Source organism: Triplophysa dalaica, chromosome 7, assembly GCF_015846415.1.
Source record: "Triplophysa dalaica isolate WHDGS20190420 chromosome 7, ASM1584641v1, whole genome shotgun sequence".
NCBI classification, from domain to species: domain Eukaryota; kingdom Metazoa; phylum Chordata; class Actinopteri; order Cypriniformes; family Nemacheilidae; genus Triplophysa; species Triplophysa dalaica.
In genome coordinates this window covers 8516603-8588215 of record NC_079548.1, presented here as the reverse complement: position 1 = coordinate 8588215, position 71613 = coordinate 8516603, and the positions used below count along the sequence as shown (strand labels likewise).

General features: G+C 35.6%; 6 protein-coding genes and 1 long non-coding RNA gene across 10 annotated transcripts; 2 read left to right on the top strand and 5 right to left on the bottom strand.

Moving 5' to 3' along the window:
• Window positions 1–14535: 14535 nt before the first annotated feature.
• Window positions 14536–15693, top strand: LOC130426937 (uncharacterized). The gene is made up of 4 exons (XR_008907245.1): window positions 14536–14639; window positions 14819–14891; window positions 15018–15128; window positions 15477–15693. It is a non-coding gene; the product is annotated as an uncharacterized LOC130426937 (long non-coding RNA).
• Window positions 15694–18762: 3069 nt separating this feature from the next.
• Window positions 18763–23933, bottom strand: LOC130426283 (uncharacterized). Of its 2 annotated transcripts, none has more exons than XM_056752971.1 (11): window positions 23555–23933; window positions 23343–23448; window positions 22246–22474; window positions 21871–22138; window positions 21617–21794; window positions 21424–21500; window positions 21106–21286; window positions 20029–20277; window positions 19731–19902; window positions 19511–19641; window positions 18763–19433 (listed from the first exon to the last, which is right to left on the bottom strand). In XM_056752971.1, the coding sequence occupies exons 1-11, from the start codon at window positions 23840–23842 to the stop codon at window positions 19324–19326; spliced, it is 1989 nt and encodes a 662-aa protein (XP_056608949.1). In that variant the 5' UTR covers window positions 23843–23933; the 3' UTR covers window positions 18763–19323. The 2 variants fall into 2 exon arrangements, with proteins under 2 accessions (XP_056608949.1, XP_056608948.1); XM_056752970.1 differs by having other exon boundaries at window positions 18764–19433; window positions 23343–23451; window positions 23555–23931.
• A 9786-nt stretch (window positions 23934–33719) lies between these two features.
• LOC130426962 (uncharacterized) lies at window positions 33720–44847 on the bottom strand. Of its 2 annotated transcripts, XR_008907248.1 has the most exons (7): window positions 44591–44847; window positions 44073–44442; window positions 38810–39786; window positions 38381–38566; window positions 37785–38225; window positions 37058–37150; window positions 35047–35071 (listed from the first exon to the last, which is right to left on the bottom strand). XR_008907248.1 is itself a non-coding variant. In XM_056753988.1 (6 exons), exons 1-6 carry the CDS (start codon window positions 44747–44749, stop codon window positions 34748–34750), a joined length of 2109 nt encoding a protein of 702 aa, XP_056609966.1. In that variant the 5' UTR covers window positions 44750–44847; the 3' UTR covers window positions 33720–34747. The 2 variants fall into 2 exon arrangements, 1 of the variants encoding a protein (XP_056609966.1); XM_056753988.1 differs by lacking the exon at window positions 37785–38225 and having other exon boundaries at window positions 33720–35071.
• Window positions 44848–47490: 2643 nt separating this feature from the next.
• LOC130426560 (uncharacterized) lies at window positions 47491–51363 on the bottom strand. Its single transcript, XM_056753406.1, has 4 exons — window positions 51221–51363; window positions 50697–50864; window positions 50202–50556; window positions 47491–49784 (listed from the first exon to the last, which is right to left on the bottom strand). Exons 2-4 carry the CDS (start codon window positions 50853–50855, stop codon window positions 49627–49629), a joined length of 672 nt encoding a protein of 223 aa, XP_056609384.1. The 5' UTR covers window positions 50856–50864; window positions 51221–51363; the 3' UTR covers window positions 47491–49626.
• A 126-nt stretch (window positions 51364–51489) lies between these two features.
• Window positions 51490–54002, top strand: LOC130426491 (zinc finger protein 239-like). Its single transcript, XM_056753300.1, has 3 exons — window positions 51490–51755; window positions 51904–52236; window positions 52612–54002. Exons 2-3 carry the CDS (start codon window positions 52119–52121, stop codon window positions 53535–53537), a joined length of 1044 nt encoding a protein of 347 aa, XP_056609278.1. The 5' UTR covers window positions 51490–51755; window positions 51904–52118; the 3' UTR covers window positions 53538–54002.
• Window positions 54003–57502: 3500 nt separating this feature from the next.
• tcap (titin-cap (telethonin)) lies at window positions 57503–58737 on the bottom strand. The gene is made up of 2 exons (XM_056753470.1): window positions 58429–58737; window positions 57503–58345 (listed from the first exon to the last, which is right to left on the bottom strand). The coding sequence occupies exons 1-2, from the start codon at window positions 58578–58580 to the stop codon at window positions 57955–57957; spliced, it is 543 nt and encodes a 180-aa protein (XP_056609448.1). The 5' UTR covers window positions 58581–58737; the 3' UTR covers window positions 57503–57954.
• A 2247-nt stretch (window positions 58738–60984) lies between these two features.
• syngr1a (synaptogyrin 1a) lies at window positions 60985–71055 on the bottom strand. Of its 2 annotated transcripts, none has more exons than XM_056751819.1 (4): window positions 70700–71053; window positions 65472–65709; window positions 64572–64717; window positions 60985–62631 (listed from the first exon to the last, which is right to left on the bottom strand). In XM_056751819.1, exons 1-4 carry the CDS (start codon window positions 70793–70795, stop codon window positions 62440–62442), a joined length of 672 nt encoding a protein of 223 aa, XP_056607797.1. In that variant the 5' UTR covers window positions 70796–71053; the 3' UTR covers window positions 60985–62439. The 2 variants fall into 2 exon arrangements, with proteins under 2 accessions (XP_056607797.1, XP_056607798.1); XM_056751820.1 differs by lacking the exon at window positions 60985–62631 and adding an exon at window positions 63031–64286 and having other exon boundaries at window positions 70700–71055.
• Between the last annotated feature and the right edge of the window lie 558 nt (window positions 71056–71613).

The following is a 71613-nucleotide window of genomic DNA, read 5'->3' as shown; positions in this document are numbered from 1 at the left end:
TTTAGTTTTAGTTTGGATATGTGGGATATGCTCAAAACTTTACAGTCTTTTCACTTTTGGTAACTTTGAGAGATTAATTCAGTTATTAACAGTATTTTCACATTTCTGGAAGAAACATTCTCTCCATTGAAAAAATGATCAATTTATAAAATGTGTTAGGTGTGAATCTGACAATTCACAAAGAATTAAATCTACCAGTGTCCAGGTCATCTGGAGACCAGTAGGCGTTACCACGTCACTACAACATTCTATGTGGGATTAATTCACACCGTTATTTGAGGACGTGACCACACAGATCCAAAAAAAATTTATCTTTGCCAAGATGTCCTCAGAACGCGGTTACAAAGTAATGTCACGCTGACCACAGGAAGACTAACTGGAGAAGTCTATTCTTAACAATTATTCGATGTGTGAAGCACAAAGTGAATGATAAATCACATGACAATTAATTTCACAACCAAACAATCACACTTTATAATCCTGACATAATCGTGTCAAACAACCACACTTTATAATCGTGACAGTCCTATAGCCATGGTAATTAGTAATTAATTTAGCTTAAATCATGTATATAGTCTGGAGGCCAAAACATTGATCTTGTATCTGTTTTATGAAAACATTTCATGTTGAATACATTTTCTTTAAGAGCACCACATCATCACTTAAACTCAACACTGAACACACAAACCTCAATAGTGACAATCAACAAACATCAAACATTACAACCTCATCTAAATACAAGACAACTAACAATGACAAAAACAACAAAAGAAGTCATCAAACGGTAAAATAAGTAAGTTGCGTGTTTTACCGTGTAGGAGCTGCTTATCTTAAAACAAAAAAGAATAAGTGAGAGAGTAATAGATGATGTCACGGGTCTACATTTAAGTGTTAATTCTGTGTTTGCGGTCACAGTCCCTTCATGTCTAATACAACTGACCAATATTGAGTAGCTAACATCTTGGAAAAGTTTCCTTAAAGTTTTGAATAATACAGCACACATTACAGATGTGATCCAAAATGAAAAATGTATTTCATGTTTAATAATGTTAGTGCATTGTTTAAAGAGCAAGAAGCCCTTTCTGAAAACAACAGCTGACTGGTTTTACTTGTTTTGACTATTACAGAAGGCTGGTTTTAGATGGTTTTTGACCACTTTTAAACTGCTTAAGGTGGTCTTATCTTATCAGGCTGCTAGATCAGATGATTCCACAAACTAAAGCAACACAAATCAACATGAAACAAGTAACATACAGTTAATAAAATAATATTAAAACCCAATGTACAAAGAAAATTCCTGTGTTTTTCTATATAACTCTAATAAAAATAATTAATTAACCTAAAATAATACAAAAACATTTTTGAATTTACTCAAAGAAGCATGGCTATGTCCTAATGTACATGTGTTTAATATGAACAAATAAACTGATCTAAACTCTCTATATTTTAAATGAAAATGAATTACTGTCTGCTAAAATGCACTTTGTACATTAACACTTATCCGAATGATCTTTATTCCACTAAACTTTAAAATAGCATATTTAAAAATTTCATTTAAATTACACCAGCTGAGAGAATGTAAAGTAAACCAATAAAAATTACACTCGTCTTAAGTAAACAATGCCAGTGGCAAATAATGGACAAATACTTACTTTGTTTCAGGTTTCTTTGGTCAAATGTTAATAGAAGAACACCAAGATCCTGGAAGTCATGATATATAAGGGTCAGACACAACTGTGAGTAAACGCTCATCTCAGCTTTACATCACTGTAAAGGTACTGTATGTTTCATCTCTTTTCATTTACTTTGATTTGTATTAATAAGACTGCTGGAGGAGATTGATTCAATGAATTATATTATATAACAATGCAGAAATGTTCTTATTCTTCACTATTTTCTTTTTGAATTTGTTTTCTGTTTATGCCAAAGTTTAACCAAAACATTGTCTTGACAGGTTTCAGCTCAATTCAACAGAATGATGAAGGTTTTTCTACTGGCACTGGTTCTTGCACTGGTGTTGACTGATGGTGAGTCTGAAGCTGCTGATGTTTCTTGTGGCGGCGGATAATTTTAACTGTACATACGAGAACTCAAGTGTATAAACACAACCAACGTTATGTTTCTTATGATTATAATGACTTATTGTGCTGCAGGATCTGCTTTGAAATGTTACAAGTGTTTGGGTTGGAAATGTGAAGTGACCGAAGAGACGTGTGCTCCTGAAAAAGATGCCTGTGTCTCCTTTAGATCCGACAACACTCCTTGTGAGTTTATCCATCACTGGGTATCATGTGTATCTACAATGAATTATACTTTAAAAGAAGCACACACATATTGCTGTCTTTCATTACATGTCACTTTGGAGAGTTAGTAAACATACTCACAACTTACTTTTATTTTGGTTTGACAAAGAAAACGTTTATCATCTATATAATGGATGTTCTAAGCATATATGATATATCACAAGAACAACAGATCTAACCAAAGACATGAATCACTGTTTTATTGCTTCTAGCACATACAGTAGGATCATTTTTAAATCATGTAGGTGTAAACACGAGTCAAGAAAGTTAAAGGCACTTTCTGATTTATATTCTTTCCTGTTTCTATAGATCCTCCCATGTTGGGGTGCATCACCATGTCACGGTGTGAGAAAATGCCTTGGTCCAACCCAGATATTATGGGATGCTGTACAACAGACCTGTGCAATGCACCTGTCAAACCAGATAACAAGTAGTGGGAGAGGCAGCAACGACAATAAAGCACTTTGGGTGTAAAGTGGAAAAGTGCTATATTAATACTACATTCATTTATCTATGGGCTCTTTTATTTCATTAAGGCACATCTTTACATGAATAGATAAATGTGATCTTTCTTTTCCTCTTTAAATACTTCATACTGTTTAGCCTAAAGCTTACAATAAATGCAGCGCAAAATAATCAAAGTTGTCTCTGTTGTAATTCTGCTCATTTCAATCGTGTTGTCCTCATAATGGAATTAATCCAACTGTCCATTCTCTATGCCCCATATCTGAACCTCACAGGAAGAGCTGGAGTCTATTAAATTACATGTTGCAGTATTAAGTTTATGAAAGTACACTCCATCATCATCAAAAGATTGAGTACAAGTACAAACCAAATACATGTAGACTTTTCCTCGAATATCAAATAAATACAATATTACTTTAAGTGTATTTTTAAGAAGTGCTTGTGTTACTCTTTGTTGACAGTTATTTACCACTTTTTGAGAATAAACAAATTAAATGAACATGTTTTTTTTTAAAATATGAAAAACTCAATTTAAGGTATTAAACAAATAAACGTGCCAAACTGTTGTTTTGTTGAAAGAATATGATAAACATGACCAATAAGGTGAAAATGAACAATTTTACAAAAGAATCCATAAAGCCACACAGGTGTAATATAAACTAAGGTTTATAATGAATGTCTGTGACAGTGCAGTCCGATGCAGACTGTGTACGTCATTTTCATTCACTTCTTCCACATATTGTGGACTTTTTAGCATTTGCTGTATAGTGAATAGTGAATCAGTGAATGAGGGAGCGAATGCAGATGCAGCTATTGTCAATGGACTTGAAATAGAAAAGGTCTGCAAATATTGAAATATCTTACTGTGATATGAGTTGATGAAATCTGCATGGAAATAAATTATATGCAAAAAAAGCAGTTTAAGGTAGTTTAAAATAAAGGTAGTTTTGCATGTCACACCAACCGGACACATGAAAGTCTTAAACTACTTGTTGGTAAATCTGTCAAATATCAGTGAATCCAGAATTCAGCAGCATGTTCTTATCTATACTCCTCTGTGTCAGCAGCAAATACATGCGTCCTCTGTAGTCTGGTTGGCTTCATGTGAAGTTGTGTATTGCTTTCAAAATTCTTATCTAACTTGCTGAAAGTGTCAGAATATATTGTACAATTATAGTCCACTATATAATTTCATGATGCCCTCATGTGATTTTAGTTTTAGTTTGGATATGTGGGATATGCTCAAAACTTTACAGTCTTTTCACTTTTGGTAACTTTGAGAGATTGATTCAGTTATTAACAGTATTTTCACATTTCTGCACTCAAAAAATTTTTTTTGCCGTCTGTTCAATTTACTTAACTTGCTTAAGTTAAAGCAACACAACTTTGGGAAAATATGGTTACAACATGATTGTTTTATGTTTAGTCATATAACTGAATCCATTCATGTTGGGACAACATAAAGGAGTTGTGTTGTGTTAACATAAAATAGTTATAATTGGGCAGAGGACTTATATTTCCCAGCATGCTTTGCATACACTGCATTTTGAGAGCTATTTTCTTAAATAAGTGTTTTATATCGTGCATTTTTCAGTAAAAATAAACACTTGTTAATGTTCAATGTTCATTTATCTTAAAAAGTTTTAAAGAGTTAGTTATATTTTTGAGTTTGGTGTTTACCCTTGTTCAGAAAAGTGTTGCCTTTGGTTAGGTTGGCAGTCTTTAGAGATTACAGAGTTTGTACAAATTATTCTTGTTGGAAAAAAAAATAATGTACATGCCTTTGATATTGAAAAGTAAAGGTAGTCTTTAGAGATTACACAAGTTATTCTTGTTGGAAAATGTTGTAAAAGTTATTGAAATTATTGAATAAATTCATTGAATAAACAGGAACTGAATGAAACTGTAGAATTTATTTTGGTTGAACGTAAAAATATAAATTTTAGGATAACTGAAGTTAATTAACTCAATAGTTTAAAACAAAACAAAGCCTGTTAAATTGATTCAACTAAACAACATTGCTTTTACCTTAAGCAATTTACTTACATTTACTGAAATAAAAAATGTTATTTAATTTCAATGTAATCCAGTTACGTGCAACCAGTTGACATAAAGAAGTTAAGTTAGTCCAACATATTATTTTTTTGAGTGCGGAAGAAACATTCTCTCCATTGAAAAAATGATCTCCTTTTAAAATGTGTTAGATGTGAATCTGACAATTCACAAAGAATTAATTCTACCAGTGTCCAGGTCATCTTGAGACCAGTAGGCGTTACCACGTCACTACAACATTCTATGTGGGATTAATTCACACCGTTATTTGAGGACGTGACCACAACATTTCTGGATCTTTTTGAACAAGATCCAGAAAAATTGATCTTTGCCAAGATGTCCTCAGAACGTGGTTACAAAGTAATGTCACGCTGACCACAGGAAGACTAACTGGAGAAGTCTTTTGGACGTACTGTGTTTGCAGGGAAGTCACAACTATTCTTAACAATTATTCGATGTGTGAAGCACAAAGTGAATGATAAATCACATGACAATTAATTGCATAACCAAACAATCACACTTTATAATCCTGACATAATCCTGTCAAACAATCACACTTTATAATCGTGACAGTCCTATAGCCATGGTGTGAAACCATATTGAAACATTCAAACAAAGTCATGTGTGTATATGAACATATTGAAACAATGCGTTTACAGTGGGTGGGGTTTACTTATATAGACAGAATCTTTTAGGTAAATTCAACTTGAGGGCATTTTGAATTAAATAAAAAAAAAACTCATTCACTATATGCAAACTCTTGAGTTTAACATATTATTTATATTTTTGATTGGCATGAACATAAAATATGTAAGTTATTAGGTCAAAACCATCTGTGGTTGTAAAAAACACATAAATATCAACAAAAAACAATGTAGAATTAATAAAACAATCCACACATTTATTTAAAATAATTAATTAAATAATTAATTTAGCTTAAATCATGTATATAGTCTAGAGGCCAAAACATTGATCTTGTATCTGTTTTATGAAAACATTTCATGTTGAATACATTTTCTTTAAGAGCACCACATCATCACTTAAACTCAACACTGAACACACAAACCTCAATAGTGACAATCAACAAACATCAAACATTACAACCTCATCTAAATACAAGACAACTAACAATGACAAAAACAACAAAAGAAGTCATCAAACGGTAAAATAAGTAAGTTATATGTTTAACCGTGTAGCAGCTGCTTATCTTAAAACAAAAAAATAATAAGTGAGAGAGTAATAGATGATGTCACGGGTCTACATTTAAGTGTTAATTCTGTGTTTGCTGTCACAGTCCCTTCATGTCTAATACAACTGACCAATATTGAGTAGCTAACATCTTGGAAAAGTTTCCTAAAAGTTTTGAATAATACAGAACACATTACAGATGTGATCCAAAATGAAAAATGTATTTCATGTTTAATAATGTTAGTGCATTATTTAAAGAGCAAGAAGCCCTTTCTGAAAACAACAGCTGACTGGTTTTACTTGTTTTGACTATTACAGAAGGCTGGTTTAAGATGGTTTTGACCACTTTTAAACTGCTTAAGGTGGTCTTAACTTATCAGGCTGCTAGATCAGATGATTCCACAAACTAAAGCAACACAAATCAACATGAAACAAGTAACATACAGTTAATAAAAAAATATTAAAACACAATGTACAAAGAAAATTCCTGTGTTTTTCTATATAACTCTAATAAAAATAATGAATTAACCTAAAATAATACAAAAACGTTTTTGAATTTACTCAAAGAAGCATGGCTATGTCCTAATGTACATGTGTTTAATATGAACAAATAAACTAATCTAAACTCTCTATATTTTAAATGAAAATGAATTACTTGCTGCTAAAATGCACTTTGTACATTAACACTTATCCGAATGATCTTTATTCCACTAAACTTTAAAATAGCATATTTAAAAATGACAATTAAATAACACCAGCTGTGAGAAAGTAAAGTAAACCAATAAAAATTACACTCGTCTTAAGTAAACAATGCAAGTGGCAAATAATGGACAAATACTTACTTTGTTTCAGGTTTCTTTGGTCAAATGTTAATAGAAGAACACCAAGATCCTGGAAGTCATGATATATAAGGGTCAGACACAACTGTGAGTAAACGCTCATCTCAGCTTTGCATCACTGTAAAGGTACTGTATGTTTCATCTCTTTTCATTTACTTTGATTTGTATTAAAAAGACTGCTGGAGGAGATTGATTCAATGAATTATATTATATAACAATGCAGAAATGTTCTTATTCTTCACTATTTTCTTTTTGAGTTTGTTTTCTGTTTATGCCAAAGTTTAACCAAAACATTGTCTTGACAGGTTTCAGCTCAATTCAACAGAATGATGAAGGTTTTTCTACTGGCACAGGTTCTTGCACTGGTGTTGACTGATGGTGAGTCTGAAGCTGCTGATGTTTCTTGAGGCGGCGGATTATTTTAACTGTACATACGAGAACTCAAGTGTATTAACACAACCAACGTTATGTTTCTTATGTTTATAATGACTTATTGTGCTGCAGGATCTGCTTTGAAATGTTACAAGTGTTTGGGTTGGAAATGTGAAGTGACCGAAGAGACGTGTGCTCCTGAAAAAGATGCCTGTGTCTCCTATAGATCCGACAACACTCCTTGTGAGTTAACCATCACTGGGTATCATGTGTATCTACAATGAATTATACTTTAAAAGAAGCACACACATATAGCTGTCATTCATTACATGTACTTTTGAAGAGTTAGTAAACATACTCACAACATACTTTTATTTTGGTTTGACAAAAATAACGTTTATCATCTATATAATGGATGTTCTAAGCATATATGATATATCACAAGAACAACAGATGTAACCAAAGACATGAATCACTGTTTTATTGCTTCTTGCACATACAGTAGGATCATTTTTAAATCATGTAGGTGTAAACACAAGTCAAGAAAGATAAAGGCACTTTCTGATTTATATTCTTTCCTGTTTCTATAGATCCTCCCATGTTGGGGTGCATCACCATGTCACGGTGTGAGAAACTGCCTTGGTCCAACCCAGATATTATGGGATGCTGTACAACAGACCTGTGCAATGCACCTGTCAAACCAGATAACAAGTAGTGGGAGAGGCAGCAACGACAATAAACCACTTTGGGTGTAAAGTGGAAAAGTGCTATATTAATACTACATTCATTTATCTATGGGCTCTTTTATTTCATTAAGGCACATCTTTACATGAATAGATAAATGTGATCTTTCTTTTCCTCTTTAAATACTTCATACTGTTTAGCCTAAATTTTACAATAAATGCAGCTCAAAATAATCAAAGTTGTCTCTGTTGTTATTCTGCACATTTCAATCGTGTTGTCCTCATAATGGAATTAATCCAACTGTCCATTCTCTATGCCCCATATCTGAACCTCACAGGAAGAGCTGGAGTCTATTAAATTACTTGTTGCAGTATTAAGTTTATGAAAGTCTTAAACTACTTGTTGGTAAATCTGTCAAATATCAGTGAATCCAGAATTCAGCAGCATGTTCTTATCTATACTCCTCTGTGTCAGCAGCACATACATGCGTCCTCTGTAGTCTGCTTGGCTTCGTGTGAAGTTGTGTTTTGCTTTCAAAATTCTTATCTTACTTTCTGAAAATGTCTGAATATATTGTACAATTATAGTCCACTATATAATTTCATGATGCCCTCATGTGATTTCAGTTTTAATTTGGATATGTGGGATATGCTCAAAACTTTACAGTCTTTTCACTTTTGGTAACTTTGAGAGATTAATTCAGTTATTAACAGTATTTTCACATTTCTGGAAGAAACATTCTCTCCATTGAAAAAATTACCTCCTTTTAAAATGTGTTGGTTGTGAATCTGACAATTCACAAAGAATTAATTCTACCAGTGTCCAGGTCATCTGGAGACCAGTAGGCGTTACCACATCACTACAACATTCTATGTGGGATTAATTCACACCGTTATTTGAGGACGTGACCACAACATTTCTGGATCTTTTTGAACAAGATCCAGAAAAATGGATCTTTGCCAAGATGTCCTCAGAACGTGGTTACAAAGTAATGTCACGCTGACCAAAGGAAGACTAACTGGAGAAGTCTTTTGGACGTACTGTTTTTGGAGGGAAGTCACAACTATTCTTAACAATTATTCGATGTGTGAAGCACAAAGTGAATTATAAATCACATGACAATTAATTGCACAACCAAACAATCAGACTTTATTATCCTGACATAATCGTGTCAAACAACCACACATTATAATCATGACATAATAGTGTCAAACAATCACACATTATAATCGCGACATAATCGTGTCAAACAATCACACATTATAATCATGACATAATCGTGTCAAACAACCACACATTATAATCGTGACAGTCCTATAGCCATGGTGTGAAACCATATTGAAACATTCAAACAAAGTCATGTGTGTATATGAACATATTGAAACAATGCGTTTACAGTGGGTGGGGTTTACTTATATAGGCAGAATCTTTTAGGTAAATTCAACTTGAGAGCATTTTGAATCAAAATAAAAAAACTCATTCACTATATGCAAACTCTTGAGTTTAACATATTATTTATATTTTTGATTGGCTTGAACATAAATATGTAAGCTATTAGGTCAAAACCATCTGTGTTATTAAAAAAGACATTTATATCAACAAAAAACAATGTAGAATTAATAAAACAATCCACACATTTATTTAAAATAATTAATTCATTTATTTATTTAGCTTAAATCATGTATATAGTCTAGAGGCCAAAACATTGATCTTGTATCTGTTTTATGAAAACATTTCATGTTGAATACATTTTCTTTAAGATCACCACATCATCACTTAAACTCAACACTGAACACACAAACCTCAATAGTGACAATCAACAAACATCAAACATTACAACCTCATCTAAATACAATACAACTAACAATGACAAAAACAACAAAAGGAAGTCATCAAACGGTAAAATAAGTAAGTTGTATGTTTTACCGTGTAGGAGCTGCTTATCTTAAAACAAAAAAGAATAAGTGAGAGAGTAATAGATGATGTCACGGGTCTACATTTAAGTGTTAATTCTGTGTTTGCGGTCACAGTCCCTTCATGTCTAATACAACTGACCAATATTGAGTAGCTTACATCTTGGATAAGTTTCATTAAAGTTTTGAATAATACAGCACACAATACAGATGTGATCCAAAATGAAAAATGTATGTCATGTTTAATAATGTTAGTGCATTATTTAAAGAGCAAGAAGCCCTTTCTGAAAACAACAGCTGACTGGTTTTACTTGTTTTGACTATTACAGAAGGCTGGTTTAAGATGGTTTTGACCACTTTTAAACTGCTTAAGGTGGTCTTAACTTATCAGGCTGCTAGATCAGATGATTCCACAAACTAAAGCAACACAAATCAACATGAAACAAGTAACATACAGTTAATAAAATCATCTAAAAACCCATTGTAGTAAGAAAATTCCCGTGTTTTTCAATTTAACTATCATAAAAATGATGAATTAATCTAAAATAATTATGCAGTTTAATACAAAAACATTTTTTTATTTACTCAAAGAAGCATGACTATGTCCTAATGTACATATGTTAAATATAAACAAATAAACTGATCTAAACTCTCTGTATTTTAAATGAAAATGAATTACTGTCTGCTAAAATGCACTTTGTACATTAACACTTATCCGAATGATCTTTATTCCACTAAACTTTAAAATACCATATTAAAAAATGACAATTAAATAACACCAGCTGTGAGAAAGTAAAGTAAACCAATAAAAATGACACTCGTCTTAAGTAAACAATGCCAGTGGCAAATAATGGACAAATACTTACTTTGTTTCAGGTTTCTTTGGTCAAATGTTAATAGAAGAACACCAAGATCCTGGAAGTCATGATATATAAGGGTCAGACACAACTGTGAGTAAACGCTCATCTCAGCTTTACATCACTGTAAAGGTACTGTATGTTTCATCCCTTTTCATTTACTTTGATTTGTATTAAAAAGACTGCTGGAGGAGATTGATTCAATGAATTATATTATATAACAATGCAGAAATGTTCTTATTCTTCACTATTTTCTTTTTGAGTTTGTTTTCTGTTTATGCCAAAGTTTAACCAAAACATTGTCTTGACAGGTTTCAGCTCAATTCAACAGAATGATGAAGGTTTTTCTACTGGCACTGGTTCTTGCACTGGTGTTGACTGATGGTGAGTCTGAAGCTGCTGATGTTTCTTGAGGCGGCGGATTATTTTAACTGTACATACGAGAACTCAAGTGTATTAACACAACCAACGTTATGTTTCTTATGTTTATAATGACTTATTGTGCTGCAGGATCTGCTTTGAAATGTTACAAGTGTTTGGGTTGGAAATGTGAAGTGACCGAAGAGACGTGTGCTCCTGAAAAAGATGCCTGTGTCTCCTATAGATCCGACAACACTCCTTGTGAGTTTATCCATCACTGGGTATCATGTGTATCTACAATGAATTATACTTTAAAAGAACCACACACATATAGCTGTCATTCATTACATGTAACTTTGGGGAGTTAGTAAACATACTCACAACTTACTTTTATTTTGGTTTGACAAAGAAAACTTTGATCATCTATATAATGGATGTTCTAAGCATATATGATATATCACAAGAACAACAGATCTAACCAAAGACATGAATCACTGTTTTATTGCTTCTTGCACATACAGTAGGATCATTTTTAAATCATGTAGGTGTAAACACAAGTCAAGAAAGTTAAAGGCACTTTCTGATTTATATTCTTTCCTGTTTCTATAGATCCTCCCATGTTGGGGTGCATCACCATGTCACGGTGTGAGAAACTGCCTTGGTCCAGCCCTGATGTTATGGGATGCTGTACAACAGACCTGTGCAATGCACCTGTCAAACCAGATAACAAGTAGTGGGAGAGGCAGCAACGACAATAAAGCACTTTGGGTGTAAAGTGGAAAAGTGCTATATTAATACTACATTCATTTATCTATGGGCTCTTTTATTTCATTAAGGCACATCTTTAAATGAATAGATAAATGTGATCTTTCTTTTCCTCTTTAAATACTTCATACTGTTTAGCCTAAAGCTTACAATAAATGCATCGCAAAATAAACAAAGATGTCTCTGTCGTAATTCTGCACATTTCAATCGTGTTGTCCTCATAATGGAATAAATCCAATTGTCCATTCTCTATGCCCCATATCTGAACCTCACAGGAAGAGCTGGAGTCTATTAAATTACTTGTTGCAGTTTTAAGTTTATGAAAGTCTTAAACTACTTGTTGGTAAATCTGTCAAATATCAGTGAATCCAGAATTCAGCAGCATGTTCTTATCTATACTCCTCTGTGTCAGCAGCACATACATGCGTCCTCTGTAGTCTGCTTGGCTTCGTGTGAAGTTGTGTTTTGCTTTCAAAATTCTTATCTTACTTTCTGAAAATGTCTGAATATATTGTACAATTATAGTCCACTATATAATTTCATGATGCCCTCATGTGATTTCAGTTTTAGTTTGGATATGTGGGATATGCTCAAAACTTTACAGTCTTTTCACTTTTGGTAACTTTGAGAGATTAATTCAGTTATTAACAGTATTTTCACATATCTGGAAGAAACATTCTCTCCATTGAAAAAATGACCTCCTTTTAAAATGTGTTGGGTGTGAATCTGACAATTCACAAAGAATTAATTCTACCAGTGTCCAGGTCATCTGGAGACCAGTAGGCGTTACCACGTCACTACAACATTCTATGTGGGATTAATTCACACCGTTATTTGAGGACGTGACCACAACATTTCTGGATCTTTTTGAACAAGATCCAGAAAAATGGATCTTTGCCAAGATGTCCTCAGAACGTGGTTACAAAGTAATGTCACGCTGACCAAAGGAAGACTAACTGGAGAAGTCTTTTGGACGTACTGTTTTTGGAGGGAAGTCACAACTATTCTTAACAATTATTCGATGTGTGAAGCACAAAGTGAATTATAAATCACATGACAATTAATTGCACAACCAAACAATCAGACTTTATTATCCTGACATAATCCTGTCAAACAATCACACTTTATAATCATGACATAATAGTGTCAAACAATCACACATTATAATCGCGACATAATCGTGTCAAACAATCACACATTATAATCGTGACATAATCGTGTCAAACAACCACACATTATAATCGTGACAGTCCTATAGCCATGGTGTGAAACCATATTGAAACATTCAAACAAAGTCATGTGTGTATATGAACATATTGAAACAATGCGTTTACAGTGGGTGGGGTTTACTTATATAGGCAGAATCTTTTAGGTAAATTCAACTTGAGAGCATTTTGAATCAAAATAAAAAAACTCATTCACTATATGCAAACTCTTGAGTTTAACATATTATTTATATTTTTGATTGGCTTGAACATAAATATGTAAGCTATTAGGTCAAAACCATCTGTGTTATTAAAAAAGACATTTATATCAACAAAAAACAATGTAGAATTAATAAAACAATCCACACATTTATTTAAAATAATTAATTCATTTATTTATTTAGCTTAAATCATGTATATAGTCTAGAGGCCAAAACATTGATCTTGTATCTGTTTTATGAAAACATTTCATGTTGAATACATTTTCTTTAAGATCACCACATCATCACTTAAACTCAACACTGAACACACAAACCTCAATAGTGACAATCAACAAACATCAAACATTACAACCTCATCTAAATACAATACAACTAACAATGACAAAAACAACAAAAGGAAGTCATCAAACGGTGAAATAAGTAAGTTGTATGTTTTACCGTGTAGCAGCTGCTTATCTTAAAACAAAAAAATAATAAGTGAGAGGATAATAGATGATGTCACGGGTCTACATTTAAGTGTTAATTCTGTGTTTGCGGTCACAGTCCCTTCATGTCTAATACAACTGACCAATATTGAGTAGCTTACATCTTGGATAAGTTTCATTAAAGTTTTGAATAATACAGCACACATTACAGATGTGATCCAAAATGAAAAATGTATGTCATGTTTAATAATGTTAGTGCATTATTTAAAGAGCAAGAAGCCCTTTCTGAAAACAACAGCTGACTGGTTTTACTTGTTTTGACTATTACAGAAGGCTGGTTTAAGATGGTTTTGACCACTTTTAAACTGCTTAAGGTGGTCTTAACTTATCAGGCTGCTAGATCAGATGATTCCACAAACTAAAGCAACACAAATCAACATGAAACAAGTAACATACAGTTAATAAAATCATCTAAAAACCCATTGTAGTAAGAAAATTCCCGTGTTTTTCAATTTAACTATCATAAAAATGATGAATTAATCTAAAATAATTATGCAGTTTAATACAAAAACATTTTTTTATTTACTCAAAGAAGCATGGCTATGTCCTAATGAACATATGTTAAATATAAACAAATAAACTGATCTAAACTCTCTGTATTTTAAATGAAAATGAATTACTGTCTGCTAAAATGCACTTTGTACATTAACACTTATCCGAATGATCTTTATTCCACTAAACTTTAAAATACCATATTAAAAAATGACAATTAAATAACACCAGCTGTGAGAAAGTAAAGTAAACCAATAAAAATGACACTCGTCTTAAGTAAACAATGCCAGTGGCAAATAATGGACAAATACTTACTTTGTTTCAGGTTTCTTTGGTCAAATGTTAATAGAAGAACACCAAGATCCTGGAAGTCATGATATATAAGGGTCAGACACAACTGTGAGTAAACGCTCATCTCAGCTTTGCATCACTGTAAAGGTACTGTATGTTTCATCCCTTTTCATTTACTTTGATTTGTATTAAAAAGACTGCTGGAGGAGATTGATTCAATGAATTATATTATATAACAATTCAGAAATGTTCTTATTCTTCACTATTTTCTTTTTGAGTTTGTTTTCTGTTTATGCCAAAGTTTAATCAAAACATTGTCTTGACAGGTTTCAGCTCAATTCAACAGAATGATGAAGGTTTTTCTACTGGCACTGGTTCTTGCACTGGTGTTGACTGATGGTGAGTCTGAAGCTGCTGATGTTTCTTGAGGCGGCGGATTATTTTAGTTTTACATACGAGAACTCAAGTGTATTAACACAACCAACGTTATGTTTCTTATGTTTATAATGACTTATTGTGCTGCAGGATCTGCTTTGAAATGTTACAAGTGTTTGGGTTGGAAATGTGAAGTGACCGAAGAGACGTGTGCTCCTGAAAAAGATGCCTGTGTCTCCTATAGATCCGACAACACTCCTTGTGAGTTTATCCATCACTGGGTATCATGTGTATCTACAATGAATTATACTTTAAAAGAAGCACACACATATAGCTGTCATTCATTACATGTAACTTTGAAGAGTTAGTAAACATACTCACAACTTACTTTTATTTTGGTTTGACAAAGAAAACTTTTATCATCTATATAATGGATGTTCTAAGCATATATGATATATCACAAGAACAACAGATGTAACCAAAGACATGAATCACTGTTTTATTGCTTCTTGCACATACAGTAGGATCATTTTTATATCATGTAGGTGTAAACACAAGTCAAGAAAGTTAAAGGCACTTTCTGATTTATATTCTTTCCTTTTTCTATAGATCCTCCCATGTTGGGGTGCATCACCATGTCACGGTGTGAGAAAATGCCTTGGTCCAGCCCTGATGTTATGGGATGCTGTACAACAGACCTGTGCAATGCACCTGTCAAACCAGATAACAAGTAGTGGGAGAGGCAGCAACGACAATAAAGCACTTTGGGTGTAAAGTGGAAAAGTGCTATATTAATACTACATTCATTTATCTATGGGCTCTTTTATTTCATTAAGGCACATCTTTACATGAATAGATAAATGTGATCTTTCTTTTCCTCTTTAAATACTTCATACTGTTTAGCCTAAAGCTTACAATAAATTTAGCTCAAAATAAACAAAGTTGTCTCTGTTGTAATTCTGCACATTTCAATCGTGTTGTCCTCATAATGGAATTAATCCAACTGTCCATTCTCTATGCCCCATATCTGAACCTCACAGGAAGAGCTGGAGTCTATTAAATTACTTGCTGCAGTATTAAGTTTATGAAAGTCTTAAGCTACTTGTTGGTAAATCTGTCAAATATCAGTGAATCCAGAATTCAGCAGCATGTTCTTATCTATACTCCTCTGTGTCAGCAGCACATACATGCGTCCTCTGTAGTCTGGTTGGCTTCGTGTGAAGTTGTGTTTTGCTTTCAAAATTCTTATCTTTCTTTCTGAAAATGTCTGAATATATTGTACAATTATAGTCCACTATATAATTTCATGATGCCCTCATGTGATTTCAGTTTTAGTTTGGATATGTGGGATATGCTCAAAACTTTAAAGTCTTTTCACTTTTGGTAACTTTGAGAGATTAATTCAGTTATTAACAGTATTTTCACATTTCTGGAAGAAAAATTCTCTCCATTGAAAAAATGATCTCCTTTTAAAATGTGTTGGGTGTGAATCTGACAATTCACAAAGAATTAAATCTACCAGTGTCCAGGTCATCTGGAGACCAGTAGGCGTTACCACGTCACTACAACATTCTATGTGGGATTAATTCACACCGTTATTTGAGGACGTGACCACAACATTTCTGGATCTTTTTGAACAAGATCCAGAAAAATGGATCTTTGCCAAGATGTCCTCAGAACGTGGTTACAAAGTAATGTCACGCTGACCAAAGGAAGACTAACTGGAGAAGTCTTTTAGACGTACTGTGTTTGCAGGGAAGTCACAACTATTCGTAACAATTATTCGATGTGTGAAGCACAAAGTGAATGATAAATCACATGACAATTAATTGCACAACCAAACAATCAGACTTTATAATCATGACATAATCGTGTCAAACAATCACACTTTATAATCGTGACAGTCCTATAGCCATGGTGTGAAACCATATTGAAACATTCAAACAAAGTCATGTGTGTATATGAACATATTGAAACAATGCGTTTACAGTGGGTGGGGTTTACTTATATAGACAGAATCTTTTAGGTAAATTCAACTTGAGGGCATTTTTTTGAATCAAAATAAAAAACCTCATTCACTATATGCAAACTCTTGAATATAACAAATTATGTATGCATTTGTGTGCCATGAACAAAACATATGTAAGTTGTTAAGTCAAACCCTCTTTGGTTGTAAAAAGCACATACATATCAACTCAAAACAACAAGTAACGCTGTAAAGGTACTGAAGAATCATGTCCACTTTCCAACATCTTAATTGTTAAATCTATACCACAAAGAATTAAGGCAGTCCTGAACGCAAACGGGGGTCCAACCCAGTGCTAGCAGCTGTAACCAATAAAGTGGGGGTGAGTATACATTGCAGTAGATTGATCAAAATTATTAATACTGAATTTTCTATCTTCAGAATCACTGTACCATATATTAAAGTCCCTTTGGGACGTCCGACCGCATCAGGCTCGAACCCAAATGTGATATAGTAAGCAAAGTCATTTATCATCCCAACTATGACTCAACAAGCCAAAATGACATAACTCTCCATATGCTCTCTTCTTCTGTGACATTCCACAATTACATTCGACCAGTCTGTCTGGCGGCTGATTGTAACAACGCTTATGGAGGTTTCATTACAAGAAACATTTTGTGTGCCGGTGTTACCATGGTGGGTAATGACTCATGCTCGAAAGGATCTACTGTAGGACATCTACTTTCCGTGGCTTGCTACCGTGTCAGAGATTTAAATATATGGTTTTCTATGCAGGCAGATTCTGGAAGTCCAATGGTCAATAATAACAGCATTCTGTGGGTTCAGTCTGGTGTTGTGAGCTTTGGTCATAAGTGCGCTCTTGCCGGCTATCCTGGTGTGTGTACCAGAGTGTCTCAATACCAGTCTTGGATCAACTCTCACATAAGCAGTGATCAGCCTGGATTTGTCCAAGTTAACTTTAAGGAATCCAATTGTTCGTCTCTTTTGTCTTCTCATTCTCACACATTCTTCATCATCTCTATCATCTTCTCCCTTTATTTCTATGTTTAAAAACTTGTCAATGTTGTATAATTATGTAAAGTTTTAAATGACACACAATAATTAATCAACAGTTATATTCAAATCACAAACACAATCTTTCGACATAGTTGTGTATGTTATCATTCATTTTAATTTATGACTGTGATGTTTATTGTTTTATTTGATTATAATAATTTAAATTATAAACATGATCTGGACCAATTTATATAATTACTTACGCCATAGGAGGACTGAACTTCTGTAGTAATATCTGTGATATTTACTTCCTGCAGAATGTCCAATAGACCTTCATCACCGTGGAATTGAACACTGGAAGTGCTTGTTAAAGCAGTGTGTCCATACTTCTTGTTACCTTTATTTCAAAGAGCTGCAAACGCCTGTTTGACTAAACACCTCTGGGAAATTCCAGCTTTATCTATGAGATTTTGCATTATAGATGTGACATATAAACTCTGTGAATGTATTTGTTACCAATATACTGAACCATATATTTTACTAAACCCTTGTTGATAGATTCTTAACATTAGAAAAATATCAATCTATGCACGAGTTTTCCATTTTAAAAAGAGAAATAAACATGCCTTATGGTTTTGACAAAAAAGGTCTGTTCTGTGGATTACTGTTAGATTCTTACAAACTTATCCTAATTTAAAGCTTTAATCAAATAAAGATGATCTGAGAAAACAGTGGCTGGTAAACATGTGACTAATTCTCCACACGGTGTCAGTCAGTGCGCTAAATTAGGGATCACAATGCTGCATTAATTTATTCGTATATTTTTTTAAAACACTTGTAAGTAATATTTCATTAACAGTCATTTTACTGAATCACAAATTAAATGTATTACATTTTCAATTCCTGTTCAGTGTATTTCACATAGACATACATTGGTTATAACATTGACTGGGTGTTTTGCAGCTCCTCAATAAAATTTACATTAAAAGTGTTAAATTGGCAAACTGGCTCAAAGTCTGGGTAATGGGTCATGCTGTTAACTGTGTGTAGTACTTAACCAGGTAACAACCTAAAAAGACAAGAACAGTAATTGCATTTATTATATACACAATAGTATTTTTCAATGGAAAATCTGTGTTTTGAGGAAAAAAACTTCTGTAATGTTTTGTATGCTTTTATTACATATTAACATCATAAATATTACATTTTTTTTCATCAATTTACTATAATAAGACATAGCAATATCTCTGACTTTGTCAATGTCTTTCACATTAGACGTTACGGGCACTGGGCATACAGGAGTTTTGTGAGCTGGTGCTGGGACTATCTGGCCAGGAGGAACAGGGTTGTTATCCCGTCTTGGGTTGTCCTGTGTATACGGCAAGAGTTTCCTGATGCTGCAGGCAGTTATGTCGATTTAGACCTCCCCTTGACTGAACATGCCTAACGGTGGCTTCTTCCTTGGAGGGTCTGTCATATTGAGGTGAGTGTTTCAGGGACCTTGATTTTGTGAATATCTTCCATGTGAAGAGGGTCTGTGATCACCTTTTCAAAAAGGAATGTCATCAGATTCTTGACGTAACCTGAAAAAGTAAAATTGCAAAAGTGTCATTATAATTAACAATATTTATGGTTCAGTCAATGCATTTGTTAAACTTACGATATGTTGCCTGTGACTTTATTGCCCGTGTAGAGTATTCTCCCTTTTTGGCTTTAGGAAACAACGGCTTATACGTTGGTTTTCCAGGACGATTGGAGTTCTCGTTGAAATGCATACCTGCCAAGTACAGTCTAGAGTAAAAAAGTTAAAAATTACATCAGCAAAGGCAATAAAGACATCTTCATAGAGGTTCAAGTTACTGAAATACTTTCATACACACCTGCATAACATTCCATGATAAGGATATACCACGGTTTTTGGAGCAAAGCGTAAAATTACACTGTGAAACGCTTGCAAAGATGAAGTTTGAAAGTGAGGGCTGAGTTTCTTTACGTCTTTCAGAATTCTCCTGTTTGCAAGAAGCTTTTGGACCGTGTTCAGTGCTTTAGTTCCTGTCAACAAATAAGAAAAAATTACAAATGTACTTTTCCTCAAATTATATCAAATTGACCTGTGGATTTCAAACCTTTAAACATTGCATTTCTGTAATTTAAAATAAGTAAATATAATGTGGACACCTTGTTGGAACCATTTCCTGCGGTCCTTCGATGCACGGATTTCATGTGCACACTGTGGGTAGGCTGGGTCGTCGTGTACGTGAATGTCTTGAATGTGGTTTACCATCGATGTCCATTTCGCTACTCTCTCCTCTGCTGTTTTGGAAGAAGCTGCAGTCCAGTAAACATGATTCTTTATGCTACGCTGCCACTTTTTCACCACTTGACAGTCCTTATCTCTGCCAATATGTTCCAACTTCTTTGACAGGCCTGAAAGAAGTAAATTAAGTTTCAATTTTATTACATTTATAAAGCACATTTTAAACAACCTTGATTGTGGGTAATGTAGATTAACAGAAATGAACATTATACCTTCACAAGACATGAAACGAACAAGAAAACAGTTTGGAAAGGTTTATAAAAGTCTTCTGAACCAAAACATTGTGGGCGCTGTTTTGATATATAAAGGCAATTTGTTCCACAACTTTGGGCAAGCTATTACCAGGGCTCTGTCCCCCCTACATCATAGTCTAGATCTGGGTACCTGTAAAAGATGACTGGTCTGTGATCTGAGCGATCTGCCTGGATAATGCGCAGTAAACAGCTTTGACAGATATTGAGGAGCTAGATTATTTAGGGTTTTGAAGACAACCAACAAGATTTTGAATTTAATACGATATTGAACCGGCGTGTCATCGTCATAGCAATGACAGGATACCCCAAATCTCATTGGGTAACATGTACAGTGTGAATAGTAACGGTGCCAGAGTTGATCCCTGAGGAATATCACATGTTGCATGCACAACAGAAGAAGAGGAAGGATCGAAACCTACTAGGTACAGTGCCTCTGACACCGATGCATCACTCCAAGCGAGATAGCAAGATATCAAGGTCAAAAAAGTTGAATGCAGAGCTGAGATCTTAACCACATTAATGCCATTAGACTTTCCAAAGTTGCGTCTCAGTGCTGTGTAGCATTTCAAAACCAGACTGAAATATATCTGAAATACCATTCCTATTCAGATAGTTTCGCAGCTGCATAAATACTATTTTTTACTTCAACTCAAAGTCTAAATTTACATCTAGTGAAAAAGTTACCTTTCTCCAGATGCCAGACATCATAGAACTGTGTTATTTTACATTCCCTCAATAAATGTTGAATTTGTGGGTGACGGTCTGTAACGATACATTCAAGCCTCACACCGTGTGCCTCCAGAAACTCAAGACTTCTTTTCAGTCCCTCCTTTTCCATATGGTAGCTGCCAGCAACCTCATTGCTCTGGGTTAAGAACAAAAGTTAAAACTGTTAAATCAAAAATAAACAAGTTGAAGAAAACATTACATAACATTTTTTTTCTTACATTGAAAGCTATATTTAGGGAGTGCAATTGAATTGATAGATGTTTTGTTGCTTACCTGCACTAGCTGTATGTCCAAGATGATGTTGCTCTTGAGGTCCATAACCGTGTAGCTCCCATACTTTGCCGAATGGCCTGAAAGAGAATTGTGTGAGTACAAATACATGTGGGTTTGATGTGGTTAAGCAAGTGACAAAAACAGTGAATACAACCTTAATAAATGTACACTGCAAACACAAGTCTTCTTTCACCTGGTGAGTCCGCTCTCATATCACCACCCAAAATGACTTTGTCCCCCTGGCTTAGCTGCTGCAACAGTTCTTCTTGTTCCTTCTTCCACGTGTAAATAATTGCTGGTTCCAGATACATGCTGGCATGCTTTCGGAAAGTTCTGTGTGTAATGGTCTTGACATGCATTGTGTTGAATATCTAAAAGCCAAAAACAATAAATTGTTGTAAAGAATACTAAAATTATGTTTTTTATTATTATTCCCTTTACAAATACCTTCTCTAATTGGAAGAACGATCCACCAGTGAAATATATGGCAGCAGATAACTGGAGGTTGCCCAAGGGTGTGCTCCCAACAACAGGTTGGCTTTTCCATTGTCGGAAGTAATGACAATGTGGGCACAGTTGATCTACTGCAACAAAAGTCCCTTTCCTTCGAGCCCGAACATCACAGCGTCTCGAGCACAATGGGCAGGTATCAAACAGCTGCAGGAGGCAGTTTTCAAATACAATGTATTTTGAATCCTCCCGTGTCGACATACATCTTCAAATGAAATTAAAAACAATAAACAAATTACATTCCACCAGATTTCAAGTATGTATGCTCTTAAAAATGCTATAACATGAGTCAATAAGATAAAAATCACTCACTGACGTTGTGATGACTCTGTGGCAGTGGTGACTGCTGTCGTGTCCTGCTGATCAAAGACCTCAAATGAAGCACATTCCTCCCCCTCCAGTTCTAGACGAGCTCTTTTTCTTGGCCTTGAATCCTTCAGAGGTGCTGAAGTCCAAGGTAGCGGAGCCAAAGGTGTGAAAGTTTCACCAGATGAAGTGGTTGAAACACCTATACTTTTACACCACACCCCTGTCTCTGTTCCTATAAAAACATTTACATTTTAGGCATTTGGCAGACGCTTTTATCCAAAGCGACTTACATTGCTTTATCCTATTCATTTTACGTAGGTATTTGCAATCCCCTGGGAATCGAACCCACAACCTTGCTTGTTAACGCAATGCTCTTACCACTGAGCTATAGAAAAGCTACAAAAAAAATACAGATACTTTTATGCCAAAATTTTTTACAAATATGTTGTGTCCTAAATCACTTACCAACTTAAAACTAAGCATATATGTGACCCTGGACAACAAACCCAGTCTAAAGTAGCACAGGAATATTTTTAGTAATCGGCAAAAATACATTGTAGGGGCGAAAATAGCAGATTTTTCTTTTTGCCAAAAATCATTAGGATATTAAGTAAAGATCATGTCCCATGAAGATATTTAATACATTTCCTACCGTAAATGTATAAAAACTTTCTTTTTGTGAGTGGATGGTCTGCTACAGTGCCTCAGATTAACAACTTCAAAGGCGATTTAATCAATATTAAGATTTTTTTGCACCCTCAGATTCCATCTTTGTAAATAGTTGTTGTTCCGCCAGATAGTGTCATATCCTAACAAACCATATATCAATAGAAAGCTTATTTCTTCAGCTTTCGGATGATGTAAAACCGTATTTTCAAAAAGTTTTGTCGTCCAGGGTCACATGTGTGATAGTTAAGTCACAGCCAATCAACCAGTAACACACACACACCAAAAATTACAATGTTTTCCATTTTTATGACAAGCCTCTAGTAACAATAAAGACGATGACCAACAACAAAACTTCATATGCACATTTGACAAGTTGACTGAGATGCACACTTCTCGATCTTAATGTGTATGTGTGTATACAACATACAAACCTTTGCTTCTGATGTTAAGTCCCAATGTTCCACAGGACAGCTGTGTGCCCTGAGATGTACACTTCTGTGTGTCTGTTTGACAAGCTACGTCCTGCTTAGTTGGAGCCTTCTGTGAATATGGTGAGAAAAGTAACACTATCAGGGCATATCAAGCGGTCTCTAACAAAGAAAGAGTGTATTAGTGACGCATAGTACAAACATGTTTTACTCACGTACGATTGCTGCGCCATCCCTGTCGGATCCAATATTGACGGCAGAGCACAGCTTTTTAACCGTAGTCTCTCCGCAAATCCAGCGTCGACCTGTGCCTTGTTTACGAAGGAATCCGCCGTGAAATGAAGCGAACAGACGCTAAATGTTTTAGCCACGTGAGCCGGAACGTCTTTAAAAATAAACTTCAACCACGCATTCCTAATGTCGGAATCCGACGGAAGATTATGTAGCGACTGTGTTCTTCCACAACCAGGCACCGCACAATATTTGGCGATCTTTAACGGCATGTTTATCGCTTACTCGCTCTAATCTGGTTCCGCGATATTTGTGTGACGTCAGTACTGTCGTGCTCGACCAGTGGGCGGGGCTAGAGGTGTAGTCAATGGCTGAATCCGAAATCGCATACTACCATAGTATACACTAGGCGAAAAGCTGTGTGCGAACGAATAGTATGTCAGAAACTTCGGTCTTCATAAAACAAGTAGTCGAGATTTCCCGGATGGTGCACTATTTCTCGCGAGATTTGGACGTGCGTGTACTATTGCGTCCGATTACGCATACGTACCTACTATGTTTTTTTTTATCCTTTATTGAACATTTTGTTATAACAAAACAATGTTACAACAGAAGCTTAACACTTGGATTAATGAAAAGAGAGAAAATTAAAAACATTACCATGGCTCGAAACAGACAAGACACGAGAAAAATAATAATAATAATAAAAATAAAACAAAAGCATGAGAGGGAGTTACACAAATAATAAAAATATTACAAATTAAATAGGTTGAAAAGCTTATAAGCAGAGCAAATTTTTATATAGCTTTTATATTGGAAGAAAGCATAATTGTTTTTAAATACAGTTTTATCTCTTGTAGAAAGACTATAAAAATAGGTTTGCTATTAGAAAATGTACATTTATATATATAAAATTTACATAGAGAAAGAATTTGGTTGATTATATAAGAAGCATTTTAGTCACCTTCAAAAAATCCAAAAATAACAGTTTTTGGATTCATAAAAATCCATTACAAATAGTATTTGAAATAAACAAACCAACATGTTTCCAGTTGTTGAATACAGTTGCACGACCGAAACAAGTGAAAAAATGCATTTGGTGTCAAAGTCAGATCCAAATTTTTTCTTTAGAAAAGTTTTGGAAGGGTAAATGTAATGGAGTATTTTAAACGATATTACCTACTATGTAGTATGAGAAAACACAGTTGTATGACCGAATGCCCACATTCTGAAGCACCCAGTGACACATACTTAGGATAGGCTACTTATCTGTTGTCAAAAGTGAGTATTACTACCAAACAACGCGTTTCTTTGCGTTGCAGTCACATTTGTTAAAGTGCTGTGGCGTAAAGTTAACATATAAGATGCTAGATAGTAGAGTAAATTTGTGACTTTGTTGCGAAAATGCAGTGCTTTAATATGTCTATCTTAAAGGGGCGTTCCACACACACGTCTTTGAAGTAGACTTAACGTTATATATATTAAACCATACGCAAGTTAAAGACGCTTTTTAATGTCTGTGTAACATGTGACCTGTCATTTTTTCAAGTAGGCCTACTGCAATTGAGCATATCACAACATGAAAAACACATCACATTAATGTAGCCTACATCTGTTAATATGTGGTAACTTGCAAATCATTGTTCACTGCTTGCATAGATAATTAATGTAAATATTCATATGACTAAACATAATGTATATATTCTCTTTGTCCATTAGTACTGCTGATAAATTCAGGAAAATTTGAGTTGAATAAACAGCGATTTAACATATTTCAATGCTTCACAATGTGGCTCTTCTCAATGGGGACGTTGTTTAACCAGATAATGAGGAAGACCACGATGAAGGCGCCCCCTTGGTCCATTAATTGTCATTCAATGTATCATACATTCTCTTTGTGCTTCACTCAGTGGGGTGATCTTGTTCAAAAAGTCCCAGAAATGTTGTGGTCACGTCCTCAAATAACGGTGTGAATTAATCCCACTTGGAATATTGTAATGACGTGGTATAGCATACTAGTCATAAGAGCATGTTGAACAAATTGTTGGCTAATACTGTGTTTCCCTAGAACACACCTTTTCACATTTACCAATACACACCTGTCTTTTTATTTAAACATTTTATGCCACTTATTAAAAAGCGATAAAATAACAGCTTCATGCAAAGCAGTCTGGGAACCAAAACACAGAAAAGAAGGTTAATTAAGTTTTCTGGTTCCCAAAATGCTTTGCATGAGACTTTTATTTTATAGTTTTCTTTCTGTTAAGCTAAAGACTTGTTAATGTTTAATATTAATTTATCTTTGAACAAACTTTTGCCATTAAATTACATACATTTAAATCTACAGTAAATCACAAGTAACCTGGTGCCAGTAGCCCAGTACAACTGTAATCTCTACAGAAATGCACAAACCTTGACATTTGATGTCTATGAACCTGATACTAATCTAAAATAAGAAATACATTTGTAACGAAAAAGTCTTCATGTTTAAGAGGTTTTCAAAACTACCTCTGCTAACTTCTCACCGGATGAACATCACTGCTGACGTTAAGCTAGTGCCTATATGACAAAAGCCACGCAATGGGTATCAATGGAATGAAATCTGAATTTGCTTCCTCATTCACTATTCCCTTTCAACTGCTAAATAGTCCATAATATTGGGAAGAAGTGAATGAAAATTACGTACATAGACTGTACTGTCGCAGACATTCATTATAAACCTTAGTTTATATTACACGTGTGTGGCTTTATAGATTTCTTTGTAAAATGGTTCATTTTCACCTTCTTGGTCATGTTTATCGTATTCATTCAGCAAAACAATAGTTTGGCATGTTAATTTGTTTATTACGTTCAATTGAGTTTTTAATTTATTTAAAATGAAACACATTCATTTAATTTGTTTATTCTAAAAATGTAGGAAATAACTGTCAAAAAGAACTAACATAAGCACTTCTTAAAAATACACTTAAAGTAATATTGTATTTAATGTATACTCCAAGAAAAGTCTACATGTATTTGGTTTGTACATGTACTCAATCTTTTGATGATGAAGGAGTGTACTTTCATAAACTTAATACTGCAGCAAGTAATTTAATAGACTCCAGCTCTTCCTGTGAGGTTCAGATATGGGGCATAGAGAATGGACAGTTGGATTTATTCCATTATGAGGACAACACGATTGAAATGTGCAGAATTACAACAGAGACAACTTTGTTTATATTGCGCTGCATTTATTGTAAGCTTTAGGCTAAACAGTATGAAGTATTTAAAGAGGAAAAGAAAGATCTAATTTATCTATTCATGTAAAGATGTGCCTTAATGAAATAAAAGAGCCCATAGATAAATGAATGTAGTATTAATATAGCACTTTTCCACTTTACACCCAAAGTGCTTTATTCTCGTTGCTTCCTCTCCCACTACTTGTTATCTGGTTTGACAGGTGCATTGCACAGGTCTGTTGTACAGCATCCCATAATATCTGGGTTGGACCAAGGCATTTTCTCACACCGTGACATGGTGATGCACCCCAACATGGGAGGATCTAGAGAAACAGGAAAGAATATAAATCAGAAAGTGCCTTTAACTTTCTTGACTCGTGTTTACACCTACATGATTTAAAAATGATCCTACTGTATGTGCTAGAAGCAATAAAACAGTGATTCATGTCTTTGGTTAAATCTGTAGTTCTTGTGATATATCATATATGCTTAGAACATCCATTATGATAAACGTTTTCTTTGTCAAACCAAAATAAAAGTAAGTTGTGAGTATGTTTACTAACTCTCCAAAGTTGCATGTAATGAATGACAGCTATATGTGTGTGCTTCTTTTAAAGTATAATTCATTGTAGATACACATGATACCCAGTGATGGATAAACTCACAAGGAGTGTTGTCGGATCTAAAGGAGACACAGGCATCTTTTTCAGGAGCACACGTCTCTTCTGTCACTTCACATTTCCAACCCAAACACTTGTAACATTTCAAAGCAGATCCTGCAGCACAATAAGTCATTATAAACATAAGAAACATAACGTTGGTTGTGTTTATACACTTGAGTTCTCATATGTAAAACTAAAATAATCCGCCGCCTCAAGAAACATCAGCAGCTTCAGACTCACCATCAGTCAACACCAGTGCAAGAACCAGTGCCAGTAGAAAAACCTTCATCATTCTGTTAAATTGAGCTGAAACCTGTCAAGACAATGTTTTGATTAAACTTTGGCATAAACAGAAAACAAACTCAAAAAGAAAATAGTGAAGAATAAGAACATTTCTGCATTGTTATATAATATAATTCATTGAATCAATCTCCTCCAGCAGTCTTATTAATACAAATCAAAGTAAATGAAAAGAGATGAAACATACAGTACCTTTACAGTGATGTAAAGCTGAGATGAGCGTTTACTCACAGTTGTGTCTGACCCTTATATATCATGACTTCCAGGATCTTGGTGTTCTTCTATTAACATTTGACCAAAGAAACCTGAAACAAAGTAAGTATTTGTCCATTATTTGCCACTGGCATTGTTTACTTAAGACGAGTGTAATTTTTATTGGTTTACTTTACATTCGCTGGTGTAATTTAATTGAAATTTTTAAATATGCTATTTTAAAGTTTAGTGGAATAAAGATCATTCGGATAAGTGTTAATGTACAAAGTGCATTTTAGCAGACAGTAATTCATTTTCATTTAAAATACAGAGAGTTTAGATCAGTTTATTTGTTTATATTTAACATATGTACATTAGGACATAGCCATGCTTCTTTGAGTAAATTAAAAAATATTCTTGTATTAAACTTCATTATTATTTTTGGTTAATTCATCTTTTTTATGATAGTTAAATTGAAAAACACCGCAAATTTCTTTGTGCAATGGGTTTTTAGATGATTTTTTTAACTGTATGTTACTTGTTTCATGTTGATTTGTGTTGCTTTAGTTTGTGGAATCATCTGATCTAGCAGCCTGATAAGCTAAGACCACCTTAAGCAGTTTAAAAGTGGTCAAAAACCATCTTAAACCAGCCTTCTGTAATAGTCAAAACAAGTAAAACCAGTCAGCTGTTGTTTTCAGAAAGGGCTTCTTGCTCTTTAAATAATGCACTAACATTATTAAACATGACATACATTTTTCATTTTGGATCACATCTGTAATGTGTGCTGTATTATTCAAAACTTTTAGGAAACTTTCCAAGACCTAAGCTACTCAATATTGGTCAGTTGTATTAGACATGAAGGGACTGTGACCGCAAACACAGAATTAACACTTAAATGTAGACCCGTGACATCATCTATTATCCTCTCACTTATTCTTTTTTGTTTTACAATAAGCAGCTCCTACACTGAAAAACATACAACTTACTTTTTTTAAGATGCAAAACTTGGTATAACATAAAAAATGGTTAGTGAATTTATTGGACCTAATTTTTAGACCTGGATTTAATGCTTGAGATGTACCAACTCCAGGTTTGTTTGTAAAACATTGTGCACAGAATCATAAGCTCGTACTGGTTAGAAAAGGATCCCATCATGTACAATTATTTGGTTATTATTCTTAAAAAGTATTTCTGTTTTACCGTTTGCTGACTTTCTGTTGTTGTTGTTTTTGTCATTGTTAGTTGTCTTGTATTTAGATGAGCTTGTAATGTTTGATGTTTGTTGATTGTCATTATTGAGGTTTGTGTGTTCAGTGTTGAGTTTAAGTGATGATGTGGTGATCTTAAAGAAAATGTATTCAACATGAAATGTTTTCATAAAACAGATACAAGATCAATGTTTTGGACTCTCCCGAGTAGATGTACATGATTTAAGCTAAACAATTTTTTTTATTGTTCTATTAATTCGACATTGTTTTATGTTGATATTTATGTGTTTTTACAACCACAGAGGGTTGGACCTAACAACTTACATATTTATTGTTCATGCCACACAAAAATATCAATATTATATTAAACTCAAGAGTTTGCATATAGTGAATGAGTTTTTTTTTATTTTGATTCAAAATGCCCTCAAGTTGAATTTACCTCAAAGATTCTGCCTATATAAGTAAACCCCACCCACTGTAAACGCATTGTTTCAATATGTTCATATATACACATGACTTTGTTTGAATGTTTCAATATGGTTTCACACCATGGCTATAGGACTGTCAGGATTGTAATGTGTGATTGTTTGACACGATTATATCATGTTTATGAAGTGTGGTTATTTGGTTGTTCCAGAGCCGGCCCAAGCCATTGCCAAACTAAGCGGCTAACTAGGGTCACCATGGCCACCAGCGGCCCCCAAGACTCTTAAATATATACAGTGGTATGCAAGTTTATACACCTCTTGCAGAATCTGGAAAAGCTGAAACATTTGGAAAAATAAGAGGATTTTCAAAAAATTAAGGCTTATTTTTAATTTAGTCCTGACCTGAGCTAGTTATTTCACTAAAGAAATATAAAGTTCAGAAATTCTAAAAATAGCTCATTGCAAAAGTTTAGACGCTACTTATTCTTAATACTGTATGATGTTACCTTATTAATCAATGACAGTTTTTATGTTTAGTCATAGTTGTTTAAGGGTTTCTTGTTTGTCATGTGTCATTAGGTTTTCTACTGAGACGTAGAAACATTCAGTGCTGCACACAAAGTCAACACGATTTATTTAAACTCAGGTGGGTGTAAACCTCTGAAAATGGTTTTGATGTAATAAAAATATGTTGAATTTCCTGAAAATCATGTATGTATTTTTAAATCTTCTGAAAGACATTAGTAAATTAAAAAATAAGATGTATAAATGAAACAAAAACAATTTACACCAAAACCATTTTCAGGGTTTTACACCCACCTGTCTTTAAATGAATGGTGTTGACTTTGTGGGCAGCACTGAATGTATCTAAAGTCATGGCCAAAATTGTTGGCACCCCTGAAATTCTTCCAGAAAATCAAGTATTTCTCACAGAAAAGTATTGCATTAACACATTTATTGCTATACACATGTTTATTCCCTTTGTGTGTATTGGAACAAAACATAAAAACGGAGGGAAAAAAGCAAATTTGACATAATGTCACACAAAACTCCAAAAATGGGCTGGACAAAATTATTGGCACCCTTTCAAAATTGTGAATAAATAAGATTGTTTCAAGCATGGGATGCTCCTTTAAACTCACCTGGGGCTAGTAACAGGTGTGGGCAATATAAAAAATCACACCTGAAAGCAGACAAAATAGGGAGAAGTTGCTTTAGTCATGGCATTGTGTGTCTGTGTGTGCCATACTAAGCATGGACAGCAGAAAGAGGAGAAGAGAACTGTCTTAGGACTTGAGAACCAAAATAGTGGACAATTATCAACAATCTCATGGTTACAAGTCCATCTCCAGAGATCTAGATGTTCCTTTGTCCACAGTGCGCAACATTATCAAGAAGTTTGCAACCCATGGCACTGTAGCTAATCTCCCTGGACTTGGATGAAAGAGAAAAATTGATGAAAGGTTGCAACGCAGGATAGTCCGGATGGTGGATAAGCAGCCCCAAACAAGTTCCAAAGAAATTCAATCTGTCCTGCAGGCTCAAGGTGCATCAGTGTCAGCGCGAACTATCCGTCGACATTTAAATGAAATGAAACGTTATGGCAGGAGACCCAGGAGGACCCCACTGCTGACACAGCGACATAAAAAGGCAAGACTACAGTTTGCAAAAATGTACTTGAGCAAGCCAAAATCCTTCTGGGAAAACGTCTTGTGGACAGATGAGACCAAGATAGAGATTTTTGGTAAAGCACATCGTTCTACTATTTACCGAAAAGGAAATGAGGCCTACAAAGAAAAGAACACAGTACCTACAGTCAAATATGGTGGTGGATCAAAGATGTTTTGGGGTTGTTTTGCTGCCTCTGGCACTGGATGCATGGACTGTGTGCAAGGCATCATGAAATCTGAGGATTACCAAAGGATTTTGGGTCGCAATGTAGGGCCAAGTGTCAGAATGCTGGGTTTGCGTCCAAGATCGTGGGTCTTCCAGCAGGACAACGACCCCAAACATACTTCAAAAAGCACCCAGAAATGGATGGCAACAAAGCGCTGGAGAGTTCTGAAGTGGCCAGCAATGAGTCCAGATCTAAATCCCATTGAACACCTGTGGAGAGATCTTAAAATTGCTGTTGGGAAAAGGCGCCCTTCCAATATGAGAGACCTGAAGCAGTTTGTAAAGGAAGAGTGGTCCAAAATTCCTGCTGAGAGGTGTAAGAAGTTAATTAATGGTTATAGGAAGCGATTGATTTCAGTTATTTGTTCCAAAGGGTGTGCAACCAATTATTAAGTTAAGGGTGCCAATAATTTTGTCCAGCCCATTTTTGGAGTTTTGTGTGACATTTTGTCAAAATTGCTTTTTCCCTCATTTTTTTTTGGTTTGTTCCAATACACACAATCGGAATAAACATGTGTATAGCAAAACATGTGTTAATGCAATACTTTTCTGTGAGAAATACTTGATTTTCTGAAAAAATTTAAGGGGTGCCAACAATTTTGGCCATGACTGTATTGTAATAGTTGTGTATGAGTCTCATGATTGTCTTCAATGTAAAATGAGGAATCTCAACATCATACAGTTACTGCTGGACATGAGTCAAATATCCAGAAATGCTGAAAAAGCAAAGATTGTGGAGGACCTGGATAATTTTTCTTAAGATCAGTAGACAGTCTAATGACTCATGACAAACAAGAGACCCTTAAACAACTATGACTAAACAAAAAAAACTGTCATTGATTGTTTAGGTAACATCATACAGTATTAAGAATCAGCGGCATCTAAACTTTTGCACTGAGCTACGTTTAGAAATTCTGTTATTATTCTTATTCTAATTAATTATTATTCTAATTAAAGTTGAATGAAGAATTTTAACTCAATAATGTCACAAAAAGGACGTTTCCTTCTGGTGCAGAGAAAAGAATAGCTTTACAATCTTAATATATTATAATACACAACACATTACTTAGCTGATTTTTAAAAAAAGCTTCTGTTTTATAACTTTGGTACTGATAACAGTTAAACATTACCTTCATTAGCCTACCTTTGGGGTCTTTGTTATTATATCCCAGTATCATTATGCCTCAATGATTTAGGTGTACAGATGGCTTGCTGCTGGGCTATAGTTTGACATTAAAATAACTGCTGTTTGTTGTTGTTGAAATGTTTTTTGTAGTGTTGAAATAACATTCTGTTCTATAGACAAAAAGTGATTTTAACGCGTGTGCTCTGTCCCTATAACAGTCAAACAAGATTCAAGTTACCTCTGTGATTTGTGCTTAATACTGCATTTAAATGTGGAGGTAGATGCACATCGGTTAAAATGTCTTTGTGAATGGCTCAAAGCAACGAATAACATTTAAACATCTAAAATCAAATCAGGCAAAAGTCGTATCTCCACTCAGGGGTGCCGCCAGGAATTCTGGGCCCTGTGGAAACCAAAATTTCTGGGCCCCCTGCAAATAGGAAAATAAAAAGGAGGTCTGCTCATCTGGGCCCTATATCAGCCTGGGCCCTTAGAATCGTCCTAACCTTCCACCCCTTTACGGCACCCACTGTCTCTCACTCTCTCTACACGTTTACATCTGATCCATAAAACACTGTTAATCAGAGCATTAGCGACGCCTACTGGTTCTCTCACCAAATGACACGCAATATTTCCCGTTCATTCTTCACCTTCAATCCGGCTATATTAAATTCTCAAATTCTTATTTAAACTCTCCTATATTTCGTCTGTCCCTCTTCAAGCTTTTATTTCTCTAAAGGACTGTTAAGACTTTGTAAGTTGCTTAAAATGAAAGTGTCGTGCTATGCTTAAATGTGAGTCTGTGCGCATAACTGGACACAAATCAAAATCAAGTTTGTGGACACAAATTATAAAGCGTTTCATCAAGCATAAAAACATAGAAAATCAGCAACAGCCAGGAAGTCACAAATCATATACTAAGTTCTTGTTGCTGGGTTATTATTATAGCATATTTCTTGGATTTAAAATGACATGTTGATATTTTTAAATACTTTTTATTGTTAAATGCCCAACACAGAAAGGCAATGATTCAATTTAAGAAAAGAACACAAGGTAAGCTCAACGCATTTAAAAAATTTTTTTTTGAACTATATAAATTCTTGTCTTTAATGCGGTGTCTTTAAGTACAAAACATATTCATTTGTGTAACTGTAACTATCCAAAATCGATGCAATAATAAAAATAAAGGAAATAAAATATCTTAGCTTTACCATAAGTCTACAGCTACGGTTAGACGTGGGCCTTCATGTCCTTGGGAAACCACATCGGTTTAGGACCATAAAGAAGTAGCTGGTCTGACAGCTCAGAAAACTCTGTGAAAGTGTTTGTTGCACAAATGCATGTGTATGTGTAGTGAATTTGGATATTGGTTGCCAGCCCAAGAAGCAGCTCATTTATTTATTTTATATTCGTATTTCTGAGCCCGTTTTGAACGACTGTAAATGTAGTCAAAGTGTAGATTCCATCGACTCCAAAAGTGGAAGTCAAGAATCGGAGTCGACTCCAAAAAACCTCGAACCGAACACCCTAACTCAATCATGTTCAGTAAACGTTACCTAAACAGTTACAGTAATGGGTTTTCTATACATTATTATTTGATAGTTTTCTCTGCTTCATAGGGTAAGAAAAAAGCAAAAGCTCTCAATTCACAAAGTAAAAAAACAAAAATTGAAAAAAACTGATGCAATCGATTTCTAATATTAAATGATTATATTTCTTGAGTAGAAAATATGTACACTTTACATGCGAGAAGAATACAATGATTTAAGAACAGCTTAGAGAGTATAAAAAAACGTAACTACTTCTATTGATAAGCTTCACTTTTTGTCACAGGAAAAAAACTGAACATACAAGTACAGTATTACAATTTTCACAGTAATAAAGGTAAATAGACCTCATGTTTTGACAAACTAATCCGAACTCTCTAAACAGAGATATTGTTTCTAAACAACCCTAAACTGCATATATCGGGCAATGAAAATATTCAATACAACTGAAATGTGTCATGCTGTTATACAAATAATTGAATCATGAACAGACAACTCAAAACACCGAAAATATTTTCATCTTTTTCGTTTTTTACAGTAATGGTCATTTGAAATGCGGGTCAAATTATCTCAACCATTAAATTTGAGACATCTTCTTCAGCTAAATAACTGGTTCTTCAGAGTTTGAAGTTTTGGTTTTAGTATTTTTGCTCCCAAATCAAGCAGAACTTGCTGGATAAAGTAAAATGTGTTCTTCATGCCCTTTGGGTAATCAAGGTTTAGTGCATAAGACAGTCCAAACAACAGACAAACAGCAAGAGGCATATCTTTGATCTGATCCATTACAATATCTCCCTCTATGACGATAGCTGTGGACACAGAATCTGTATGGATCAGCAAAGAAGAGTGAGGAGATTCTTCACTGATGACTGTCAGAATGCCAAAAGGAATGTGCTCAAGGAAGCTGTTATCATCTGACGCCTGAAAAGAGATTCAGAAGAATAAAATTAAGAAAACCATACAGCGTTGCAGTCTTACGTTTACATTCACCTTTCAGAATCAAGAAAATACTGACAATTAAAGAAGAACAAGAGGTATGCAGTTGGTTTTACATTTAGGATTGCCAACATATTAGGGCCGGAACGATTTCTTCAGTAACTTGAATACAAAAAATTGAGTTTAATCCATTGAACTATTGTACACATGGAGCACTGGGTTTCCCCACGGACCATTAATACTGACACACAGCCCGCTAAACTCTGGACATGTTAAGTAAACACTGAAGAGACTGCAGAATAAATTTAAGAAAAATATACAGAGGGCAGAGTTTTCATTTCAGTTCTGACCACCGCGAGACTGCGACAAACACTGTATGTGTATACGCACGCTGTGTGAGAATGGTGGTAGAACCTTGTGCTTGGTACGTTTCTTATCTCTATACTGAACTTCTAGGACTTCAGCCGGCAAAGTTTATCCTGTCTGAATAGCGCACATCCCATAATATTAACAGTACGTGTTATGTCCAAATCCTGAAAGTCGAACTTCATCTCCAGAGTTCCTCTGAGAGTTTATTTCAGATAACTTCAGAACACAACTAAGGGTGCATAAACATGCGACCTGGATCTTGAACACATACACATTGAAAACATCCAAACGCGGTTGTTAATTTTTCCACAAAATGTTAGTGTGTGTATTTACCGTATAGACTACGGCGTAATATCGGATCACCGAGATCGCATGTTAATGCCAAATATAAACACACCTTTATTTAGGTTAACTTAATGCATCAAGCATAAACCGAAGTTAGTTGTTCACGTTTGAAATGGTTCTTTATATTTTTATTTATGTTTCTAATTTATTTATTATGTATCATATGTAATATAGCAATAAAATTGACTAAATTGGTTTAGTTTTCACATATATTAATGAATGCAATTACGGCAATAAAATTGTTACTTCTCTAAAACGGAAACAAATTAGTTGCTCATTTTAAGAGACCTGTCTTATTTTCTCATGTATATTAAGTATGGCTCTTTAATAAAGAAAAAGTACTTATTATTGGAATACTCGATTAATCGATGGAATAATTGGTAGAACACTCAGTCTATTACTAAAATCATCGATAGCTACACCACAATAACATATGTTTACATATAATCCACAAGACAAACTGTATTAACAAAACTAACCTTGTTCAAAAAGGTTACATAATGATATTACCTTGACAATCAACAACAATTGTTTTTTAAAGTTTTTCACAAGTCTCTCGTTTGATCTGACACATTGCATCATACAAACAGTTATTGTTGATAATCCAGGTAACATCCAGAGTATTAGGAATAAACTGTATATAAACGTATTGTTATTTCTGAAACTGCAGTTATGTGTGTACATCTATGTTACATGAAACTCCTTTATATATTTATAATTTATTCGATTTGGGGATCCAGAGCTTTCGAAGTGGCCGACCCCACTCTCTGGAATACATTATCATCTCACATCAGAACAGCTGCCACCCTTTCAGAGTTCAAATCCTTTTTAAAAACCCATTTTTTCCCCTTAGCTTTATTACATAGGGTTATTGATTTTATATGTATGTATGTATGTATGTATGTATGCATGGATGTATGCATGTATATATCCATATATATATGTGTGTGTGTATGTGTATGTATATGTATATATACTTTTTTATTAGAGTATTTTCTGTTTGTTTTTATTCATTGTTAAAAATTGTATATGTGTTCTTATATTAATTTTTTTTCTTCTTATGCTTTGACAATTGTACAGCACTTTAGTTGTCTTGGGCCATGCTTAAATGTGCTTTATAAGTAAATATCTTGAACTTATTTGTAATTAACAGCATTTTCCAGATTCTGCAAGCTATTTTATCCAAAAACAACACACGCTGCAATACAGATAACTGCATAAAAATAAAACACAATATTCATAATTTCTCATACTTACAACAAAGTGTTTGAAAAATTCTGAGGCGTTGTCTCCAAGAAGTACAGGGATGCAACGAAGAACAGCAGTTCTTTGAAGAGTAACCAGAGATTCCTGAAACAAGGATGCATATGAAATTAGGGATGCACCAAAATGAATTTTTTTGGCAGAAGCGAATAAAAATGAAACACTTGGCCGAATACCGGACACGGCTTTTCATATTTCATCTATTTATTTTGCCAATGTTATCAATACCGCATTAACTGAATATATAAAGTAAAATTTAGCAAATCCTAAGCCCTCTCCTTTCTTGAATAGCCTATATAAGGCCTTTAACTGACTGCTGAAAGAATGATATGTACTCTGTACCCCCACAACAAAACACTAACTTAAATAGTGTAACTCAACATTATAAGCTAAAAATATGAGTAAATGAAAACTGTTGGATTATTATAGGCTTCACTGCTTAATGATTCATAGAAGAAAGAAACATCCATGCTAGCAATTCTGACTGACAACCATTTCAGTTCACATCTCTCCTCCAAACTCCGCCGACAAAAGCTTAATGTTCTCTCTGAAGGTGCACTCGTGGCCGGGATGCACAGAGCATACTTTGACAAGTTGTTTTGTACACGGAACCGTGTGCATGCACAACTGTGTGATGTCAAAGGATGTCAAGGCGGGGCTACTGTCAGACCGCCTGCCCCCGTCAGAAGTACACAAGTTACCGACCGGTAAAGGCACTTACATTCAGAAATTTACTCCAGCGCAGCAAGTTACAGCACACGTCATTTCTTTCAGTCTTTTTGCTATTTTCGTCTGAATAATTTGTGCGGTTGTCGAACATTCGGTGCATCTCTATATAAAATGAGATCCCTCTTCAAGCCAAGTCCACACACATTTTCAGACTACTGTTATGAAACAAAGAAAATATTTAAAGGGAGAATAATGCAGTCAGAGTTATAGTGCCACGTATCCTTTATCTTCCAAGCGGTAGAACGGGAGGCAAATTTTTGAACCTCCAAAAATTGCATCCATCAATCATAGAACTGCTCGACATGCTCTGTGGTCTTAACAAAGGTCTTCTGAAGCGAATCGATGCGTTTAAAAAAAATGGTCCCCCTTTCACTCCCCTTCTACCACTTTGAAGAAAAGGGATGTGCGGTATTATAACTCCGTCTGCATTATTCTGAAATAAGAAAGTCAAATTCAGTGAGGATGCCTTGAGGGTGAGTAAACGTGGGGTATTTTTTAGTCTTGCCTAAAGTACCCCCTTAATGCATTTCAATCACTAAGTTTAAGACAGCAGATTTGCTACTTTGCAATATGACAAGGCAAACAAACCTTGCATAATTCCTCATTGACGTTTATCCTTGGTTCATGTTGCTCCAGTATTTCTGATAATGTCCGACCTATGGTTCCTGTTTTAGACTTGAAAATCTTTATCAGAGAGGGTATGTGTCTGTCAAGTTCCCCAAAGAATACTGTCTGAAGGTTCTTGCAGGTAATCCTGGTGAATTCTACGAATACCTAGAACAAAAAATGATTGAAGCACAATCACAACGTGCATTGTTACAAAGCAGATTTTTTACAGGAGCAAATAAGAAAAACACAGAACGGTAAAACACAGAATAGTGCATTGTGTTTATAGACCAAGCCAGATCATTCTAATAAATGCTTTCTAATAAATAAATGCAGTCTCTCAGTGAGCAAGCCAACACTGCCCTGCTGTGCAAATGGAAATAACAAATTCCAGTAAAACGCAAATCTTACCTCATGCTCTGTAAAGAGTGCTGGCCAACGTTTCAATGTAGTTTTAACTGGTAGCTCCATTTCCACTATTTCTTTCCTTCGTAAAGGAAAGGTTTGGTCCATCTTTTGAGAGACTAGGGTCGTGTTTGGTGTTCTTTTTCGAATTTCTTCAGAAATGAATTCTCTGTCTCTTTCAAGACTTATTTCATCCTTTCCCAAAGGAAAATTTGGGAGGTAGTTTGTTTCATCTCTTCGTGGTTTTTTTATGTTCAATTTGGGAGGTTGTCCTTCAGGAGCAAACTTGCTCTTTCTTCCCCCATTTACCATCACATCTAGACATCCAGCTTTGCGAAGTTTTGACCGGTAGTTGCCCATTTTAAATTTGAGACTGTTTTTCCACCCATAGTACCCTGTACATGACCCTTTCTCTCGAAGACAGGGATGCTTGTTAATAAGGGCTTTGGCAACTTCCGCGAAGTCTTTGTCGGTAGGGTATGCTTTAAATGAGTATATGCACTCCGCTAACTTGTGCAGTATTTCATGCTTCATGTCCTTAGAGACCATGAGATGATAAGTGCCATTCCTTGTATACAGTAGGTCTCCCTGTCGCAGTCTGTGGTTGACGTCAAAAGAAAAATCTGGAATTTCAAAAAACTTGGGCCACTGGTTTTTACTGGATGACTCAAAACTGCCAGATGACGACATTTCGATATCGGTTGTGCAGGGACTTGTGTCGGAACCAACCAAAAGAACCCTTGGAATAATTTTCAGTGTTGTTTTGTTAGGAAGATCCCCCATATCAGTGAGATTACAGAGTGCGTTATTGAAGTCAGGATCTTCAAATTGCAATGTGAAGTCGTATCTCAGTTGAAGTTTTTCTATAAGTGACATTGTAAAAGCTTCTACTGAGGCAGGCCTCTCCTGTAAGGTAATTTTTCGTATATCTCCATCATTAATAATAACTCTGAGTATTAGTCCTTGGTCCATACGGTTTGACTCTGTAAAACAAAACGCAAAGCATATCAGTTTAACATTGTGTTCTAATGTATTCAGCTAAAACTTACCGTTTTAATGTGACAACAAGTTTGCCTCGGACTCAACTCAGTCTCATGGTGTTATGAGCATGTAAGGTCCTATGAGCTTGAGTCTAAGAACCATCTTTTGTATGAGCTACAATCTTGTGACTGTTTCACTACAGGTGATAAAACTTTATCCAGGATGTCTGTTACTTGTAAACCAGGGCACATGGATTAAAAAAAAAATCATCTTTATTGCAGTGTGTAACATAGTTATCTTACAATGTCACTGATCTTCAAAGTTTTCAATAAAAACAGTCCATGATGAATAAAGATATTGTCTTCTAAAATAAGAGTTGACATTGAACCGCTCAAACGAGTCGTTTCATCATCTCAGACCTGTAGATTTCAGTCGTCAGAAAGTAGCATTTGCATATTACCCACCTATTCTGCTAACGCATATACCATTATTGTTTACTGTTTATCAGGGTAAACATAACTCCAGCTTAACCCTGTTATGTCGATTCCAAAACCACTGATAGGACTTATTTCAATACACCTCCTGAAAGATACCCAGAGTTAACGCACGCTCACAGAAACAACATAAAGGAATTGTCAATGGATCACAGATTTCACAAGTCACCACGGAAACGGCCGGAAGCATAACGTTTTTGACTATAAAACAACATTATAAATCAGAGTTTTTTTTCATAGAAGACTTAAACCTATATCAGTGTATAAAGTGCGGGATAAAAATGATCAAATGTAGTTATTTAAGTTATGCTTTTATAAAACTATAAAAGCTATAAATTAATTATTTAATTAAGTATATAATTATTTAAAATTTTCCACTATTTTTATATTATAATATTTCAAATGTACAGAACTGTTATTTTAACGTGACCACCATGGTATTTTACCAAAATTGTGTTGTGTATATTTATTTGATCACATTGCTAATTTTGATTTTGAAAGCACTTTTACTCTTTTTTTGTTCCTTCTCTGTATGTTTCTTAAAAAAAATTCACCTTTATTTCGTTTTCTGAAAACTGACTTTGCATTGTATGAGCGTTATTTGCCACAATCACTGACGTCGTCATATTAATACTGACTCTTTTAATTCTAGAAACGACTACATTGGTCGTAATTTGGGAAAAATTGTGTTAGCTTTTTAGTACACTACACTATGTATGATAATTAATTTGTAGCATAGGATGAAGGTCTGCTGTGACAGAGGTAGAGTTTTAAAATGTTAGGCCCAGTCATATGTACATATATCATGAAGCATATATATATATATATATATATATATATATATAACCCTTTCAAATAACATACATTAGAATTTTCTTGTGTTTCTTATGACTTTGTTTGCTAAAAGGCCATGGCTTTCCAAATGTTTAAAAAGGCGAAAACCGTCTATCTTGAAAGGCTAATTTTAATTTGGAGAAAAGCCATTCAATATTAAACTGTAGGAGGAGGCTGAGGATCAGAGAGACATTTTTAAGGAATACAGTCAGTATGAAAAACCTTAAGTTTACGTTTTTTATGAAAATTGTTATAAAATACAATCTTTTATCTTGGCCGTCGGAAAGTTTTTTTCGAACATATAAAACTATTTCGCAACATCATTTCTTAGTCTATTATTGGACAATTCTCCCAGAAAAGCACACGGCACGGGCACATGAGAGCAGGAGAAGTAGCATGCGCAGACGTCACCTTCACTAGTAAGCAGGAGAGAGAGAGCATACATTCGCGAAGTTCAGGTGTTTGTTTGTTCACTGCGTTTGGGTGATGAATGTTATATAAACTGTGGATATAACGTTGGATTTGGAGATCATTTAAAACTGATATATGGAGCCGTCCCAGCGCTAAAAATATCGGACATGAACCACATATGGTGAGTGAAACTGATGTCTGTGTTATGTTGACAATTGGTGCCCATGTGCTTTGGTTCAGCCGACCCCGCACGCGCCATATGTTTTCAGAAACAATCGAAAAGCTGTATCTATCTTTTATAAATGTGATCAAACTAAATACTCTTCGAAGATAAAAACTACTACTTTTCTCAAGATTATTATGAGATTGGTGTTACGCCCGCTTTAAATTTACCCGGGTATGTCACATAACCTGCTTTCTGGAATAACCCCCAGTTCGCTAATTTAAGTGCAAGTGTGTCGATTAATGTAGAGTATCCAAGTCATAAGAAGGACGACAGACAAAGGATAATAACCTTGGATGCATTTAAACATATTGTTGGTGACTCCAATACAAGAAAGCATAAAAACACTATCTGACCAGGGCTTAAACATTGCATGCAGCACCTGCAAATTTGGAACGCACACATTTTGCAGACTGTCCCGTAACATTCAACTGGCATTACAACTGGGAATTCTTTCAAGATTTATGAATCTCGTTTCACGGAAATAGACAGTCCATGTTCACTAATGCATTTAAAGAAAACATTTTATTCATTGATGGCACTAATAACTTTAATTGCAACAGACTCTCCACAATATTTCCTGAGAACTGACAGAACAGTGTTCTTTAGCAGTGGCTGAGACAGCAGAAATATTAGATTTATATGTTCTCACTTCCGGCATGGCACTTTTAGAAAAGAGAAGCAAGACTACATTGTAGCTAACTTTCTAGAATTATTGGTCTCTGATTTCTCACGATTCACTTTAAGTTGTCAAGTTCATCATCATTATGAGGCAGATCCTCCACACAAATGTGTCCTCGTCGAGATGTGTGCTAATAAGCAACATGTTTCACTATTGTTGGTTGAAATGATTGTGTATGTCATCCCTTAAACGTGCACTTTTGTACAAAATAAATCACACAATAACCAACACTGACTAACTCCTTTATAAAACTTGCTTTCCCGCAAACCGATACGTGATAAGTGGAAAAATGCACGTTAAATGACACAAATGTCCAGTCTTTACACATAAACACGGGACTGGTTTAACAAATGTAGGTTCCATGTTTTAATCTGTAGTGCTTCAATAAAAGCACTCTCTTGTCTGTGGAATATTAGCACGGCAAAAAGGTTGGTCTTTTATTTTACAATACATAAACACCTGCTGTTTTGTGTGATATGTTCCTTTAATTAATGTTCCTAAGGTCTGATGCTGACAGAAATTGGTCTCCGCTAACGAAAATCACGAGTCTCTGTTCAACTACCTCTTGCCTTGATCGACAGTGGAGAAGCTTCACAGCCTGTTTACACCTCTATTTAGCATCGTCCACATATGACCCGATCGGCCAAACGCATCTTACTGCCTAGAAGGGTAAACAGGCCCTGTGCGTTTTTGTATCTACGTGCGGTTTAACACAGTATATGTTTTTTCTTCTTCTGGGAATGGAATCCTGTGAATTCCACCTTGCGTTGTGACCCCTAGAGGACGGTACTGCAGAAGTGTCAACATGTTTTTATCAGTCTCCAAAAAGCGTACTTCATAAATAATAGCGATGATGTGTCCCCTACTTAATATTTTATAGACCATTAAATAAATGTCCCAATTAAACAAGAAGTTGTCTAACTTGTTCTAATTTAACTTATTTTCCGAAACATAACACAGTTACTATGGTAGTCTTGGTGCCACATACATCTCAATTGCTAATATTCTTCTAAATATCTTTCTTTGTGTTCAACGGAACATAGAAATGTATAAAGGTTTGGCACAACTCGAGGATGTGTAACTCATGACAACATTTTTGGGTGGATAAATGATGGTGGAGGGGCCCTACGCAATTTGCGTACTTTATATTGTGTTAGGACCGGAGCGACACCACATTCTGTGAGATCACATTATATGCTTTCCTGTAGTTCAGTGGTAAGAGCATTGCGTTAACAACGCAAGGTTGTGTGTTCGATCCCAGGGGATTGCAAATACCTCTGTAAAATGTATAGGATAAAGCAGACGCTTTGGATAAATGCCAAACGCCTAAATGTAAATGTGAATGCAGTAGGCGCTAAAGTGATGGTTAGTATTAGGGTGACGACACTGCTTCCTACAGTATGGCTGTCACATAGTTTGATTTTTCACAGAATCCGGTGTAACACCAGCACTACTGTACGTGTATATAGTATGATTTAATAAAAAAGTCTGTAATGATGATGTAATGTCTTGCATTGCAGATAGAATGTGCTCATGGTGACACCAAAGTATGGTCTATGAGAAACAGTGGTGGGGGACAGGATGCTACTAATATCCATGACATTATATCCTCCACTGACCCCAACATTAAAGAATCAAACATACCTGAAGGGATAAGATAAATATCATCATCACCACCATTGTCCTTTTCTTCAATCAGTTCCTTGTATGATGTGGGTTCTGTTTTAATCCCCAGGTTCCTGCCGTTCACCTGTTTCACTGCAGGAACAAAATCACCAAGATTCTCATACTCATCATTCTGTTCTTCTTTTACTTTGGGTTCTGTTTTTATCTCCTTTAGTTCTACAGCGTTACAGACAGAATCCAGAGACACCGTAGAGGTTTGATCAGTAGATTCATCCTGATTCAAGGAGTGATTGCTGTCACACACAGTGTCCTGAGCATCTGTGGGGTTTGTGTCAGTATAACAGAGTAAAGTGAGACTGAACTCCGTGTCCTCTTTGTGTCTGGGTTTCTGTTCAGAGAGTAAATATATTTAGATACAGCTATAAACACAGTGATGTTAAAACAGTGTTCAATGTTTTTCATCCGCCAAAAAATGATTGTATGTAACATGAGCTAAAAAGAGAGATTGAGGTTAATATTGTTTGTTGTGTCCAAACCTCTGTGTTGAGTTGATCTCCTCTTGCCCTCAGCTTTGCCTCCAGTAACGCCACCTCTTTCTTCAGCTGAAAGATTTCTGTGATGAAACCATCAATATCCAGCATGGACAGATCTGTTCCTACTGATTTACAGCACATCACATCCGCCTGTGACGTCATCCCGTCAACATTTAAACACAACAATGCACACAAACAACACTTTGAGCACACTAAAGAGAGAAAACAAAACTGTATGATCACGCAGCGCTTGAGGCTTGCCCTTCCTTCTTTAGTGGGTATGTCGGCGGACCAGAGAGCTGTAGAGCGCCTCCTGCTGGGCTGGAGAGAAAAACAGATTACAGCTGAACCTGTGCTGTCTGGGACATTTCTCGTACAGAACAATATTAACAGAGCAGCATGCAATACGTAGAATGGTAAATATTCTCTAAATGATCTAATAGACATGTTAAAACTTAGCACAGGTAGGCCTGTAAGATGTCTGCAAAAGATCTGGAGATCTGAAAAACATCTGCTTAACATCTTCAAAATGGTTTTACATAAATTCAAAATTTTAATCAACTTGCATACATATTCTAGATGTCTATATGTCATCCGACAAGAGAGGTATTGCAAATGTGCAAACAATTTCTTGCAGATGCTTGACTGTGGGAAGCGTCGAGGGAAAGAAGAACTGAAACGGTGTCAAAGATACATAAATGAAGGCAGACTATTTGCACTAGGTACGCCCACCAATAAGTGATTGGAATAGAGAAAGTGTAAGAACGACGCCATTTTGAACAGTGACTCCAGCGGCGTAAGGTAAGGTGTAAAGTCTGTATAGCTTAATGACAGAAGTGTTTATCACAGTGTGAACACTTGGGTGTCTCTTTAAACAACCTGTCTGATTAAAGGTTTTTCCTCATTCAATGCACTGTTACGGTCTCTCGTTGTTGCTGTGTACAAGCACATGCAACAATTTGGATTGGTTTTTAAAATCTCCATTCACAATGAGGACATACGGTTTGTTCCCAATTAAATTTTCTGATGAGCAACAAGACTTTGTTTCAGAATGAAACAAATTCCACATTCACTGCAGTGGAAAGGCTTTTTACTACCGTGTTTTTTCATATGAACCTTCAGATAAGAAGAGGAGAAAAAATCTTTTAACACCTCACAGTGAAGCTTTTGTTTTTGCATATATGCATGACGTCTCCTTTGTTTTAAGGTACGAAAGCTGATGTTAAGCTCGACTTCTGGTACTTCGAAGCGGGCCACTGTCAGGCCGCTTCAAAGAGGAGTAATGATAAGAAGAACAAGGAGCAAAGTGGAAAAATTGGAAACTTTTAACCCAGGCACTTTGTGGCGCAATTGCTGCCGTTTCTGTACCGAGATGTGTGTGGATGCGAAGTCGAAGCCGTCACCCCAAATGCTGATCAAATCTAGCAGTTGACTGTCCCTCCACTGAAGTAACTCACTGCTCTCCTCCATGTTGATACGATTAAACGCATGACACAGTAGGTCGCACCGGCCCAGAATTATGACGCGGATCGATGCAGAATAAAAGTAACATGAATCCCGATATGACTGAGATTGCCTTACGAAACATCAGACCTGTATCTGATTTAGGACCACATATGGAAGTGGCTCAGATCAAATTTAAAAAAATCGGATTCCATGTGGTTTGTCCTGTTCGCACTGACGTGCAGTTAACAGATCTGGGTCACATATGAGCAAAACAAATCTGATTTTGGTGGCAGTGTGAATGTAGTCATTGTGTCGGCCGGGATTATAAGCAGTTCTGTTTTTGCAAGGTTCAGCTGCAGGTGATGGTCCTTCATCCAGAGCGAGATGTCAGCTAGGTATGCTGATATGTGCAGAAACAGTCGGGCCGTCACGCTCAAGGTGGAGTTGTGTTTTGTCAGCATAACCGGGATAGGAAAAGCCATGTTTCCGAATGACAGAGCCTAGGGATGTATACAGATAATAGGAACGGACTGAGCCCTGAGGAACCCCTGAGTCAAGATGTCTGGACACCGAGACCTCACCTCTCCAGGATACTCTTAATGACCTTCCTGAGAGGTAAGACCTGAACCATTGCAGAGACACCCATAGCCTTGAGGGTCGACAGGAGGATGTGATGGTTAACAGTTTTAAAATATGTATGTGGCACTAAAAGGTTCATGAAACCATAACTGGTCTGAAAACAACAATGGGGTTCTCAATATTACTCATACTTTTTAATATCATATCCCCATTGACCCCCATAAGATTATTGTCCCTAAATATTAATAAATTAAAATATTAAATTAAATATTAATTTTATTATTATATTAAAATCTCATTAGTCAACACATTTCTGTTTTTTTTTACAAAATATAGACTTAAAATATACATGGATAGCAACAACATTAAAGAACGATACCTAAAGGGATAAAATTATAATCATCAAGATTCTCGTCTTCATCAATCTGTTCTACTTATACTATGGGTTCTGTTTTTATCTCCATCATGTTCCTACTGTTTATCACTTTCAATGAAGAAAGCAAATCATTTTCTTTATCTCTGTTCTTCATCTGATGCGGGTTCTGTTTTCATCTCCATCAGTTTCATGCAGTCCATCGGTTTTACAGAACACATGTTCAGTTGTATGGTGTGCAGGATCTGCTGTTCTCCAGCTTTACAGACAGAATCCAGAGACTCTGTGAAGGCTTGATTAGTAGAATATCCCGATTCAAGGCATGATTACGGTCACACGCAGTGTCCTTTCCTGTATTTCTAAGGAACTTATGATGTTATACTTATGAATAATGTTATAGACTGTTGTTATGTTTAACTAATAAGTATTCATATGAAACGTGGCTAGACAAATCACACGTTGTTACAAATTGTTTAACTTTTATGATATTATAGTTTTACTATAACTAAAGGTATTGAAATGAAAATTGACATGAAAGACAAAAACAGTGAGAGTGATTGATATAAATGATGTTTAATGTATCCAAACTTCTTGTTGTGTTCATGTCCTCAGCTTTGTCTCTAGTAACACCACCTGTTTCTTCAGCTGACAGACTTCTGTGATGAAATTATCAATATCCAGAATGGATTTCACATCAAATCACATCCGCTTGTGACGTCATTGTCAACATCTGAACAAAACAATTCACAAAGACAACACTCTGTTTACACTCATTAAAACACTAAAGAGAGGAAATCAAACTGATGTTTCAACATGCATTGCTCGTTTTTAGTCTTTCTTAGTTTTCTTTAGCGCCTCCTGCTGGACCGGAGACACTACACCGACACTAGATCCTGTTTATAACAAAGGTTATCACCATACTGACAGGAGAGATGGGAATATTTGTTAGTTTAAATGCGAAGTCTCTCTACGTTTTTGAAGCATTTTTGTTTGTTTTTAAAGCACAGGTCCCATTATGAAATCATGTTTGGGATCTCTCATGCATCTAGGGTTAATATAAACAGATGATTTAACATATTTGTAATGAGCACATTCTCTGAGAATTTTTATAGAATAGTTTGGATTATTTAGACCATTTTTATTGATCTTCAACTGATTCACTCATTTCCAAATAATTCACACATGGTTTCAATGATCTCTGATTGATTCATTGAGCTTCAATTCACTCACTTATCTGTGATTTATTTAGTGATCTCTGGTAGATTCACTAATCTCTAATCGATTTATTTGGAAATGGAAATATTTTAGTTGCTTGTCAAAACACATTATATTCAAAAGGTCAATGGTTTAGTCGTACTGAAGACTGTGTGTTCATACTGCCAGCGGGAACCGAGTTAGTGTGTCAGATCAAATGCTGGTCGTGCTTAATTTAATTGTTTGTGGGCATGTTAATCTTTTTTCAAAAACATTGGGAAATAAAAAAAAGTCAAACCCTTTGTTTAAGAGTGATGGTATAGTAACATGTAATAAGCGGGATAATGTAAAGACAGACAGTTGTTATCACAGGAATAAACCTCTTCAGTGTGATGTAAGAGTATCCGCTTCGCGTTGGGTCCTGATCACACTGTCAGGGTTTATTCTTGCGATAACAACCGGCTGACTGTACATTATCTCTTGCATACGATTTTTTATTGTTTAATATAATGGTTAGAAAGTTATGAATCCAGAACTCTAAGTAGCCATGTGAAGTAGTTGCTAATTAAACTGATGGGTGATGACAGTTAAAAAAATACACAAAAATAAATTGACAAAGCTTGCAGTGAAAGACCCTACCTGAGCCATTCAAACTGATAGGTACATAGATTGCAGAAAATCTCACAAAAGAACAATTATTAACAGGCAGACACTGTTTATAAAAATTGTTAAACACTCTATGATGATTCTAGTACAGTTTGTTCTTCAGCATGTTCGTTCTGATTCTCTCCAGTATGAACTCTCTGATGGGTTTTCAGGCCATCTGATCGAGCAAATGTCTTGTCACACACACACAACATTTAAAAGGTTTCTCTCCTGTATGAATTCTCTTATGTTTTACTAGAGTGTCAAATTGACCGAAACTCTTTCCACAAGCGCTGCAGTGATACGGTTTCTCTCCAGTGTGAATTCTCTGGTGATCCTTGAAATTAGATGGATCAGAAAAGCTCTTTCCACAGTGAGAGCAGATGTAAGGTTTCTCTCCAGTGTGAATTCTCTCATGGACCGTCTGATTAGATTTTTTAAGGAATCGTTTTTATCACAGCGTGAACATTGATAGAGTTTCTCACCAGGGTGTGTTCTTTGGTGTGACTTTAGATCATATGACTGCTTAAAGGTTTTTCCACATTCACTGCACTGATACGGTCTCTCATCTGTGTGTAATCGCACATGGTTCGTCAGAAGGAAAGTTTTTCTGAATTTCCACTCACAGTGAGGACACTTTTGTGTTTTTTCCATTTTCTTGTGAATTCTCTTATGAGTAGCAAGATTTCCTTTGGTTCTGAAATATTTGTCACATTCACTGCAGTTGAAAGGCTTTTCTTCACTGTGTGTCCTCATGTGGATCTTCAGACTTGAAGAGGATTCAAAATTATTCCCACATTGCTCACAATTTCTGTTCTGTGTGTTTTCTCTCATGTGTCTTTAAATGTCTCTGTGAACTGAATGTCTTTCCGCGGGTGATGCAGGAAAGAGTTTGTGCTGTCAGTCGCTGTTTTGATGTAGAGGCTGTTTCTCCATCACAATACAAATCACTGCTCTCATCTGAAATGAACACAAGCGTAATAAACAGTGAAAATAAACGGGTGAATTACTGTATCGTTTTCTATATATACAGCTGTCAGTCTTTTTATAATATATTAAATATGATCACCTTCATACAGAAACACTTCATACAATAACCACAATAAAAACTTAAGAGTATCAACAGAATGTTGAGAGCTACTTTGTTTAGCTTGAGATAAGAAGAATGACTGCACATACGTAGGACATATGAACCAATTGAAAGTCTGAATGAAAATGAATTAATGAATTCACTGACTCAGAAGCACCAGAAACAAGTCAGGACAGACTACAAGAAACTTTTCAGTATGTTTGTGACATAAGCGACAAAAAAAAAACCTCATCACATAAACTCACATGACAGTGAAGGATTGTGAAAAGACAACAGAAGAAACATACCTGAAAGAATAAAAGCATCATCATTGTTATAATCTTCATCCGTGTAAAATTCCTCTATTGTTGATTCTGTTTTTTTCTCCATTATGTTCATTCTGTTTAACAGTTTCACTGAAGAAATCAAATCATTATCTTCATCAGTTTGTTCTTCCTTTACTATGGGTTCTGTTTTTATCTCCATCAGTTTCCTGCAGTCCATCAGTTTGACAGAACACATGTTCAGATGTTTGGTGTGCAGGATCTGCTGTTCTCCAGTGATACAGACAGAATCCAGAGACTCTGTGGTTCGATCAGTAGATTCATCCTGATTCAAGGTGTGATTGCTGTCTGTAGGGTAGGTCTCAACCTTTACCAAAATCTAACAACAAAACATAAACAGCACAGGTCACGAGCACTCGAGCTTTATATATAATATTTGTCTGATATATGATATATAACTTGTTTGACATGAATGAAAACATAAGTGATTGAGGATACTGATGTTTAATGTGTCCAAACCTCTGTGTTGAGTTGATCTCCTCTTGCCCTCAGCTTTGCCTCCAGTAACGCCACCTCTTTCTTCAGCTGAAAGATTTCTGTGATGAAACCATCAATATCCAGCATGGACAGATCTGTTCCTACTGATTTACAGCACATCACATCCACCTGTGACGTCATCGTCAATACCTAAACACAACAATGCACACAAACCACACTCTGTTTTAAACACTCTGTTTAAACTCAAAACACTAAAGAGAGAAAAGTGATGAAAGTGATATGTTAACGCAGCGCTTTGTATTAGTCTTTCTTTCATTAGTGTTTTTATCGGTGGACTAGAACGTTGCAATACGCCCCCTGCTGGACTGGAAACACACACGACCAACGTTAGATTCAACAGGATTATTTAATAACTTCAATCCTGCAATTCGTTAAATTGACAAGTGTTGTAAACTTTTTAACAACTCGCGCTTTTTATTATGACTAATCTTATCAATTATTTATCTGAATTTAATATTTACGTGATTTTGTTGACAGACACGCACCTCGAGAAAGCGACTCCTATGACGTCGCCAAACGGTGACTTGAAATATTGATGAGTGATTTTTGGAAAACTTAATATTTGCGCTTCAGCGACGTGGTGTACTATGCTGGGTGTTTAAAAAAACCCTAAATCAACAGCTCAGAATAATTTTGTAAGAACCCTGTTCCCAGATTTTCAGGAAGAACGAAGTGTGTTGTGACTCCGGTCCAGCAGGAGGCACTCTGCAGCTCTTCAGTCTGCCGATAAACCCACTAAAGAAAGAAAGACAAACATCAAGCGCTGCATGGACATATCAGTTTGACTTTCTCTCTTTAGTGTTTTCATGAGTGTTTTCAAAGTGTTGTCTGTGTGCATGGTTGTGTTTAGATGTTGACGGGATGACGTCACAGGTTGATGTGATGTGCTGTAAATCAGTAGGAACAGATCTGTCCATGCCGGATATTGATGGTTTCATCACAGAAATCTTTCAGCTGAAGAAAGAGGTGGCGTTACTGGAGGCAAAGCTGAGGGCAAGAGGAGATCAACTCAACACAGAGGTTTGGACACAACAAACAATATTAACCTCAATCTCTCTTTTTAGCTCATGTTACAAACAAACATTTTTTGGTGGATGAAAAACATTGAACACTGTTTTAACATCACTGTGTTTATAGCTGTATCTAAATATATTTACTCTCTGAACAGAAACCCAGACACAAAGAGGACACGGAGTTCAGTCTCACTTTACTCTGTTATACTGACACAAACCCCACAGATGCTCAGGACACTGTGTGTGCAAGCACTCCTTGAATCTGAATGAATCTACTGATCAAACCTCTACGGTGTCTCTGGATTCTGTATGTAACGCTGGAGAACATCAGATCCTGCACACCACACCACCAAATATATGTTCTGTCAAAATGATGGACTGCAGGAAACTGAAGGAGATGAGAAGACGAACCACGGAAGAAGAAGAACATCACACTGATGAAGATAAGAGTCATGATGAAGAGAAAGATGATGATTTTATTCCTTCAGGTATGTTTCATCTGTTGTCTTTTAACAAAATTTAACTGTCATGTGAGTTCCTGTTTTATTAAAGGTGGTTTTATGTCACTCAAGTCACAAATGCACAACAACGTTTCTCTTTCTCAGTCAACACTGATGATGTTTCAGATGTGCTTTGTCATAAGAAACGTCTCAGTTAATGTAACGGTGTGTCTGGTGCAGTGACTTGAGCCATGCATGAGTTTACTTGTAAATTTAAGGGTTTTACTTTGGTTATAAAATGCAGTTGTCAGTGTTTTCTAATAGGTCGAAACAGGAGTGTGTGAATGTAAAGGAAAACATACTGAATTTACCCTTATTTCCTGTGTTTAAGTAAATGTAATTCAATTTTTGTGTTCATTTCAGATGAGAGCAGTGATTTGTGTTGTGATGAAGAAACGGCATCAGCACAGCTACTGACAGCACAAACTCTTTCCTGCATCATCTGTGGAAAGACATTCAGTTCACAGAGACATTTAAAGACACATGAGAGAAAACACACAGAACAGAAACTCTTCACCTGCACAAGATGTAACATCAGCTTTCCTACCTTACAAGAGAAGAAACTTCATTCACAAGAGCACAGAGAGAAGAAACAGCTTCACTGTGAGCAGTGTGGGAGAGCGTGTGAGTCCTCTTCAAGTCTGACGATCCACATGAGGACACACAGTGGAGAAAAGCCTTTCCGCTGCAGTGAATGTGACAAATATTTCAGCCGCAAAACTTATCTTGTTATTCATCAGAGAATTCACACGGGAGAAAAACCGTACGAGTGTCCTCACTGTAAGTGGAGATTCAGCAATAAAAGCAATCTCAGTCAACATGTGCGTGTACACACCAATGAGAGACCATATCAGTGCAGTGAATGTGGACAAGCCTTTACACAGTCAAGTTCTTTAAAGTTACACCAAAGAACACACACTGGTGAGAAACTCTATCAGTGTTCACACTGTGATAAACGTTTCCGTAAGAAATCTCACGTGATGTGCCATGAGAGAATTCACACTGGAGAGAAACCTTACCTCTGCTCTCACTGTGGGAAGAGCTTTTCTCGGTCGAGTTGTTTCAAAATCCATCAGAGAGTTCACACTGGAGAAAAACCTCATCACTGCAGTGTTTGCTGGAAGAGTTTTAGTCGGAGTTACAGTTTAAAGACACACCAGAGAACTCATACAGGGGAAAGACCTTACAAATGCTCTCAATGTGATGAGGCGTTTACTCAAAGAGTTCTCCTGAGAAACCATGAGAGCGTTCATACTGGAGAGAGAAACCTACCACTGCTCCATTTGTGACGAGAGATTCAGTCATTTAGGACATTTAGTCATCAGAAGAAACATGCTGAAGTACAAACTATACTGGATTCATTTGAAAATCTAATATGAAATCTTTTTAAAGTTCATTTTGCTCTACGTTTGAATAATATTTGGTCTGTTGAGAGCTGTGAGATTATCTGGTTAATTTTAGGTTACAAACCTTAAAATGTAAAATGATTTCACTCCGAAAAATGAAAATACTGCTGTGAATTACTCACAAGCCTAGGACATTCCTTCACCTTAGGAACGCAAATTAAGATCATTTTGATGAGGTTTGCTAGATTTAGGACTCCCGCCCATAGACAGCATGGCAACTGACGCAAAGTGCAGAATGTCAGTTGCGTTGCTGTCTATGCAACAGAGAGGGGGGTAGTGATCAAAATGTCAAAGCTCAATAACCAGTTGTGAATAACAATATTCAATAAATATTCAAATTCAAATGATTCTGTGAGGCTTGCAATGTCTTGCTTTTTTATATGCAAAAACATTGACTTCTATTTCATTTCTTTAAAGAGATTTTATAAAGCTGTAGGATTTACTACAGATGACATTTTGCTTGTTTAATCATTGTTGTTAATGATCAACAACAACACTATTTTATTAAAACAAAAAATTTTTTTCCAAAAGAATCGCATTTAATCAGACATTTTGGCTGAAATGTGAAATTGTGCTTACATCACTGTGGGTAAAGGTATAATGATATATATACAATGAAACAAGCGAGCTCCAATGAAATTAAGATTGTGACTGAGATCCTTTCATTACAAAACATTTTAATATCACCAAACATCTGTCAGTTAGAATGCCCATAAAATGTTGAGCTTCACGAATGTTCCTTTATACATTACACATTTGGCTTTTTTACATTGAATATACAGATAAAAGCTCTAAATTGTTTGAAATCATTTGGTCTTTCTTATGTTTTATCCAACCTGATTTCGGACTTCTTAACTATTTTACGAGGTGGCCAATTCCTAACGATTCGTATGTTGTGATCATATAAAATCCTACAATTACTAGAAAAAGCATTAAGCCCAACCCCTATAACTGTTGTCTATTTTGTGCAAAAGCAAATGGTATGTAATTGTTCGAATAAGATCCTACAAATAAATACGAATTGGCCACATGGTAAAATATTGGAAGTGTGAGTATTTGTCAATATATGGTAACCCATATTTGAATATTTACCGCAAAATTGTGTTGTTTTTAGCATTTGTATTTCTAGCATCTTCAATCAGCTATTAGACAATGTTTCAGCAGTACAAAAATAAAAGACGTAATAGAAATAAAAGATGCATTTATGAAAGTAAAAACCGAAATACAATAAAAACTTCACCCATAAAGAGAACCAAAAAATTAAAACACAATTTTCTTTTTATCTGCCTTTTTTCTACATCAAAACACAGTTTTTCTCGTGTTTCTTTTTCAGATCTTCCATCTCTTGCTGATGTTTGTCCTGCATTTGTCCTATATTGTCTTGGAGATTTCTCTCATTATGTGTTTTAAGTTCGTCAATGTACTGTACTCCACGATTTCTTTATTATAGCACTTTCATTATGCTTCTATTTTAATGACAAATGTCGCGAGTGCATTAGGCTTGAGCACCTTCATGCAATACGAGCGTTTGAATCTCGTTGTAGTATAAACATACTTTTGCAATGCATTTTCATACATACACCTTATACATAATAGATCAGCAAAGCTGCAAGGAAATACAGATACACATGCAAATACACATGCACTGTGATGCTGGGGAATAGAAATATTATATTACATTATGTAATGTTATTAAGGATTGCATGGTGTTGTGAAATAGAGAACCAGCTGGTGTGGAGAAACTTCTAAACTTGCCTCAGGACTTTGTGTTACTTTAAAGTTAATATCCGTACTGGGGGGTTTAAATCCCAGTCACATGTATAAGTCTAGTGTGGGTGTTGAAAAATTCATTCACATATACGCATTTGGCAGACGCTTTTATCTAAAGTGAATTACATTGGATTATCCTATACAGTTATACATAGGTATGTGCAATCCCCTGATATATAACCCACAACCTTGTGTTGTTAATGCAATGCTCTTATCACTGATCTACAGGAATGCTACATTGAGTAGTTGTTTACTTTTTACATACAAGAGACACACTTTTAAATTTGAATGGCAGTGGTGTGAATTACAGAGTGAGTGTTTGTGTGTTTGTACAGACTGTTGCTGTAATGAATGATGCATCAGACATGCAATATAGTTCTCCATATCAACACGCAACCCCCCACTTCAAGCTGACTTTCTAAATAAGTAAATATGTGTGTGTTGCTATGAAATGATTCCTTCCAAATAACAACAATCTGGCATGCTGGTTATCTTAGAGCTCAAGCACATTGATGGTACAGGCACACACTGGCATAGATGCCAAACCACTAAGATAGTTCTAGAAAACAGACAGTGGTCCAAAAAGAATCAGCTGACACTCATAATGCCGACCCACACTTCACTTCAACTTCAAAGTGATGATTAAACTGGACTGTTCCAAACTGCAGGATCATGAGATACTATTCGTGCAAATGAATTTTGATTAATGTGCACCATCTTTGTTTGAATTATGTTATTTTATTTAACGTTTTAAACCCTGATCCTTTGCTCAAGAACAGATTTTGGGTCGATTATTTTTGATAATTGAATCTTTGTTACGGACTGCAGCCATAAGCCCGTTTAGTGAAGGCTACAGTGGAAGAATTTAGAAAATGGGAAGACATGATAACATTCAACAGCTGAAAACCAGAAAGAACAAGGATTAAAGGATCAGCTCCCACCTCAATTCAGTGTGTCTATCTTGGCTCTGTTTGTTTAGCTAAAAATATCCCAATGCAATGAGTGACAAACAATCTGTTGCAAATGACTCTGATTATGACTGAAATAAAAGGGTCTTTGTGAGATGGATAAATCGGAAAGAGGGACAGAAAAGTGAGAGCGAGGGGGAAAAAGTGTGAAAAAGACAGCATGTTAAGCCCAAGGCATTCTTGGCACAAAATCACCAAAGGCGTTCTGGAACACCAGACAACATGTACCACAGTCACTTCTACACACAGTTTGATTTTAAACAACCTAAAAATGCTAGTTTTGCTTTGCAAAAAACTACCTTTTCTTTCCAAAAGAACAAACCCACTTTAGTGTCGATGATAAATATCTGTAATTGATAGACTAAAGAGTGTTAGATGCCAAAGAACTGTCTGTTCTGACCCCTGCATGACAGCTGTTTCTATTTCTGGTTCATGTGAGAACATTTAAGAATAATTCAACAAATTTTTGCCCGATAAAATAAATGACCATCCCTGAGACCATTGTGAAAAAAAGTAATATTTTGGATTAATGGCAAGGACATAACTTGTGTATGCAAAATATGTGAGTGTGAGGGCTGGGCACAGGAAGATTACGATTTTGTCAACATTCATTTCAAAGTGTAATTTAATTTCAAATGAGTAATTTTTTGGAGGATATGTTGACATAAATGCAATATAATAAACATAAATATGTCTTCAAAGGTGTAAAGACCATACTTAAGTCATGTTTTTATGACCTTAGAATAAGCTTTTTCTATCTGCCTACACCGCGGGTCCCCTTACATGGAATTCCCCATGTTGTTTCTACAGTAGCCCTAAACGGACAAACTGCTGTTATATCCTTCGGCAAAGAAGCGAAAACGTGATGACATCTTAGTCCTGTGTCAGTCCAGTGCTTTGAAAGAGAGGGGGGAGTGAGCTGTTGGTTTCAATTCGTGACCTCACAGCTAGATTCCACTAAATTTCATGACTGAAATACAAACTGGACGATTATTAACCACTGTTTAAATGAGAAAAGTTCATAAACTGAAGGTACCTTGTTGTCGTGTAACATTGTGAAAAAAAATCGTCTTTCCCCTTGCATTCTAATGAGACACAAAAACACAAAACTGAATTTGCATTAAACATCTTTTATTTAAATATGAATAAAATAACAAATATTAATACATTACAAAACACCATCAGTCAATATAGTGCAATTCAAATTTTTTAAATAATTCCAATGTGCAGAAGATCATCCTGCAAAGGCAACTCAACAAAAAAAGTGCTGTTTTCAAAAAATATGTTTTGCAATTAAAACAAAATACTATTTACAATCTAAATTCACTTTACAAAACCATCATCTTTTTAAACAGTATATAATTACCAAGACCATCGTGCTTTTATCGTCTTATCTTTACCTTCATTTGAGTTTTTACCTTGCTGAACCTGCTGGCTATTTCTTAATTCTTAGTACATGCTCAATCTCTTAGAATAACATGTATGTTCATCTCATTTTTAATAAAGTCCATACATTCTTTGGTTCATCATCCGCTTTCTGCCCTCCTCCTTTTTCTGCCCTTTCACCCTCTCTGGGCTTCCTGGGACATGGATCTGCCCAGGTCTCTTGGTGCTTTGGCAAACTCCATTCGCATGGGTTTGATTGGGGGCAGGTCTTTGGTGATCTGTTCCACTGGTCTTTTGTCCAGGCAGGCACCATTTGGAGCATGGGCGGGGGGCAGATCTTCCAGGGTGTGGGGTGCTCCACGACCCAGACGAATGCCCAGTTCCGTAGGCTTGAAAATGGGCAAGGGCAGGGAGATCCTGTAGGGTAAGACCTGGTGCTCCCTGACACCTGTTTCAACGCTGCCCACTCGGAACACACCGGAGGGGCACGTCTGATTGAGAGGACGACCCTGCCAGTATCGAGTGAGGGTTTCTCTGCGAGAGTCGTCTGACATCACCATGGACTGACTGCAGAAATAAAACAAAGAAATGTAGATCTATAGTCTATAGTTTCGTCCAATATGACAAATCTACTTGAGAGGAGCACTCACCGATCTTCAGGTTGCGTCTTCATATTGATGCTATGCCAGTCAGCCATGTAACTTTCTTTCTTGGCATTATTTTCCTCTTTCAGCCTACAGCTCAGCTCAGCACCAACCACACGTCCTCCCTTCTTCTCCAAAACTGTGCACATCTGCATCATCAGAGTCTGTTCGTATCTCACTTTAAAGATCAATTACTCACTATTTTATAATAGTTTAGTAAAAAACGCTGGTGATTTCCAATTTTTTATTGGTCTTTTCTTGTTTGTTTTGGTAGATATTGAGAGGAGCCGTCTCTGTTGTCTTCTGTCTGCTTGAGCGTATGTTGTGCTTTTATAGAGCTCTGCAGCTATTTCGGTCCCATGGAATTACACTGACGCCTGCTGCCCACTCAACCACGTATCACACAAGCAAAGCACTGGAACATGGACATGAGCTCAGAGATTCCCACGGATCAAATAACTCAAATTTCCTGGACACGTTTCAGAGTCATCACTGAACATTTATCAATCTATCGTTTAAATATAACAAAAAAGAAATATAAATTCAGTTAACATCCAAATAACAAGTTTGACTCTTTAAAGTTTCCACTTCTATTTTTTTGTCCTGAATTGAACCTTTGATTATCTTTTATCAACATGACAGCTGTTGCTGTACGGCTAATTGACATCAAAGGTGTCGCTGGAAACACGATGAAACAAAACAATGGAACCAGACAGTAGATGATGAACACATGGCAGCAACTGTTATCTTATGTATAAATCTTCTTTTGCACAGATAATCTCTTTCAAAGACATTGAATAAATAGCAGACATCAAAGAGAATGTGTTTTACTATGAATACAGGTCAAGTGGGATGATTATAAGTGTATCTTCGGTATTGTTATGATCCAAGATCGTGTCGTTAACATGTAAACAGTGATTTTGTTGGAAAAAAGTAAAATAGCATTTTTTACAAAATTAAGAATGGAGTTTTTCTAAATCTGTATAAAGTTATTTGTTATGATGAAAAGTGAGAAAGATATTTGGAAGAACGCTTCTGTAACCAACAGTCAAAAGTGCACCAGAACGGTATCCATTCTTCAAAATATCTTCTTTTGTGTTCAACAAAACATTTATATGGCAATTTTTCCTACTATGGTAGTCAATGGTGGCCAAGAACTGTTTGGTTAAAAGCATTCTTCCAAATATCTTTCTCTGTGTTCATCAGAACAAAGACGTTTATACAGATTTTCAAAAACTTGAGTGACTAAATAAATACAGAATTTTATTTTTTTAGTGTACATTTTAACAGTAAAAAAGCACTTCATGTTTTATGGAAAACAATGCCCTATAACCTCAAAAATATAAAGATCATACTATACAACACATCAGTAGCACATCTTAATTGGAAAAAAAAAACACTGTTTTAATTAAATAAAAACTTCTTTCTGTACAAGTTTTAAGCATTCAACTATACTGATAGATCTGGATAGACACATACACTTGTTTCTTATTTTATTTTATTTCATTATATTATTCTATTTCATTTATTACAATATTCATCCATCATATGCATTATTTGTTCCATACTTTCCTGTTGTTTAACCTCGTTGAGAGTTGTATTGTCCCTTATACTGATATGAGTATCCAATGGTCTCCATCTCAAAGTTCATAATAATGTCATGAGACAATGTTTTGATACTGTAATCATAAAGGGTAAAAACACATATTAAATCTGTTTCTAGTCAGACGAAGTTTGACCTAGCTTGACTGAGCATTAAAGCACAACTGAGATTATTAAATAAATCATTTTCCCGTTCATTTAACATCACTTCGTCTCCTGCCTGCTGTTCTTCCCTTCAGCTCTGTATCTCTCTGGTGGTTGGGTTAAAGGATTGACTCACAACGGAGTTTATCTTTCCAGGCTTAATAAATTCCTTACAGAGAGAGATCTAGTAAAACTGGACTCAAATTTTAGATCTATAAGATCTACAAGCCATATCTCATAGTTGGATCTATCAATACTATAAGAAAATCATAGTGATAACACATGTTCAGTCATGGCATATGTTCAGCGACAGGATTTTTGCATTGGCGCTGTATTTACTCATCAGTTTAATTTAGTCGTTTGCAGACAGAGGTTATGGACAGTCATATTCTCATGTTACACACACACTCTGTCCCCGCTTCACTCTCAATGACGCAGCGGCACTTACAGGAACTGATCTCACGCTTATGCTTCTCTCTCCTGCTATGTGGCCACTCAGCACACTAAGGAATTGAAACATAATGCCTGTCATGAGTTACACAAGCATGACAAATAAACATCAGAGCAGGAGTCCAGTAATGAATGTCTGCTTGTAGAATATGACATTAAGATTCTTTTATTTATTTGTTTCCTGTAAGCGTATGTATTTATGAATTTGTGACTAGCATTCACAGGACCCAGGAATAAATGATAAGTGTGGGGCTCACCCCTGAAATGTTTTGATTAGAAGGGTGTGCTTAAAATAGTAAACGTTATACTATATATTCAAATGTTTTTTTATAAACCCAGTTATAAAAACAGGACTAGACTTGCTAGTAAGCTACCAGTCAATGTTTTTATTATAAGTTTTATCAGACATCTTAAACAAGCAACATATAAGACAAAACACACACACACTTATAACCTGATTCAGTTAATTCACATATAACTCCAGCTCCACAATTGCACATGTACAGTATACAACACATCATCTATATAATATGCCGATTGTATTACAGCTTTCCTTTCAACAAGAGATAAAAAGGTTTCCTGATTCAGAAAACAATATTACTTTCTAAAGAGAAAAATGATCAACTTCTACACTTTATAATAATATACAATGCAATATAAATTATTATTTTTGTTAACTTCGGTCTTTTCTGAGAATTATTTTGGTAATAAATGTTTATGTACTTGATGATACTACATCTTTGTAAATACAAATATGCTGGTTTCATATATTCAGATACATTTACTGTAACTTAAAAACACCCAGTGGATTTATTTGTAAAGTAAAACCCTGCTAATTTAAGAGTCATGTTCAAAACAGCATTTATATTCTCTCAAGACAATTATGAAAAACTTACAACAGGGGAACCTTTTAACATTCATAATGATAAAGTTATAGATAATTATAATAACTTGACGATTCATAGATGTAAATGATAAGTATGTCTGTTCTTCCACGCAAAAACATCCATTTTAGGCTTCAATGTGGAGTAAGAATAGTAGATGGAGTCATGTTGTCATTAGCACTAAATTAAATATGTTATAAACTCACTCCACATTCACCTTCGCTAGGCTACGAGTCACTTTTTTACTTTCGCTTAGTATAAAATAATATTTTGGATTACAGACCATATAACATGTAATATTGTACACAGATTTTTTTTCAATCTGATCAGAAAAATAAAAATATCTTGGTCTATGACAATATGGCAGCAAAGAGCTATTCATGGAGTAGACCGATCTGTTCCATTAGAGGTCAAGAGTTAAAGAAATAAACGTTTACCAACAAAAAGACACTGTGGTCTTAGAAAGCATTTAGTTTGGTTGTGTTTTGTTACAGGTATCATTAGTACCAAGCTAGATAGTGTCTTTGACCACACTGGAAAGGGAGGTCGTTGATTTCCAAATTTGGAAAGTTTGTGAAACTAACGAATCAGTTAAATTTTCTATATACTTTATCTATTAACCAATAAATAGTTGTTCCTAATGTCTTAACCCCTAATGCTATGGGCAAACATTTTAGCTTTTTGGGACATCAAGCCAAGAGACAAAAATAGCAATATCTACACCAAACTCAGTATAAAGGGGGCTATTAGCACCAACCAAAACCCTGGTTTTCTCATTCCCTCAACCACTTAAAGTTCACATCAGCTTTGGTCCCCATCATCCACCCAATTACCAAAAATGAGTCCCAATGTTCATGTTCATCCTTGTCACCCCAAATGTTCCAGTTTCCCCTTGTAACCCTACCAGCCTAGCTTGTTAAGACTGTTGCGTACATCCTTAGTTTTGGCTCTGGTACCCACCACCAGTGCCGTCATAACTGGCCTCCACGTCAGCGTTGTATCCAGTGTATTCAGGGTCTGTAGAGGGCGCTGCTGCTGGATCCTGGCTTGGATCGGTATAGTCCTGAGAGAAGAGTGATGAGCTTGAACCTAGCGTGTACCTCTGATATCCTAAGAAAGCCTGACCGGCCTTTAGACGATGGGGATAATGGAGGAGGTGGAAGGGAGGGGTTTTAAGGGTGGGGTGGAATTGTATGGGGGGAGTTGCAAAAGGGATTACAGGATTATGGCAACCAGTGAAGCATGAGAGGAGAATTAATGTGAACACATGTAAATGCATCAATAAAGTTGTGGTGTCATTAGGTTGAAACAGTGTAATGTGTTCATGAGAGTAATGAGGAAGGAAGAAAAGGGGAGAAAAAAAGACAAGAAACGTTAGTTTGATTAAGCAGCAAATTTAAGAATGTTAGTCTGGATTAATTTTAACACAGACAAGGACAATTCGTGTAATGTCCCAGACCAACCCTTTAACCAAACTGTGCACCAAAAAAGAACATCCAACACTTGATTATAAACCACCAAAATAAGGTCAAATTTAAGACGGTTTAATCAACACATTCAGAATGGCAACATTTTGTAGAGACAAAAAAAGTGCAAATGTATGATTTCGATAGGATAAATAGGCATTTTAAATCTAACAACCGTTGCAGCTCAGCTGTGAACAAGTCATAAAATGTAATCATTAAATGCTATAAGAATTGTGTTGTTGGAAAATGGGTCAAAAAAACCTGCTGACAACAAAGATTCTTAAGGATTTAACACCATGCTGGCAATATTATATGTGCTGCCGATGCCCCCTAGTTAATTAAAACTGTAACTGCGGCTTGACAAAAATCATTTGTACAGCCAGATGCAACTTCCATATATAAAGGGATAGTGCACACAAAGTTATGCACAAATCAAGTATTGAGCCTCATGTCATTCATAACTCATTTGACTTTCTTCCTTCTGCAGAACACAAAAGACATTTTGCCGTAACCAAACAACATTGGTCCTTATTGACTCCCATTTATGGACGTTTCTAATTTTTCCTTGTTTGGACATTTTCTCAAAATGTAATGATAATAATACACTTACATATACAATACAAACATAATATTATTTTGTGTTCGACTGAAGAAATAAAGTCATAAAGGTTTCGAATGACAGGAGGATTTAAATTGACAGAATATTTTTTGGGGTTAACTTTTCCTTTTGTATTGCTTAGTTTAGGAATACATAGGGTTGCTTCCCAGTCAGGATTTAGACTAGATTAGACTCAAATAAGTAAATAGTAAGAGCTGTCCAAACTGAAAACAACTTGCACTGTTAAACATTTCTTTTGTGCCTTTTTAGAAAAAGCAAAGGCACTGATATATCTTAAAATATATCAGTGCCTTTGCTTTTTCTAAAAAGGCACAAAAGAAATGTTTAAGGAAGTAATGTTTGTTCAAACTACTTAAATTTTCTAAACTAAGGCCGAGTCCTGGTTTAAAATAATCGCTGTCTGGGAAACCTCCCCTTAGACACTTTAATAATCATTTAAAGCTCTTTCAAGTTTAAAATGGTGGATTCAGGGCACAGCCAAAACCAAATAAACAGTTAACATGGCAAATCTTTGTTACTATTAGCGACCTCAGGTTTCTGATTGCGGTGTTTTGTAGCTGATTCCTATAGCATAATAAACAAGTCATTATTACAATGTTAGACAAATGGAGGTGGCGTATGAGGTGTGAACAGTTTATTGTATTCCTCTTCAAATGAGACTTTCTTTAGCCGCTCCGAGGCCAGCAGCGCAAGAACCCCCTAAAGAAAAATAGATCGGTCAGAGCCGGTGATTAAAAAAAAAACATCCGGAAATACTGAAAAACATTTCAACATAAGATTAATCTGGTCAATGCAGTGGGGCGATTTCTGCACGAGAAGCACTTTGAGGATTTAGTAAACAAAGGGGTTAGAAATCTGCAAACAGATTACTATGGAAAATACAGTAAATGCTCTGGGGGAGACTGAAACAGAGAAGATTAGTGAATCAGATTGTATCAAATCTGCTTTAAATGTATTATAGTATTGTGAGAAGTCACTACAGACCCAAGTGAAAATGGAGAAGAAGGAGAAGGTTATGGCGGCTCTGGCTGCGTCTCCGCCCTCATTCAGGGGGTTATCTTCTGGTTTGGCCACCTGCCACTGATTGGCAAGGAAACAGAATCCCACAAACCACATGAAAGACCAGAATGCTGGAAGAAATAGAGAACAGGTGCAAGAATTTAGATTTTCTATAAGCAGGATAATAATTAAGTGCAAACAAACAAATCTAAAATAATGTCTAAGATAAAAAAGAATACTTGCTTATCGCATATTGCACAGAATACACACTACTGCATCCTTCAAAATTATATTGCAAAGATTTATATTTAATACTAAAGTAAATAAATTAAGACATAAAGCATTTTAAATTATTTTAAATATTGACACTACATCTGGTGTATTTAGTGGGTCATCTAGGTAATTTCATGAAACAATACATGTATACTCTGTAGTTTAGTATGCTTACTACATACTGCAGAAAAAAGCAGAATAGGATTTAAAAGACAGCCTTTGAAAAATCTGGTATTATTTTAGGACAAAGCACTTCTAAAAAACCCTTAGTTTACACAGTGCAGAAGGTTCAGGAGTATGGGGTGGGCAGTATGTCAGAGGAAGTTTAAAACAGATACATTTTTAGAAGTGTTTTTACAGTATTCATAAATTCATAAAAATCATTGAGTCACTGATTCTGTGAGATACTAAAAAAAATAATGGAATGCAATGGACAAAGATGCTTGTGTTGCACGTCTAGACATTTTTTGCACACATTCAATTCAATCAGGTGAAGCAGGTTTGATTTGCTATGCTTTACAATATACAACATGCCAGACTAAACGAAAACAACAAAATGCAGATTAAACGAAACACAAATTTCCTCACCTACAAAATTAAAGCGTTCCTTACCTGAAGCACCGATATCAGCCAGCACAGCTTTCTTACGATCCTTGACGCTGCTTATCTGTGGAAAGTACACATCAAGAGCCAGAAAAGCAGCGCAACAGAGAAAAGCCAGTGCACCCATCCCCACTCCATAGTTGCAGGCGTTCTGGTTCCTGTTGAAGATGCAGAACTCCTGCTCTACCTCTGGATGGTTTGTGTAGCCCTCATTGGCAATACATCCAAAAATGACAATGGAAAAGATCTGTGGAAAGATAAATTGCTGAGATGAATAACATAAATTTAATTTGTGAAATATTGACACAGATTTTTACAAAATTGCAATGTGAACTGAAAAGTTCAGGGTTTTTGTGTCTTTTGTTAACATTTGTCACAATTTAACCTGCTAATTTTTCTGCCACATCATTGATGTACATTTTTTGTTGCAGAAAACACAGAGCATCTGTTTGAAAGTATTTATGAAGTTTGGTTATAGGTCTGGTTTAGCACAGGACTGAATGAGACGGAGAGAATGATTGTAGATCCATTTTAAACTACTACATGAAACCGTTTTTATAACACTTCTGCAATGTGCCTGTTTATACATGCTTATGAGCCCCGATTCTCTTTTTGGCTTTAGACAATAATAATTAAGGCCCATTCTGCAAAATTTTAACAGCTGGCTTCGGCATCTGTATAATGCTTCTAAAAGCATTATACAGAGTTTGTACAAAAGCAAATTCTACTCATGCAATTAAGTTCTCAAGTGCTTCTGGCCACCAGAAGGCAAACATTGTCATATTTGCTTCCTCATTGACGGTTCCAATACTGTGATCTAAGCCTAATAATCAGCTTTAACATTTACCTAATGCTTATACTGGGGGGGGGGGGGGGATTGGCAACATTGAAACACTCAATCTGTTGCTTTTAAATGCATCATTAAAACCTATATCTTTATCTTGTCAAACAAATGTACTGTAAGAGAGAGAGAAAGCACAAAATTTCACGGCGATGTCATCAACTGAACTGCTGTTGAAACTTTTCTGTCAAGTGTTTTGGTTGAGTTTAATTAGCTGTCTGGATCACAAGGCCCTTGAGCTCATTAAAGCAAACATTGTGAAGGGTAGCACACAGGACCCTGATCTTGTGATCATCAGTAGCAGAGCTTTTACTTGTTTTCTGTTTAAACCAGGCTGACATTGTTTTAGGTACAAAGAAATGTGCAATTCAATTTATTAATAAGTAAGATTTTCTGCAGTTTTTGTTGAATTTCAACGCAAACAAACCTTTGGAATGACAAAGTTACCCAAAGCAATGTGAAAGACCGAGAGACTGGAAATGTATAAATGTAGTCTTATTCCATCATATATTATTTTTTTCATTTGAATACATACACAATTGTATTCTGTTGTTTAAACATGAGTATTAACTTAATTTCTTTGCAGTAATAAAAAGAAAAGACCGTTTCAGCAATAACAACATAAACAAAGATTATTTGGGCCAAACTCAACTTCCGGTAAACTTCAGCCAAGAATCAGTAACTGTGGAGTATTTTTAATTTAATGAATACAAAAACATTAATATGAATAGAAACTAAATTGTTATATTATAACCAAAAACAGACTAGAAGTTAATTTCGGGCCAGCGTGTGCATCTCCAAATGCAAATAAAAACCTGGAATTTTGGAGAAATGTTGTCCCCAATTTATAGAATGAAACAAAACTGATCCTTTTACTTACCTATAAATAATAATTCACATAAAATGAAAATAATTTTAATGTGTCTCTTAATTTTTTTCGTAGCTGTATATAAATATTTCTTGTCACAATTTGTAGTTCAGCACCTCCTGCAAGGTCAGCATGTCATTTCTGATTGGCTTTCATTGGTTGTCGCTTTAATTTATAGTTTGTCATTCAGTAAGACATCAGCTGGGGCTTGTTTGTGTGGGAACCATTTTAGATCAGTCAACCGTAGCTCGCCCACCAATAAATCAATCAACACATTTAAAGAACGAATATAGCAGAATAGACCTGTTCTGCTATTCAACAGGACCCTTTATACAATTTACAATGGTGTCTGTGTAGCTGGTTGTGTAATGCGAGATAGGAAAGACAATTAAAGATGTTCCCATATAGGGTATACTTACAGTATTAGCCTGATATAAAACTTACATTTAAACAAACTCCAAATTCTCATTAGTGGGTAAAGTTTTTATCGCCACTAATTAATATATAGCACACTGTATATGTGGATCTTGTACTCAAGTCTTCTGTTCTCTTTTCTTATGGAGTTGTCTTGACCCATAATTTTTTTCATCTCTTGTCTTTGTTACATGCTTGCCGAGCTTTTCCTCTCTACCACCCCTCCCCCTCAATCCCTCGCTTTAATCTGCCTGACCTTGTGTTCAACGTGCAGGGAGATAGAGATCACGAGAGAGAGTCATGGGACTTCAAATGAAGACCACCTATCCATTTAAAACCCTTCCACAGTAAGCATATGATCATTGGTTAGGAACATTCATGCATCAATGCAGCAACATTTAATGGACTTGAAAAAATAATGTAAGGATACTTCTAGACAGCAGTCGCATATAGCGAAATAGGTCTGCTGTGCTATAAACAGCAAATTGAATTAAACTGCAATAGTTGCTGCTTTGGTGTTTTTGTGGGACAAGAAATTCAATTCCAAAATGGAGATAACTCATTTGGGAGATTTATTACCCTTGCTAGAAAACTCTCATGCACTTAGGAGTGTAAAGTTAAGTGAACCTCAATATTCACAGGGCCTCTAGAGATGTTGCAGGTGTGTGACAAAGTAAAGAAGATGATGTCTGTTTAGAGTAGGTTTTGCCCTTTTTAACCTCTAGAATTATACATTTTTATCAAAAATCTCTTGTGCTGTTTGTTATTATACATATTAATCATATAAATAACATGTTATTAAGAGTACATTTTCTACATTTTTGTTTTCACACCACAGGACACAGTTTATTTGTCAAATATTCAAATACATTTTTACCTTTACTAGCCCTACTGTAAGTACGGCAGTTAGGACATAACGGATAGTTCAACCAAAAAAAAATCCTGTCATCATGTACTCGCCCTACGATTGTTCCAAACCTGCATACATTTCTTTCTTCTGCTATACACAAGGGAAGATATTTGGAAGAATGTCAGTAACCGAACAGATCTCATCCCCCATTGACTCGATATAACTTGATATCATTTATTTTCCCTATATGGCAGTATAAAAAATTTTTTTTTTCCAACTATGGTCATATACTTAATAAACTAATTACAATCAAACATATAAAATCGATCACATGTCAGGATAAGAGTGACACAATGCATCAGTAAACAGAAATCCACTGGCAAAATATTACAACCAGACGGAAAATCCTGGCAGGAAATAGATGTATCATACTGTAGTATCATTTTAGTTTAATGCTGTTAGAGGGATGACGAGGATCTTGAAACTGTATTTTCTCTCGAACATAATGCCCGTGTAGGAAATAGGTGGCCATATGGAGCGAGATGGAGAGGATGCCCACCTGCAGCAGTTTTCAGCTTTGCCATTAGCGCTATAACAGACTACAGCAAAATGACCATGCGATATTAAAAACATCATATGCACAATGTACAAAACAAGACAGGCCTCTGTCATTCGTACTCTTCCCCAGTACTTCGGGGGAAATTATGTAATTTTGTAGTTTTTAAAACATGTTTCAGTTGGATGCTTTGCAGTCATAGCTTGGAAATAATTTAATAATCTAGTGTTGAACACATGTATTCAACTTTCTCTACCAAGGACCTCGTTTCCAACAACTTCGCTTTGGCCGGATGAGAAAAAAGTGGCTAAAGTCAAAGATCAATCCTGAAAAAAAAAAATCTTGTTTTTGATAAACAGCAAAGTCCAAGGCTATCAGAGACTATCCAGCATCGTATTTACGTAATAAACATGAGTACAGAATATATGTATTGCATGCTAATGTTGCTTTTCTTCCTGTTAGGAGTTTGAAATGATCAACGAAAGAAATCTCACATGACACATGAAATGAATCAATTCTATACAGATATGCCTTTACAGTTCATCCATTTTCCTTATAGCAAGCTTGTAACTATCCAGCCTGAGGTCTTCAATAAATGTCATGCCAACGCAGCAACACTTATTCATTCGACCAATCAGATTTAGAGTCAGACGAACACACCTCCAGTATATCATGATGAAGATGCTGTACAGCAGACTGTCTTCACATTTTTTAACAAAAAACTGAACTGACAAATTAATCGTGTTTATTAATCGTGATAAAAAATTTGATCAAAATAATCAAGATTTTCATTTTCTCCCATGATAAGACAATAGACAATATACTATATGATTCACTCCTCGCCAAAACACAAGCCCAGACAGTTGTATGCTCCGGGAAAACACATTTCTTTTTAAAAATAGTTAAATGAACTGTAAAACAAGTCAAATCAAACACTTTCCTGAGAAATGAAAATATTTATGCATAATTAAATCTATAATAATAATTATTTTAAAATATTTTTTTTAAAGAAAAGCTAAAATCAAATAATGATTTTGTATTAGGCCTAATGCATCCTATTTGATAGCTGTGGCTTAATCACCCCCCCATCCACACACTTCTAATCTCTCCCACCCCATCACGTGCTCCTCATGTTTCTCCCCATCAAAGAGCGCATATATACATAAAACATCTGATCAAAAATCCATATAATTTAAAGCTTTAAACATTTTATATACACAACACATTGCAAAAGACAACAGCATGCATAAAGTACATTGTTTCTGTGCAAACGAGATCAAACACAAGTGATGACCAGACATCCTAAACACCTCAACTTTACTCAAGCAGGAAGACTGTAGCACATTGTCATCGATTTTATGTCAAATAAAACAAACAATTCATGATTGCAGGTCAATTTCTAATATAATTTCATTTTATGGCTCAACGAGACGGAAACGCATATGAGGTCAAAGACTGACTCAACAGCCCGAGTTGTATAACAGGCAAACCAATTGTCTTGTATATAACGTTAACTTATTTAATTTAATGAAATGTTAATCTTTAATTACACTCAATACACCGTTCAAATATCTGAATTCGCATATATTTATTTAAAAAATTAAATACGTAAACAAAACATACATTACGAGGACGCAGATTAACACGTCATCACGTGACACTCTGGCGGCGCTTAAATGATTTCATTAGCAGAATGACTCTCACTCACCCATGACACTAAACGAAGAATAGTCTGCGGCTGCTGAAAGAAGGTAAGCGGGTCGAAGGTTCCGCCAGCCTTGCCTGCCCCGTATGCCTGCTCCATCCTCACAGGTTCGTGATTTCTCCGTGTCTGAAGTTGTTTTTCCAGAGATAATTAACCTTGGTGGGACTTCCTTCGCGCATAAAAATGCTACTCGTGCTTCGCACCCGTGTGTTGTAAGTTCTCGATCTTTCGTGAAGGATTTCTTCTGAAACGATGTCCCTTACACTCCGTACTTCTCTCTCGTTTCAAGGGTGGAGAGAGAGGAGACTGAGTAAACACGCATCCGGGGAACACGAGAGCGCGCATTATGCTGTCAAGCTGCATGCGCACTCTCGAGGATGCTTATGCGCGCTGCCGACCACGTGGCCGAGTACTAAGTGATTGTACGGCGGTATTAAATCAATCAGCCACTAGGTAACATATTAGTGTCCCCAAAATAAGAGCCTTACTGTTCCCAAGTTTGTGCTACCTAGTGACGGTCCACACTCTTTTAGGGTAAACATAATTTTATTAAAGTAATGGTCATTAAACAAAGACTAAGAAGAGGAATGCACTTTAAACTGGTCCACAGGTCTAAATAATTATATTTATAGGATGCATTTATGTACTATATTAGAATGCCTAGCCCTCCCCTCCAGGCCCAACTTACAAACCAATCAAATAGGGAAGGGCAAAATGAAGCCCCGCCCTACATTTTTGTCTAATTTCAGTTTCACTCAGATACAGGTCACCATACGGTAAAGAAGTCAATCGCAACTTCACTTTCATAGTGACTTTAAGGCTTACGTCTAGTCCCAGACTAAAATTACAATTATTTTTTAAATGAAAATAAATTGCCCAAACATATCTCAAAGTAATGTTTTTATCAAAGGCATTTT

Coding starts and splice junctions, on each gene's coding strand:
- LOC130426283 (XM_056752970.1), bottom strand. CDS start 23,842: ATGCCGTTAAAGATCGCCAAATATTGTGCGGTGCCTGGTTGTGGAAGA. Junction 22,139..22,245: donor ACAGAGTCATCACAACGTCA/GTGAGTGATTTT, acceptor TTTCATTTGAAG/ATGTATGTCGACACGGGAGG. Junction 21,795..21,870: donor CGTTCTTCCAATTAGAGAAG/GTATTTGTAAAG, acceptor TTTGGCTTTTAG/ATATTCAACACAATGCATGT.
- LOC130426962 (XM_056753988.1), bottom strand. CDS start 44,749: ATGACGTCACAGGCGGATGTGATGTGCTGTAAATCAGTAGGAACAGAT. Junction 39,787..44,072: donor TATTTATCTTATCCCTTCAG/GTATGTTTGATT, acceptor TTTGTTTTACAG/AGTCAAACCGTATGGACCAA. Junction 38,567..38,809: donor CACTCTTTACAGAGCATGAG/GTAAGATTTGCG, acceptor TTTTTGTTCTAG/GTATTCGTAGAATTCACCAG.
- LOC130426560 (XM_056753406.1), bottom strand. CDS start 50,855: ATGACGTCACAGGTGGATGTGATGTGCTGTAAATCAGTAGGAACAGAT. Junction 50,557..50,696: donor GAGATCAACTCAACACAGAG/GTTTGGACACAT, acceptor TTTTGTTGTTAG/ATTTTGGTAAAGGTTGAGAC. Junction 49,785..50,201: donor TGATGCTTTTATTCTTTCAG/GTATGTTTCTTC, acceptor TGTTCATTTCAG/ATGAGAGCAGTGATTTGTAT.
- LOC130426491 (XM_056753300.1), top strand. CDS start 52,119: ATGATGGACTGCAGGAAACTGAAGGAGATGAGAAGACGAACCACGGAA. Junction 52,237..52,611: donor TGATGATTTTATTCCTTCAG/GTATGTTTCATC, acceptor TGTTCATTTCAG/ATGAGAGCAGTGATTTGTGT.
- tcap (XM_056753470.1), bottom strand. CDS start 58,580: ATGATGCAGATGTGCACAGTTTTGGAGAAGAAGGGAGGACGTGTGGTT. Junction 58,346..58,428: donor AAGACGCAACCTGAAGATCG/GTGAGTGCTCCT, acceptor TTATTTCTGCAG/TCAGTCCATGGTGATGTCAG.
- syngr1a (XM_056751819.1), bottom strand. CDS start 70,795: ATGGAGCAGGCATACGGGGCAGGCAAGGCTGGCGGAACCTTCGACCCG. Junction 65,710..70,699: donor TTCTTCGTTTAGTGTCATGG/GTGAGTGAGAGT, acceptor ATCTTTCCACAG/ATCTTTTCCATTGTCATTTT. Junction 62,632..64,571: donor TCTTCTCCATTTTCACTTGG/GTCTGTAGTGAC, acceptor CATCGTCTAAAG/GCCGGTCAGGCTTTCTTAGG.